This window comes from Lasioglossum baleicum, chromosome 1 (assembly GCF_051020765.1).
Source record: "Lasioglossum baleicum chromosome 1, iyLasBale1, whole genome shotgun sequence".
Taxonomy (NCBI): domain Eukaryota; kingdom Metazoa; phylum Arthropoda; class Insecta; order Hymenoptera; family Halictidae; genus Lasioglossum; species Lasioglossum baleicum.
In genome coordinates this window covers 21,993,973-22,066,061 of record NC_134929.1, presented here as the reverse complement: position 1 = coordinate 22,066,061, position 72,089 = coordinate 21,993,973, and the positions used below count along the sequence as shown (strand labels likewise).

The 72,089-nt window shown below is 44.6% G+C and overlaps 1 protein-coding gene across 1 annotated transcript; it reads left to right on the top strand.

The window, feature by feature from the left end:
- Nucleotides 1-27,906: 27,906 nt before the first annotated feature.
- On the top strand, nucleotides 27,907-71,742 carry LOC143211244 (uncharacterized). Its single transcript, XM_076428731.1, has 15 exons — nucleotides 27,907-27,919; nucleotides 27,997-28,461; nucleotides 29,625-30,075; nucleotides 31,926-32,142; nucleotides 32,232-32,465; nucleotides 34,894-35,038; nucleotides 68,244-68,445; nucleotides 68,970-69,217; nucleotides 69,291-69,552; nucleotides 69,621-69,750; nucleotides 69,832-70,010; nucleotides 70,202-70,302; nucleotides 70,376-70,438; nucleotides 70,980-71,175; nucleotides 71,530-71,742. The coding sequence occupies exons 1-14, from the start codon at nucleotides 27,907-27,909 to the stop codon at nucleotides 71,168-71,170; spliced, it is 2,901 nt and encodes a 966-aa protein (XP_076284846.1). The 3' UTR covers nucleotides 71,171-71,175; nucleotides 71,530-71,742.
- Nucleotides 71,743-72,089: the final 347 nt, after the last annotated feature.

The window sequence follows — 72,089 nt, the reverse complement described above, 5'->3', positions numbered from 1 at the left end:
TTCACAAGCTGACGAGAACCTGTACACGTGATTCGCGGTTCGACACGTGCTCCATTATACATTCCGAATTTTCCGAATTCTTTTGCCATACCAATAACAATACAATATTGTTGTGTATAGAGCGACAACAAAAAATGGACAGTCTTCGCGAGGACGCAAGAGATGAGAAGATTGAAAATCATTGTAGATACGTTCAGGCATCGTCAAATTACGGAACGCAAATAATTATGGTACTTTGGGATTATCCCGTCGACCATTTTCGCCAAACACGAAATTATTATTATATTATTATTATATCATTATATTATTATTAAATTATTATTATTATATTATTTATTGTGGAACTTGCTTTTCATTATGATGGCGCGAGAGGTCGACGGGATAATCCCAAAGTACCATAATTATTCATTATTTGAGCAAGTCTAAATGGATTATTATTTAAAATAATAAAGTTATTTCTATTGACTAATAATAAAATAAATTGTATTTTTTGATAGTCAGCTTGGGCCCTCCGGACGGGCCTGACCATTGGCATATTGTTATGCCGCATCACCCTTCCCGATAACATCCCAAACCAACCTTATCTTCGCCCTTTTGCCCAAAACTGACTCAAATGTTTGGCTGGACTAGGAACGGCAGAGTTACATGTCCGGTGACACATTTTTGAGTAGACCAAAGGTCCTTGTAATGAATCTATACATATGTATAAGGAACCCTCTCATTGAGCGGGATTCACTCCCGAGCCGTTCAGTTATTTTGTAAGGACGTATACTTTCTGTAAAGCGCGATTTCTTGTGAACAATCTGTTGGTGTGGCCTACTCAATAAACTTCAAGTTATAAAGAAGAAAAAGGATTATTTCTCGAGGGAACCCCCATCTATTCCTTCTTCACGGCATAACAGTATACCTGAGAAGGTTGCTATACCAGACAAAAAACGCGTACGTGTTCATTGTGTATACCAAATACAAGAAATAAAAGAAGACCAAAAGCTATTTATTTGATTTCCACCTCAATCTAAATAATAAATAATCTTCTATTTGCAAATAAGAAACAAAATTGTATCTAAATGAAAAGTTAGTTATTATTTGCAATTAAAATCACACGTTTATTTATTATTTAAAAAAGTCAGGGATGATACGTTCGGGCATCGTCGAATTACGGAACGCAAAAATAATAAACGCCATTTATCAATATTCATCCATTACACCGCTCAATGACACTCGCCGCCACGCTCTTCGCCGAAGAAGCACCTAAGAACTGTCCCCACCCCACTACCCCAAGATACAACTTCCGTTACACATTTGTGTGACATCCAACCGTCACGCTTTTAGCCGAACGAAACCTACAAGATTTTCAATCTTAAAATCTGTTGCTGAATCGATTTTTCAATTTCATTTCACCCTCCCCTTACGATTCATCCTACTTTCATTAAAATTGTCGTAAGAATTACACATGGAAAACATTCGAACAGGTACACAGAGAAATAATAAAATTTTCATTGACCGTTTTTACGAATTTAACCCGGACATTGGAGGGTTGGTTGACAGGTGACCGCGCTTCCACGTTCGTAGATTCCGTAACAATTGAATGAATCGAACAATTCACTCCGCAGTCTAGAAAATCTCGCAAAGAACGTAGAAGCTTTGTCAAGGTTAGCTCAACATTTCCTCACACTCGTCGGAGCTAAAGAGCTCGATAGATCCTAAAGATCCCCTGGTGCAGGGATGACCAACAACACCGAGAACAAGTAGGTACTAGCTGGCCAGGATATCCCGGTGTCGTTCGACGGATAATAACAATGATAAAAAGCAGTACTCACCCATGGTGTCACGTGTAACCGCAGAATCCGGGAAACCAAAGTCAAAGGGGGCTGAAGCTGGCTCCGGTTCTCCGCGATCGTCCACTTTCTATCGATCAAACCAGGCGGGGGTGTGACGGCAGGGGGAACGGGGGGCAAGAATGAGGGGGACAGAGGGGGATTGTAGCGTCCGATCGATCAATTACGCAGCTGGCCGTGGGTCTGTCGCGTCGTGTTTCGTCGAAAACGGAATCGATTCGCGAACTCGCGACGCTAAACTTTTCGCGTTTTCTCTATCGTCTCTCTATGTCAGCGGGGGGCGACGGGGGTGGGCTCGCCGCCTCCCATAAACTGTCGCGTGTTTCACCGTTATGTCAAACCCGAGCCTCGTAACAGAGACAGAGAGAGAAAGACAGCCTCGAACATTCCTGGACCGAGTCCAGAAGCGATCTGAATTCCGTCGACGGAAATTCCAGCGACTGTCATCGCCGAGGTGCATCGAGGTAGGCGCATAACAAAAGAAATAATAGGGCTAACCCGTTCCCATACCCCCACCAGGTCGAAGGAACCACCCTTTCGTCCTGCTCCAGTTAACGGGCGTGCTCCTATGGGGTGGAGCGCTTGCACCCCTCTCGACGACGAGATTCTGATGAGGTTTTGTAACCCTGAGAATGTATGTACAATGTAGATTGATCTTCGTTGTATTGGAAGACATCGATGGAAACGTACGTGAAACTGTCATAAGATAAAATTGTATAATGCGAAGAATATTCCGAGTGATCATGTCTTAAACTTATGGTACACATTACATGTATGTATACAAGCCTTTCTAAGCAATTATTTGTCTGAAACGTACTCATCATTAAACAGAGAGAATCGCAGCAAGCACGATAGCCACTAGCATAAGTATTTGAACATAAAAATACGAGCCTCCAGCTTTCCAGTTCCTTAATAATTGGGGCACCAGCATCAAAGAATAATATCCAAAGCCTCCAGTGCATCGGATGTCCATTCGATCCGTCCCGAGATCGATACAATTGCTGCATTAATATTCATATCGATATTATTAATAACGCCGCAACGTCATGCGACTGAGGTTCAGCAATATATCCTAGAAATCGATAGCGAAACGAGCGCTTTCGCCGAGATAGCAATTGACGACATTCGATTTATCCGAAAAGATGGAGGAGAGCGCAGACAGATTGTCGTGTCGATGATCGAGCTCTCCGAAAACTTCTAGCCGCGCGGAAGTTTCAGAAACGAAACGAAACGAAACGAAAAGTCCAATACTTTCTCCTGGCATTCCGTTCTGGTTCGAACGCGGTTTATTTACACATCGCGATAGTATTTCTAAGAATAGTGCACGCACGCCGCTGGAAGAGCGGGAACGCATTATCGTGCGGGTACCAAGGCGATTCTGGTTTTCGTGTAATTACGCGGTCTGAAAATGCGGGAAAAATTAATGCGGCAAAATCTCAATTTTGATTTGTCCAGCATAAAGAAATTTGTAGACATCACTGAAACATAAACAAAGACGTGTGTGGAGGTAGAGTGTTGAAAAGTTTTCCGGTTGTCCCGTAAGAAAATGACAAAGCGGGGCTGATAAAAGAGAAAAACAGCCGCGTGGCAAATGGCAGCCCTAGATTCGGGTCAGTCGACGTTGGAGAAACGGAGGGATCTTCGGGCGATGATTTAGAAACGAGAACGCGTTTTGCATACGTGGGAGCGCACCTTGTTCCCGCGCAATCGTTACGCAAGCCAATGGTCGGACGCGGCTTATCGGACGCGATGATAAAAATGCGAGCGCGACGAGCGCACTGCCGCGCGAACATGATTCCGCTCGAGGAAAAATCGTTCCGGGCGTTCGAATCACTCGGGAAGAGGGAAACGGCCCCGGTCCGTGTGCCGCGGTCTCCTTTACTTTTTCCTCGACGCGGCGCAACGTTTGCCAATCGGCTGAAAGTCAGCCGGTCTACTTTCCGTGCCGTAAATCATCAAGCCCGGTTTATCCGAGTCGTGAAACATTTTCGTTTTCGCGCTAAGGGAAAACGAAAGCCGCGGTCTTGCTTCAGGATCGTGTCCACCATTCTTCCGTTATTTTCTGTTGGTTCTTCTTTGTGTGTGTGGTCAGATAGAATACATTAAACTTATTTTTCACAAAAGCTCTGCTGGGAAACGCGTTAAACTCTTTTCAAGGGAATGTAACATTTTCGAACACCCTGTATTTTGAATCAAATCAAATATTAATTACTAGACTGCGGATCTTTATGCAAAATAAAAAATGTTCGCGTCGATTCCAAGACACAGAAGCTAAATAATAATATCCTTCTTGTTTTAATTATTTTATCAAGCTGAAACTAATACGATGATGTTTTTATATTTTTTAAATATGTCCATCGCTTCAAATTCTATGCACCAGTTTTTGTTGTAAATGCATAAAATCCGCAGTCTATTAATTACCAATTAATATGTAGAATTAAGAATCTAAAGTGACCCCTACACGATCAATAATATTGTCAATATTCGCGTCAATATTAACGCAGGACCACATTGATGGAAATATTGATCGTCTAGGAGCGTATTGAAGCGTCCTATCAATATTGACGGATATTCATAGAAAATTATATTTTCTGTCAATATTGAAGAACCGTTCAAACGTCTAGGAGGTTTATTGTCAATATTTCCTTCAATATCAGTTGCTTGTGAGTACGTGACGGCGCACAGTGGGCGAGAAACCGATCTTTTTCGACAAAAATCTGCCGACAACTCAGTTTTTCATCGATTCAATTGGAATTTTTTTAAAAGTGTTCGTGGAGGGCTATACTTTGATGACGTGCTGCGCGAAAATCGTTAACTGTCACAAGAAATCAAGAATCCTTATCTACAAAACCCAATAACTAATTCTCAGGGCCCGATTTACAGTTTAAAATGTTTGCGATTTAGGGTTTAGGATTAAAGGTTGTCGCCCAATAAACCGACACGGCGTCTACCTGCACCGCGCCGCTAGGCCGTTTTGGGTTTCTTCTGTGTATTTCAATGGGGATGCGGATACTAGGCCGTAACGACGACCCGCCGGATCACCATTGAAATACACAGAAGAAACTCAAAACGGCCTGCAGGTAGACGCGGTGCAGGTAGACGCCGTGTCGGTCTAGTGTGCGACAACCTTGAGAAGTGTCGCCAACTCAGCTGGGACATGGAAATTTATGGTATGGGCGGATGAAGTATCAGAGTTATTGGGTTTTGTAGATGAGGATTCTTGATGTCTTGTGACAGTTAACGATTTTCGCGCAGCACGTCATCAAAGTACAGTCCTTCACGAACATTTAAAAAAAATTCCAATTGAATCGATGAAAAACTGAGTTGTCGGCAGATTTTTGTCGAAAAAGATCGGTTTCTCGCCCACTGTGCGGCGCAACGTGAGGACGACGACGAATTTCTCCGCTCCCTGAATCTACAATTTAGTGAAACAAACAAATTTTCTATGACAGCGTTATTAGGCTCGGGTAGCCCTGTAAGTTTTGTTAAAGAAAATGTTGTACCGGAAGGTATTCCTAGAATTACACTAGGGAATACCTGAATATTGCATTTCAATGCTTGTGTTATTAGTTCGCAGGTTTCATGTCTTCCAAATCCATTCCAGACGCTAAGTATCTCAATGTTATAGAAAGTCACCTTTCTATCGTTTTCCCCGCTCACTACATCCTCGAGCTTGATCATTTCCCCCATTATCCTACAATCCCTTGTCAAATGCTCTAGGTTTCCATACTTGTCCCCACATAGGTCGCATCCTCTTGCCTCTTCCTCCAGCCAGTATCTGTTCCAATTCTCTGAATTTCTGCAACTTTACCTGCGCTATGAGCTTATGACTGTCCCCTCTACCCTTGATGCGTCTATATTGGAGCATATTGATGCACGCTTCAATTGTAGAGCGTCAATATTGACGCGAATATTGACAATGTTATTGATTGTGTAGGGGCCGCTTAATAAAGTACTGAAATTTTTACTCATATTATTGTAGTAGTTTATAGTGTTGATGGTTGTTGCCAAGGTAATTGGGGTAACGCATTTAGACATAAGACGGCATTACCTCTCTGCACAACATCTGCAAATCGAATAGATAATAATAAATTGCTTTTATAAAAGTCCTACAAAAATCAGACGTGGGATTCAAGCTAGTGTGCGCAAAGAATGAAAGTTTGGAGGTACTTATTCAGTGAATTGAGTTACGGTAAAATTCGTTTTTGGAAAAGATGAGGAATCCCCAAGATTTCAAACTCATTGAGCTTAAGGCGGTAGGATACCCTCGGATTGTAACTAGAAAGGGACTAGAATCTTACTAGATTTTCGATCGAAAAAGTGGGTCTGCGCCCATACATTTTTTGTCCTTATTTGAGCAAATTTTGGGCTGGGTGAGGGCTCATCCTAAAGAGGAAGGTTCAACGCACTGCCCTCTGGTCATCATAGCAGTCAAAAAGTCTTTTAGAGACAGAAAAATGCATTGAAATCTGCGGGTTTTTTTCCTAGATTTTTACTCTACTTTGGGCCCTCATATTATTAGATATTAACATAATCTCATTAACCGAAACTCGTGCAACCGAAATGGACGTTAATTCTTCACGAACACAACCAAATATTGGTGTAAAAGCAGTCTGTGAACTACTGAATGATTTCAATGGGTCTGAAGGTTCGTTCAAAAATTGGGAGAGACAGGTAAATTTGTTAATTTCGACGTATCAGTTGAGTAAACTTGTATCGAAAATGTTAATTGGAGCACGCTTGAAAAGGAAAGCGTTTGATTGGTTCCATTCTCACCCGGAACATATTCAAATGAGTGTGAATGAAATTCTACGCGAAATGCGCAAGATGTTCGACCATCGTCAGAGCAAATTAAAGCTGAGAAGGCAATTTGAAGAGAGAACGTGGCAATTGGATGAAAAATTTAGCACATATTTTCATGAAAAGATCGTTCTTGGAAATCTTGTTCCAGTTAACGAAGAAGAAATGTTCGAATACGTCACAGATGTTATTCCCAATGTTCAACAACGGAATCAAGCAAGGCTGCAACAATTTCAAACGGCAGCTGCGTTATTGAATACATTTGAAAATATCAATCTAATTAATGAAGATCGTTCGAATCAAGGAATCGTGCCTACGTATAAGAGATACGAGCGAAGATTTCAATCTGAAGCAAAGGCATTGGTATTACCAGATGCAGCACAAGTTAAGATGAGGTGCTACAATTGCAGCAACTTCGGGCACATTTCAAAGGACTGTAAAATGCCTAGACGAGAAAATGGTGCCTGCTTTAAATGTGGCGAACAAGGTCATGTAGTTGGAGAATGTAAAAAATAAACAAGGATTAGCACAGGTCAGTCCTATAAATGATGAATTATCCATTGTAGACGACTTTAAAGAAATTGTTACCTTTGGGATAAATGATGAGAGTATAAAACTGAAGTTACAATTAGATACACTTTTTGATACAGGAAGTCCGATTAGTTTTATAAAAGAAAAGTTTATACCGAATTGTTTAATTGAAAAGAAAAATATTAATTATAATTTTTGCGGAATTAATGGTAGTAAATTAAGGAGGCAAAGGAGGAGAGGATGAAAGGAAGGAATGTACAGGTAGGTTACATGAAGATGTGGGTGAATGGAAAGATGAAGAGGTGGAATACAATTGAGGAAAACTGGATGGAGGAGGAGGGAAACGAGTAGGGGAGGAAAAGGGGGGGTAGAAAGGAAGAACTCGGCGAATTAAATAGGTTTCTGGAATGTGGCAGTGTTAATGAATCAGGGGACCAGGAGTTCTGGAAAGGGAGTTCTATTGGGAGAGGCAATGGACAAGGAAAGAGGAAAAGAAAGGGAGAGCAATGGGGGGGGGGGGGTATGGTCATTACCATATTGGGGTGAGGAAAGTGTTAGATACAGAAAAAGAAGAAGTAGAAGAAATTATGAATATTGATGATACTTTTGAACCAGTCATTAATTTAACGGAATTATTGGAGATAAATCCTGAAATATCTCGAGCAGAAGTATCAAAATTGAAAACATTGTTTGAAATATGTAGAATATGTACAAGCAGGGCGTCCGAGACAACCAACGGTAAAAAAAAGAATTAAAGCTATAAATTAAGGAAGTTAAATACAAATGTACATAATAATAACAGAAATTTAATAGAATTAAGGTCTAAGGCATCCGATAAAATTGTTACGTGTCAAAATAATAATGCAAAACATTTTAATAATAATCGAAAAAAAACATTGGAAATATAAAATAGGCGACTGTATGTATAATGCTACGTAATTTTGATAATACGATTGGTATTTCTAAAAAGATAATTCCGAAGTTTAAAAGCCCTTATACATTATTATAAAGAACTTCGGAACGACCGATACATTGTCGAATTTTGCAAAGTCCCTTGAGCGGAATTATCTTTGATTATGTAACAAACGATAACTACACAATACATAGAATTTCCATAATTCGTTCTATCGAAGGGAATGAGCGAGCCGTAGACGCCTCGTCACGATGAGAAAAATAAACGAAGAATCGTATCATGCGGAAATACCGTCTCGTGCGTCAATCCGACGAACGATGTTTCAATTTAAATTTGAGATCGATCTAAATATAGTCAACTCGTGTCACGAGTGCACAATCATACGATCTTCTTTAAAAATTCTGTCTCGCGTGCGTTTCGTTGCGCTTCTTTTTCTAGAGATTACAGTTAATTGTTGTTTATTTTGTTTAGCGATTTCTCTGGGTGGTGGAGGTGGAAGGTCGATTGTTCATGGGAGAAAGAAAGCAAGCAGGAGAGCGGAGTTGGCAACTGCTGAGAGGCTGGACCACTTCTGGAGTAGGGAGATCCATATCCGGATTGGCTGTGAATCATGGGCGAATAGAGAACGAGGGTCACGCTTGCGCAGCATCCCATGGAGCTCTCCAGCTGCCATCGACCCCTTCCCGTGAATCTCTCTTGCGGGAAATCAGTATTCCTTGGTTCACGCCCAGTGGTTCAGCCGTTAAACAATAATTGATAGAATCAATTATGTATAATTCATAACATCTATTTTCTGAATTTCTCTTTTTATACTTGCTCAAATAATGATGTACGAGAAATAAAATATCAAATATTATAATTGATAATTAATGTCGAACTATCGTATATTATACCACATTGCGTCCGATAGAATTAAGAAAACTCATTTTGAATTTAAATCTTCATTGAACGAATTAAAAATCTAGCGAAATTTATTTTATTCAATGATCGAGTCATTTTCAAATATAAATTGTGAGCGAATATTCGTTGAAGCCTGTTCATCACTGAAGAATGTGAAGATCTTTTTGAGAAGAATCGATGAGCGATGGATTGTTCCTCGATCTATAAGATGCACAGAGTAATATGATCCAGCCAAGAGGATGATAAAAGATGCAATCTACACGGTTAAGAAGAAAGCGATTAAGAAAAAAACAATTAAAACGGAATTGGTGATGACGCAGCCACCTTATGAAGATTAAGCCTAGAATGACGGATTGGTTAATCTATGTATAAAAGGGATGGTTCCTCATCAGGACCAGTTCAGTCAATGTTAAAAATTCTATCGATCATTATCCATTATACATCAATTAAAAATTCAGTACAGTGTGTGTGTTGTCCTGCTGGAGTATAATTAATGAAGTTAAAGTTAAATAGTGTTAATCAGTTAAATCGGTTAAACATCAACGACAAAATCACCACAACATCATACCGAAGCGTATGAAGCGCTCGTGTAGAACAACACTTTGAGAGCAAAAACTGCGTATCGGTGCAATTTATAATTTATAATAACTCTATGTATCCAAAATTTGATATTTAAAAACCGGAAATAATTTTTAAAAAGAGTTTAGCCAACTTCGATTTCACCGATCCAAATCCTCAATTACCCGAACCGAAGCCGGCGAATGCAGGTAGGCTCAAAACACTGCGTTGTATCTCAATTCTAATCTTTAAATTAAATTAAACTATTCATCTTTCAAAGGTCCACCTTAAGACGTAACACTGGTCTTTTGGAATTTTGCACACACGTATTTATTGCTATTCGAAATACATATGCGAATATTTCAGAAGAAAAACACAGACCGCGACCCCTCTAACATAAAAATTTTCTATAAAATTACTTATAGCTTTGTTTATCCATTCGTACACATACAATATTATACGACACACGCTATCGAGCTGCCATAATGTAACAGTAAAAATCCTCGCAGCCTCTCGCAGCTCGTAAAAACGGAAAGAGGTTCTCCCGGAAGAGAACCGGAACTGAGAACTGACCGGGAATCAGCTGGGGTCATAGGTTCGTTTACCTGCACGCTTTTGGGCCCGTGGGTCGCTACCTGTTCGATCCGGAGCGCGTGGAAAACCTGATTTCCAAGAGGCCCGACTGCTGTCATAGGGGAACCGTCAGGTTCGCAGGTCAGAATCCGCGTAGATCGAAAGGGTGAGGGTCATGCAGGTAGATAACCCTTTCAGGGATCCCTTTAAATGCCCTTATTTCGGCCGGGTGTCGGAGAGTGTTTCTCGATAAAAATTACCTCCGTCGAATCCCTCGGACTCGGAGGAGCCAGGAAGGAACCAGCGGATTGGCTGACCTGGGAAACCGTTTTTTCCTGGATCGATGAAGATGGACAACGGACGAGGAACCGTTGACTGTTTGCACGGGTCTCGGGATGACGAATTGGATCGTTCTTTCCCCGGTGACAGGGGTGCGCGTACCGGTTTCTCGATTTCTCGGCCAGTAACTCCGATTCCGGACACATATTATTGGCGAATTAGTCGAGTTAATGGATTGCCTGTGAAATCGATGGGGAACGTGCTATTAATTATTTGGGAGGTTGCGAGAGAGGGAAGAGGGTGGCTTTTGGCGTAGGGAAACGCGGAGGGTGAGAAAAATTTCTAAAGATAATTCTTTGAATTTTCATTATTTAATTCGATTTTAATTCATTATTTAAGATGTGAAAATTGCGGCGAAGAAGGGGATGAAGTAAGGGAATTATTTGTAAGGGAAACGCGTGGCAGCGTGGTACAGTTTTCAGCGACTAACGGCCTTTCGGTACGTCTTGAATAATGTAAGTATGACAGCATGTTGCTTCCGATAAGAGCCGATAAACTTACCCGCTCGGTTAAATTTCAAGGCTCACTGAAGAAACACGTGGTGTCCACGGAAGAAGAACTTGTTTGCGGTCGGCTATCGGAGTCCGCAACCGTCAAGCACAATATTTTCTTTACCGCTCTCGAGTGTTCTAAAATCTCTTCCGCATACACTGATCCTAAACTACAATACAGGTTTCGGAGAATCTCCAACGTTGGGAATCGAAAACAATCCTGGACCGAAACGGAACTCCAAATAATCTTTCAGAGATTGATAAGAATATCGAAAGAATAAGAATTCAGGGAAAATATCGAGTCGAAGATGTTAAATGAGTTTAGCAGCCCCTTGTTGGGGGGTTGGTCGTCAATTAAACTGGCGAAACGTCTTCCAGGACCAAATATTAAGCAAGCCTTAACTATCCCTTCCAAGAGAATAACCGTTGCGCGAACAGCCGGCCACCGCGATTATAAAAAACATCAGAAACGTGTCAGTGGACAGTCCAGATTCAGTCTCTTCCACTTTCAATCCCCTGAGCTCTCTCTAGCAACATTCAAACCGTCTCGGGGGTCGATTAAACAATTTCAGCGAGCGAATCGGGCCTCGAATTCCAGCTTCTGTTCCACAGAAAATCAACCGTCGATGAAAACCACCCTGCAACTGCCCGGAGGTTCGTAAACGAAAACGGTCAACGCGTCGCTTGTCGGGTGGGGATGACCGTTGGTTGCTCCAGTTAGCGAAGTAGATCAACGGAAAAGGCGTCGCGTCGGGAGAAAAAACTAACGAAGGACGACGTTAATATCGTCCGAAGGTTGTCCAGGTGTTGCATCCATCCCTTAACGGTCAGCGATGATCGAGGCCTATGCGTTTTCCCATCGGCCGCGTCTATCGTGCCGGACACGGACTCTCACCTGTGTGTCTAACGGATTTTTTCGACCTGATTTAAATAGGTGCCGCATAAAAATCAACCGTGGAGGGTGTTTCCAGGTAGAGACCGCCGAGTTCGGATGACCGCGGTTAGGCTCGGCCACCGCGCCGCCGCTCCTTGTCCTTTTCCTCGAGGCAGAGGCAGAGGCAGAAATCGGCTTCTCCCAGGTAGCCAGCGTCCATGGGAATCTAGGCCGAGTGACCATTCGGCATTCGGATAGGTCAGTCGATCTTACGAATTAGAATATCGGAACCCCTTCCGGGACCCCTTGGGGTATCCAGGGGACGATGGTCAGCGTCTTCCTCTTTCCGGGTCCTCTCGAGCCTTTCATCCGCGTGCGGGATGGACGGTTCTCTTCTTCTCGTTGATACTCCTGCTCGCATCCCATGGGGCGATGGTCCATGGGAAAGTGGCTCCCCTAACGCTCGGACAGCGTGTTGGACAATCGAGGGTGCTCAGGACTCGCGGCTTTGTTCGGACATTTTTTAAGATGTTGTTTTCGGAGATGTCCCGACGCCCGACGCATGTGAAAATGTAGGACACTTGGTCATGCATATTCTGAAAGAAGAGATCTTCGAGTCCCTGCAGGAACTTCTCGGGCAATGTTAAAAATTATTATGCAAGAATCTATGAGTAAACTGTGAGTGGTAGGTCATTGGGCATCTAAAAAAATGTTGTTTTATAATCTCCTGAATCCGGATTCAGCATAGTTCAATAATCCTACCACCTAATTAGAAGTTGTCCCGTCCATGTAGAGTGAAAATACGTGATCCGCAAGCGTGCAAACGAGAATGAAATCGTCGTGGAGAGAACGCGAACGGTCGAAGCGAGGGAATTTTGAGGCGTAACAACAGGTCGCGGTATCGCGTCCCATTCGCGAACGTATGTACACTGGCGTCGCTCGGCTTGAGCTTCCAGAACAACTGATACATCGCGATTAACATAAATTTACAGACAGAACGTCCGGTGCTGCGACTGGCTATCAGCGTGGTAACTGTCTGCTTTGCATACGCTTGATCCCCGAGCGTTATTTACTTATTTTCTTTTCCTCGTCGAGATGCGATATACTCGTTCAAACTCCTGCATTCTCATTGCGTTCTACCATCGTTATCGTATTTGTTAAGCCGAATAAAAACGTTGAAACGTGTAACAGGACAGCGACGATATTTCGTCGTTTGTTCCGTCATTCTATTTCATAAAATTCCGAGCAGTTGCGAGTCGGAGAATAGCGTTTCTCGTCACGGCTCTGCCGCAGGAACGGTTCTTCTCGGTTCTCGTTCGTTTCGTAACCGAGAGCCGGAGGTCTCCATCTTTCCCTACCACCTCGATTTCCCGGGCCGAAACACTGTCATTTCTGACATGAGTTCGGCTCGGTTTTTCCCACAGGCGGGATTGTTCGCGTCGACCCCGGCGACCCCGTTCGGTACGCGCGTCGCAACATCATCGTTACATTCACGCAAATGAGCCTGGCCGATGCCTAACACCGAGACACGACAGACACAAACTCTCCTCTGCTCTTCCTCTGGCCCCGGAGGGCTCATGAATCCGCATGAATATGGATCCCGTACGCGCCTTAACGCCGCGTCGCGTCGATCACTCATTGATCCTCGGGTCAGGAGGATGCTCTAACTTCGGGACTGATTATGGCTGTCCCGACGTCATGCCGCGGTATTTACCGAACAGTCATCTTGTCCGACATCGAGGTCTTAACCCTGGCTAAAGAAGGGGACCAGCGCCGATTCGTCCGATGAATTATTAACAAAATTCACTGCCCGAAATGTTCTTCTGTTCTTCTCTCTCCTTCCTTTCTGCAATTTTCATTTCTCTTCCTTTGGAACAGTTTCTTTAGAACCACGAGGCGAAGACAATTTTTTCCACTTGAAAATAAGTGAAAGAGTTTTAGACGCGACAAGTACAATTTCTCTTTCTTTTCGAACTTTTTATGAAAAAGAAAGCCTCCGAAACGTTGGGAGACGAAGAAGGCTTCCGCGTCGGCGCTGAGATCGATACAGGAAAATGATCGTTGTTTACCATTGTTGTCGCGACTCGAACCAATTCAATATTCACGGATGACACGGTGGAAAGAAGGAAACGAAAAGACGCAATTGCCTCTGCGGCTGTGATGTGTTCAGGCATTGGTTATATTCGGCATATCTAGAGTTCGGAACGCGTGACTCACTGCCTCGTATCTGCGCGCGAAACCAATTCGTGTGCTCCGCCGCAAAATGTCGAGAACTATCCATCAAACCGATAATATTGCTCATTTATGTTTCACGGGATCATGGGGACGACCTCGCGAACCTTAACGCCTGAGCGTTTTCTCGCATAGGTGAATATCCATCTTCTGGTGTTTATTAAATAGTCATGTGCTATTCTTAGCAGAAACGTCCACTGATTACTGTCTTTGCGGGCGTAAGCTTTTGTGTCCAAGCCACCGTAAAGGAACCAATAATTCAGATAAACCGAAGAACTAAAAACCAAGTCGGAACAAAGGACGACTGAATTATGCAGAACGCGATGGAACCCACGTTGTTCCATCGGCTATCGAAAGTCGGGGGAGCACAGTGATTCGCAGGGTGTCTCGATAAAACCGTCGGCCCCCTCTGGTTTTCATTTTCCTCTTTTTCAGCGGATAATCGTTAAAGCAGGTGTCCCCGACGAGCGTGGGAGAGTCGAGCGGCCACCCAGCGCAACTCCCAACCCATTACTATAACGAACACCAAAGCGTCGCCATGGCGTCCGTGGAGAAACACACGTGGGGTTATAGTGGCTCGCTCCCGTTTTTTCTCTCCTCTCTCTTTCTCTCTTTCTCTTCGGTTACACCACTCTTTCCCCCGCGCGTCACGAGACCTCTCCGCCGCGCCGGTTCATTATTCTTTTTCCTCGCTTTTTGTTCAGCCGCGTTCTCCGTGTTTCCCTTCGACCTCTTTCGACCGCGGCGCAAAATTGTTCCAGGCAGTCGTAAAAGAGAAGAGTATGTGCAAACAGTAGATTCGTTGTTTCAATCGAATGTCGCCGTGACTTTCGAAGAAAATCAAGAGTAGATTGCAGATGTGCAGGTTGCAAGCTTTAGGATGAGTCCACGTTGGTCCCCGTACGAAAAGATAAATTTTTCGAACAGCAAAGTAGCGCGCAAAGAGTAGAGTAGAGAAGAGAAGAGAGGAGAGAGAGAGAGGAGAGGAGAGGAGAGGAGCGGTTCTGCGCGAGCAGTGAATTAGAGGCCGAATGAGCCGAGCGAGCGTTTCCATAGGCAACGAAGCCCCGTTGCCATCGCGATACCTGGCCACAACATGAAATCGCCACTCTCACGATTTGTTTCGGGCCATTGATGCCACCGCCGGAATCAATTTTAACCGGCGCGGCGCGGCGCGGCGACCCCTTCAGCTGACTGTCGCCCGTCCGTCCATCCATCTCTCGGCCGCCCGGCCCTCGCAACATAAGCGCACCTGACGAATTATCCTACACGCCGGGACTCCATTTTCGTGCTTAATATCAACCCCTTTCGTCTCTCCCCCGCGGGGGGGGGGGGAAGGACGCGGACGGTGACATGGAAATCACTCTTTCGGACGACCGAGCCCGTGGCCACCGTCGACACGTAATTCGGCTTAATGGTGACTTCGATGACGGGGCGATTGACTACCCTCTACTCTACGGCTTCTGTCCGTCGCTACTGCCTTCTCCGTTTGAGGAACCTCGTCGTAGACTTTCCGTCGAGCCTTCCTCGATTTTTCTTAACGTAGATCTACAACTGTAGTACCTTTCTTTTACGATTCGTCAACAAAATTCAACAGCTATTATTTAATAATTTGCTTTATTTCAGCCTTACAGCTAAGAAATGTGTGACTTTGTTTACAATAGCCTACCTGTTCAAAACTATCTTACTTCACACATTCGGTCCATACCTTCTCTCATTCATTTCTATGTCTCACACATTCCTACCCTGTCCTACTCTTTTAGTATCCTAATTATCACTAACCCCACTTAATTCCTTACTGATTCGCTTCCCTCCCCATTCCCTAACTTTTGCATTTTTCGTTTGGTATTCTCTTTGGCTTATTTATCTCTCTTTTCTCTTTTTTTCCTCAACTTCTCCAACCACTCTTCAACCTATCTTCAACCTTGTATATACATCATTTCCGCCATTATCCTACAATCCCTTGTCAAATGCTCTAGGTTTCCATACGTGTCCCCACATAGGTCGCATCCTCGTGCCTCTTCCTCCAGCCAGTATCTTTCAACAGCTATTAGCTTCAACAATTACCAAGTTTCCAACCCCTACTCCACTAATTGTAATTTGCGTTAAGGTTAGTTAACGTCGTCAATATTCTACAGAGATGGCTGTCTCGATTGAACGTCACCCCTTCCTGAAAATTTCAGCTGTTTCCTGTCGCATCAACATTCTGCGGGTCGGAATTCGATTTTCCATGAGCCGACAATTTTCCTGTAGCCCGTTTCCGAAGTACAGTTCCCTTTCCAAGACTCTTGTTTTCTATTTCCTTCTCGCTGCTAAGAGCGACGGGGTGTGCTTTCAAGGGTGTTCGTGCGACGAACGCATCAACCGCTGCGTCATACGTACCGCTCCGGCATTTAGTCGTGTCTACGTGTACATTTTATGTAGGTGGAACGATCTCTCAAGTTCAAGCTCACACGCCACGGTTCTATTTACTCGATAAAGTCGAAAAGTTTCTTTTGAAGCGGCGCGGTGGCGCACTGTGCTCCGGTGAAAATTGAAATTAATTGAAATGCGAGCGACTCAGGCAACCGTAACACCGCGAACGTGAAACCTTAGACCCTGAGCGAGCGCGAACCGCAGTTCGGGGGATCGCGCTGGAATATTTGGGAAATTGGCCTGCGATAAAACAGAAATCTTGGACTCGGCCAATTATCGTTTGACCGGACGAGAAAGCAAATTATTTTCAGGGATGAATTCGGATTGGGAAGAGGATTACAGGGGCTCCGGAAAATTGCGAAGGGAGAATGAAAAACCGAAGGAGAAGAACGTTTCGCGTACGCGACCACTCGTATTTACATAACAATCGCGGATCACGTAACTGCGTTCGCGAAACGTCTTCGCTGGCTTGTGTGCGCGTAGTTTCGTTTGTTCGTGTGCGCATTCTGCGACGTGGAATGTCGTCGTATACATCTTCTAGTTGGACACTCGATCGAGAGCAACGGAGAAGGATAAACCCGCTTCAAACATTTGATCAAAAATTGTTCCAGGATATGTTAAAATCGAGTGGATGACAATGACAATAGACTGCGGAGTTGATGCAAACGCAAAATAGAGAAAAAGGTTGAAACAATTTCATTGTATTATTCTCATTTGCTTGTGCAATTATTAACACTTTACCCACCGGAGACCTATTAATAGAATTTTCAATAATTGTGCTGTACCAGAAGGAAGCATAGAAATTTTCTTTTACATTGCAATCTTAAATGAAACTGATTGATGACGTTATTGAGGGTGACTTGTTAGTTCACATTGAAAATTGCTGTTGCCATTGAAGGTTCCATTAAAAAGTGGTTAGCCTTGTACCATAGATTTTTCAAAATTATGCGATAATCACCGGTCGGTAATGTGTTAACATTTACCAACAGCTAACCCCTAACAGCTAGACTGTGAATTTGTTCGGCAGTAATTCAGCCGTTAATTCGGGCGTGTATCCGATTGGCAGCGAGACTAGTCGAGCACGTTTCCCATCGCGTCGCGACCTTAATTTCCAGGCAACGTGTTTGATGCACCCGTGGTTGCACCTTCGACGTAGTTTCCTTATGCGGCGGAAAAAAGAAAACTGGGATCAACGTGGCGCGAGAGTGAAAGTGCAAGAACCGAGCGGCTAGATGCGCGTCAGTTTACTATCGGCGTGGCCAATAAGATGCAGGGGCGTGCATCGGTCATTATTTATTGCGCGCGGTTGCGAAAATCCGCGGCGCGCATCGATGCGCTTCTTCTCTCGATCCGCTGCGCTGCGTTGCCTTCGATTTCCAATCGGCGCGGCGCGACGATCAGGAAATTGTTACGATTCCGATTCCGAAGTTTCTACGAGTTTTTTAATCTACAATTCTTCTGCGACTTGAAGAAACAAATTCTTATTTAATCCGCGAATACCTTGTACAAATATCCTTTCACACTCTCTAAACGCGCGAGAAACAATTTTGAATGGCCCCCACCCCCAACCCCCGCTGATTCCGAAAGTCGACAAAGAGTACCGAGGAAGGATGTCCATAGTTCAGTTTGCAACGCTCGATTTGCGTAATTGTATGGAGGCAAACCGAAGGAGAGCGCATAGATATGCATGATAGGTTCAGCTCTATTCTCGTTTGACGAGTTTGCTCGAACGGCGCGCGGCGCGGCGCGGGACGGGGGCTGTAGCGGCGAAGAAAAGACGCGCTCCCGATAACGATAAACGTCCTATCGGTCGCCACCGTTCCCCTTTTTCCTTTCCGTCCGACCCCTCCCCTGCCCCTCCTTCTTACGGACAGCTCTCCATTGTCGTCGGATCGCATAATGCACCGATGCGGCCTTCCGACGACCCGCTACACCTTGATCCCACCCATCAACATTTTCTCGAAGAGTCTCCGCGATTTTTCTCGAACGAAACTGCGAAACACATTCTCTTCCAAAATCCCTTATCTCGGAATTCGTTCAACAACAAACCCTAACTCCGGATTCATTTATTTACAACATCAATTCTTTATTTACCACGATTATCGCGAAACTTGTCTGTAAAACTACCAATTCACGTAAACGTTCCCTATCTTTAGTTGTCGCAATCGTCGAGCGACCAGCCAGACAATTTTTATCTTTATATTTGACGTATGGTAACGCGTTATAGGCGCCCGGAAAACAATAACGCCGGTGACAGCGGATACCAGTGGGAGATGAAAAAGTCTGTCAACAACCCCTCGTCCTCGAGAGTCCTCGAGAGAAGGGTCCTTTCGGACGCTCACCCTCGTCTCTCACGAGGCACCATGCGCTCCTATTGGGCGGAATGGAATTCTATGCGACCAATGAACCATCTCGATGGGGTCTCCTACAGGACTGTGTACAACAGGTGAACAACAGGTGAAATATGTCTGGGGACCGAGTTTCGTCGTATTTCGGATGAGGTAATGCTACGCGTAAACCTAAACGTCGCAAATTGGACTCGGCACAGCAGCATACGAAGGTCTCGACGAGGAAATACATTTCCATCGACGTTTCTCGCAGTTCATGCGAAATATTCACGGACGAATATTTACTGAACGATCGTTTTCGACCGTGGTGCAAGTGTTTCGTTTCCTCGAGCCTGTTCTTGAGATACGAGTAGGCGAAACGCCGCGCTTCGCGGACACGACTAACGATAAAAGCGACCTTCCGCGAAATATCGAAGAGTCAAGTGCCAATAAACTGCCATAGACGCGATAGCCGCCGATAGAAGCCTTAAACAGCTTTATTAGCCGCGCGACGGACGAGCAACCAGCAGGTAAATCGAACTAATTGCTCCCCGAGTGTTCTCGCTCGAAAAGATATAGCGATCACGTTCTCTTTTTTTTTTTTTCTTTCTTTTTTGTCTCTCGGTGTTTTCCAACGTTCGCCAACTACGTTGCTTTGTCCGCGCCAGCGCAAATTTGCATTCGGTTTTTTCTCTCTCGGCGATCATTTTTCCTCGTGTCCGCAACTTGCGGCGATAATTCATCAACCGCTGGCTGTGCTATCGTCTTTCCGCGTATTTTCACCCATCGTTGATTACTCAAGTGTGTGGTCGCAATTTTTCAATAATCCTGCTCGTGCACGAATTACTTTGTCGCGTTCCGTAGTATGCACCGGAATGCCTCGATCTGTGCACCCGAAAAATTCGGGTCCGAAATCTTACTTATATCGTGCAGGAACGTTAAATCGAAAGGTTGGGTGCAGAATCGATCGGTCGAGACCGTGACGAGATCGATATCGCAAGATTGAAAGATGGTTTAATCATGATCTGTTGCGAAAGTTGCCCACGATGAAAATCATTGATCGAGCGGACGGTGCACCGTGCACGGTGCAGTAACGTGACATTTCCCGGTCCCGTGCCGCGAGACAAGGCAGCATAATGGTCGTGTCCCGATAGTAAAAGCTCACTTTCGCTTTTAACGAAAATTACGGTAATTACGTCGCGTCACGAATTTTTACCGCGACGTCGCGCCGCGTCGCGTCGCTTCGTCTCGCTCGGCGCGACAAGTGCACCGGGGCGCGTAAAACTCGGGCCTGTTTTCGACCCTGCGGCAGGGCCCGCGATTGGCCTGTTTCCCGGGGATATTTTCATCTGCGCGCGGGATCGTTGACCGTTACGAGCCGGAGATACCGATTAAAACCGAGAACGGGGAGAAAGGTAACGCAACGTAATGTAAATGTGGATGCGGTTGGCGCGTGCGCCTGCAGTAGGGCAGGGCAAGACGACAGCTGTTTCAGTCCTCGAGCAACATCAGTGTTGCACCTGCCTACTTGCTTGCCTGCTTGCCTGCTTGCTTCCCTGTCTGCCCGTTCAGCCGCCTGCCTGCCTGCCTGCCTGCCTGTCTGCTTTGGCTGACTTTTCGCCGTTGCCCGCTTGCCTGCTTGCCTCCTCCATCGTACATTGCCGTATAACCACCTACCTATGTCCCAACGGACTCTATGTATTAGCGGCCTTCGATTTTTGCCGAATCGCCCGCCTAGACCCGGTCAATGAATCAGAAAATCGCCCGGGAAGTCCTCGTTTAGGGGTCTTCGTGGCCTGGTTCTCGAAAGAAGATAGCTGGAGTAATAGCTGTCCACCATGCTGGTGGACGCTACTTTTGAAATTTAATTTCTACAGAATTTTTTAAGGAAATGGCTCAGGTCACAAAAGCTGTCCATCCCTCTATGCTACTACTATTCGGGTTAGGGCAAATGCCCTACTGTCAGCCTTCCCGATAACAAATTGCTGGAAAACGAATATCCGCTAACAAATTGTTGTACATTTAAATGAGCACGACGCCTATCAGCCATTTCCTCATTCCCATCGTGTATCCTCGTGACACATATCTCTGTGCATTATAAAACATTTTAAAAAATAGCATATTAATATTAACGACGCTTAGGATGACCGACTACTGGCCGTCAATGTCTCGCTGCCGGAACAACTACCCTAACACAGGTGTGCAGTGAGCAGGCATTGTACTGTCTAATTTAAAAAAAAAAAGATAGATTCTTTTCAAATGCGTGTATAATATTTAGACGGAGGAATGTCGAAAAATGTGTTCGTAAAATATTGATAAAATTGTTTTTGATGTTCTTGATAAATTTCGACGGGGCACCCCGCATGCGATTTGTAAGACAGCCACGTCAGCACGTGTTAAGAACGTTAACAGTTTATTTTGAGCCGCGTGTGCACGCATAGTTCGGCGACGCCTAATGTATCGGATGCGTCGTCGAACGTCGGCGCCCGCATAAGCAAGCGTGGCACGCGTCACGACGCCCTGTCGCCGGTAAACAAGGCGGTGGAAATGGAAACGAAAGCTAACGGGATTTAAAGAACGATCCGTCTTCGACCGAGTGTCTCTTCGATCACAATTTTCCATCGACTATACCGTTTAAACATAGAGATATACAAAATTCGCAGTTATCATTACGGAATCGGAACAAAAGCTTTCCGGAAACGAGTAACAATTTCATTCTTCAATCAGACATTCCAGTGTCTTTTGTAGATGATAAAAATGTTGTTAAACCCCATCGTAAGAATCTTAGAATGTTCAAGAGACCAAAATTGCTATTAGCGCAAAAAGATCCACGTTCTAGTAAAATGCATTACACGATAAAGCGTGGAAGGAGCTTTAATGCGGAAGAATAAATCAAAGGAGATGGAAATGTTACAAAGAAGTGACGATTAAAACGAGGATCGGCGAAATGTCGACAGCAAGGAAATATTCGTGGAATTTGACGTTTCTATGAATCGAAGGCTTGTCGACGCGCCTCGATCACGGACTCCGCTGGATCACGGCTCGTATGGAGGGCTGGCAGTCAGAATCGTGACTTAGAAGGCTGGCGTTGTCACTGCAGGCCTACTTCATGACAGTAACGGAAGTCTCTTGGCCAATCAATCCATCGATTCTTGGTCAACGGGTCAGTCGGATCAAATGGAAGAGAAAATTAATGTAGCTCGCCGTGGAACGCTTTTGCGTTCCATTCTTCCCGACATAGAAAACAATTCTACACATTTCTCACCGTTAAACGCTTCCTTGCATCGCAATAACATGACGTTCACAATTTTTCTATCTATTTAAACATGGGCGAACCAGATCTTTGCACTTCGCTATTCAAACTCGTAGTGCGCAGCATAATACATGTATTCGGGGACTCCATCACTTTCTTCAATTAAATTATACAGTTATTGGACTGCGAGTCGATTATAGGAAACAGATATTACATCTAGTCTAGCAGACTAAGATTGGTCCAGCGGCCCCACCCACAATTTTCATTGATATTGTGTGGAAAACAATGGTTTTAGGTTGAAAGATAACCCCCTAAAATTTTAACTGTATCATTTCTTTTCTCAGTTGTTAATTAAGATATTTAGATAAAAAAAAAAACGAAAATACTCGAACTTACCTCCTTCATATCATACATTTTTTTCACCATCGTATAATAAAATCGTATAATAATGTTTTCACTATCTGTGTAATATAGCCCAATTTTTTCATGCAAGCAATGAACTTTAATCAATAAAATATTTTCCACTTTGTTCGATGATCTTTTGCCATCTTTCTTGATTATGCCAAGAGCAGGTTATGCCGAGACTCATTTTGAAGGTTACATAAAGGACATAAAATTACATTTCTTGAAAAAAATGTTTCAGACAAAAGTTTCTTGTTTTGTTCGCATAGAATCCGAATCCGTAATAAATAATACCACGTTCCATTTGAAAAATGTAACTTCCGGTCTCAATCACCTATTTCCGGCCGAAACCGGAAGTTAAAAGTATCACCATTTGATACAGCGCATCTGATTTATAAAAGGAACACTTTGAATTTTTGAAAATAACCCATTTTCTAGATTATAAATCGGTGGTACGGGTGGTCTGAGACACCCTGTATATGTATGTATAATGTATAATTGTATAACCGTATATAAAACTATACATATACTACTTATGTAATATTATGCGTCGCGTTTAAAAAGAAATAATTGATCAAGAAGGGACTTGATATCCTGATAAGAAACACACCGCACACTATGCCAATATTTAACTATGTTCCACCAATCCGACCATCTTGAAACTTTTTTATATGTTAGATAAGAAAGAGAACATTGTTCTTGAATTTTTTGGAAGTGGTCACTCGAAGGATTGCTTGCAATTCCTAGCCCTAAAAAATTAAATGATTTTTTCTACCCTTAATAATTTGATCACGATGGTGAAAAAAAATGTATGATATGAAGGAGGTAATTTCGAGTATTTTCGTTTTTATTTTATCTGAATATCTCAATTAACAACCGAGAAAAAAAATGATACACTGGTATTTACCCTCATATCATCCTTATACGAAGGGTTAGCGACTTAAAATTTTAGGGGGTTATCTTTCAACTTGAAACCATTGTTTTTCACACAGTATCAATAAAAATTATGGGTGGGGCCGCTGGACCAATCTTAGTGAGCATTTTAATAAGTCGATAAAACTGTGAGTTCTCAAATACTCGAATCACAGTTTTGGAGTTCGCTCGTTTCCAAAGTGGCCGTTAGTAAACTGTGATAATTGTTTTGAATTTTGACGATTCTCTGATGTCGAGTGGAAATCGCGCGAAATAATTCGATCCGACCGATCGTCGAGCTGCTACGACCGATTTATTGGATCGCGATCGCAATGACAGACGTTACACGGACAAATTGCCGTGACGCAGTCGAAGTCGAAGAATAACGATAAGAGAACCCGTGCAGCGCATCGCCTCGGCCCGTTTCTATTACCGGAATCGAAGTAACGAGGTATTTTCTCATATTATACAGTGTAGCATGCGCGGATTCGCGTATTATATGCGGGAGCACATCAGGCGAAACAAACCTGTTGTTTAGAGGTAACTGTACCGTCTCTTTTCTCTTTACAACCGACTAACTCGCTATGTGTTTCTCAGACTCGCTCGATTGTGACCCCTTGTCGTCGTTGCGCTTTCTTCTCAGCTTCATCGAGCGCGCCTCGCTCGGATCCTGCGGGATTCTCTTTCTGTTACACGGAATTTGTAACAGAAAGTCCGTCCGTCTGACGATAAATACGCATCCAATACATTTTTTAACTTCCCGATTTTATAGGGAAGTTATTGTAATGACCCCGAAAATCGAAAATCAATTTTTTAGCAGATCTTCACGTTTCATGGTCTCATTGCAGTCATTTTAGACTATTTTCAGCAAAATGTTCGTGTGTGTGTGTGTGTGTGCGTATGTCTGTTTCTATGGTATCAAATTTTTCGTTAACGTTTTCAGAAAAAGTAACAACGCGATCAGGATGATGAATGATGCAATCGATGTGCCCCGCTGTAACTTAGAACTGATTAGATTTTGGTCCATTTTGGTCAAGTAGTTTTTTAGTTTTTTTAGTTTTTTTCGAAAGAAGTTCATTCAACAATGCAATTTATACGAGAGAACGGAAAGTTTCCACCGAAGAAACAAACGTAATTACACAACAAATTTTTTTTCAATTTTTTTGTACCTTATGATGATGTTTCCGCTTACAATAATCGAAAATTATCCCAATGCAAGAGTGAGTTAATCATCTCTACTCCCGAGAATACATTTTCAAAGAATATCGATGAAAGTACAAAGAAAATTTATATTACAATCTTTAAAAAAACAATCAGTTCAAAACGAATTATTAACTCAGATTAAATTGAAAATTAATATAAACTATATGACAATTATTAATAACATTGATGTTGAAAACGGATTGGTTAATGGAGCACACACACATGCGGAATATTAAAATTTATTACTTTTCAAGAAAATACTAAAATTCCGTCTATATTGTGGTTAGATTTTCAATTGGCCAGAGTAGGAGTGAAACTAAGAACTCGTTATCGTGATTATATGAAAAATGCAAATATTCATCAAAATTTAACACCAATAATAAAATTATCGAATCAAGTAAATATGTCGAGTGAGGAAAAATATCAAATCACACGTAGTCAATTTCCAGTGGTTCCTGCTGAAGCGATTACGATTCAGAAAAGTCAGGGACAAACATACGAGAAAGTATGTTTGGATTTTAAAAAATCAGAAAGGCGAACTTTACAAATGTTGTATGTAGCACTTGAGCAGAGTTTCAAAATTGAGCGCGGTTTATTGTATTTTGGGACAATTTAAATTAACAGTATCGAAGAAAACCAAGATCAATACTGCAAACCCGGATAATGATGAGTTGTATCGTTTGCGAAAAACTAATTAAGACAATTTATTTTGCAACATTAGTATGCTATAACAAGGAACCAAGCGAGCAACGAGCCTACGATGTTGGTTTAATGCGACGCCATATAGCAAACAGTTTGATAAGTAGAAAACTATTGAATTTCCCTGGAAACGTATAATCTTCTTAAAATGTACACTTAATATAATGATAATAATATACTACAACTAACTAATCGGGAAGTTCTTTGTGTGACTCTTGGAGAGTCACACACCAAATAACATCCGTACCACTAACCCTCTCGCGAGCTCGCAAAGCGAGCGAGCTACGACAACCCTCTAGTTCCTTTAATAAATGTCTCGCATGTCCAACTTTCGAAATTTCTGCTGGATTTGTAGAAGTTAATTTTGCGGGGGCTCGTACGGGAGGGATGTTGAGGCTGCATCGACAGAGCGATGACAGATGTTGCAGCCGCGCTAGATAATTAATCTGCCGGCGGAATGGATCCTCCGAACGACGGGCGTGGAGAGATGATTATCGAGCGCGTTTAGTTTTATTAGCTCGTCGCTCGAGAAGGGGGCGGTTGACCCCTGGCTCTACGCGCCCTTCTCCACCCCCCTTTCGTGATTTCGGTTGAACGTGCCTCGGGATATCTAAATCTACCGGCGGGGAATCCTGTGAAAAGTAAACCTCGTTGCCACACAAAGGATCCTGGGATGGCAGGGAGCAGAGACGCCAAAAAACAAAAGTTAAACAAACGAGAGAAATTTTATCCTGAATTGTGACAAAAAAAAGGCTGGATCTGAGAAAAATGTTCTCGGCAGCTTCCGTGTGTGCGGAACAATTTCATTATTTAGAAAAATAGGGCTGTTCGAATTTGGGAAACCTTCAAATGCTAGAATCAGTCCAACACTCTACAGAATTATGTGTTCATTTAAGTACATACATTTCGAAGAGACATTTTACAGAGGCGCTAGGGGTTTACAAGAGAATCGAAGCTGACCGATCTGCCTCAGCTCCAGCAAATTGTTGAGCCCGGTGGAGCATCGACGCGAGCTGCATCCTGCGAGAGAGAATCGTCTTCTCGCGAAGCACAGTCGATTGGCAGAGGATCGACTTTCGCATCGTAGCCGAAGGGAAGATCGATTCTCAGGAAGCCAATTAAAGCAAAGAGGAAGGAGAAAAGGAGGAAGAGGAGTCTCGGTGATCGATCGGCCCGAGAATGGGAGCGCGAGGAAAGAAAACGCGGACGAGGTCCACCTACGTGGAGAAGGATAAACGATCGATCTCCCCATCGGAGAATTAAAAAAAAACCGGTAGAAGGGGAACGAGAGACGAAAAAAGGGCGAAGAAGTTTCCTGGGGCCGGTTCCTCCCTCCCTGGGACCCTCTCCCTCGACTCTGGGACTCCGAAGGCTCTTTGGTAGCGTGGTGCCACGCACCCTGACATTATCTCCCGGTTTATTATATGTATAGGTACCTGGTGGCACGCGCCGCGCCGGCCGGCCCGGCCCGGCAACAGCTGCTCTCGTCCCGAACACCGGAGGTGGATGAATAAAGTGAGAGGCACACCTTGCTGCAGACGCGTGCCGGCAGCCTTCAAGATGCGAATACCGAGATCCTTCGTGTGTCTGTCTGGCCGTTGCCCTCCTGCCTCTTCTCTATCTCCGGGAATCGGATTCGGTGAAATTTCAGCGTTGCATCCGCGCGTCGCGACGACATTTGACCGTTGCGACATTGCGGGGACATTGCGTTTGGTCAGTTCGGGATCAGTCGGAACAGGAGACATGGTTTGTTTAGCAGCGCTGAGAGGATTGGACGGGATTCTGCGAGGAATATCGATGGTGTCTTTGAACAGCTACGGGGTACAGACATTTTAAATATTTTTACTCGGTGATAATTGAAACGATCCGATGGAACCACAGCTCCACCCTGATCCCCGAGCATCCTTCTATAGCGACGAGCCAGCTCGTCGCGCGTCGCGTCGTTATCGAAAGTCAATAAACGGTGACCGTCGAGACCACCATCACCTCTGGAAGTCGATTCGGATGACAATGGGGCCGATGATGGTGCATCTGCGAGTGCGCATATAACATCGCGACCATCTTGCAGATGCGGGACCCGTGTTTGCGCATGTGTAAGAGAGTCAGCTCCCGTTGTGTATATCGCGGCATTCATCCCGGAGCATGAAGGGTAGCACCTGCTGCCGAGCTGAGCCAACAATGAGCAACATCGCCCGGATGAAGATCCTCGCATAAAATTTCTTCCTCTCTGTTCGCCTTCTCTCCTCTCTCCTTTTCTCTCCCGGTCCGGTCCGCTCCGGTTCTACTTGTCTTTCTCGTTTTATCGCTACGGAGAGCCGACTCACCGTGCACCGCGCCGCGCCGTACGCCCGAAGGTCTGCGTGTGGCGCGACGCGTGCAGACTCCCGTCTCCCGTCTCGTTCCCTTAACCCAGATACGTCCGCTGATATTTTCGGTCAATTTTTCACTCTTACTTTCGCGCCGCCACGCTCCTTAATCCGGAATCTGCCTGCCCCTCCCCTTTATAACGCTCCCTAAAACAATGCAATGAACGCGGATCATTTTGATCTCGCATAAAATTACAAAAATACCTTTTGTCCTCGAATCAGCATCTACCGATGGCGTCTACCGGTTTCTAGATCCGAGAATAATCCCGATAATGAGGAGATGGGCAAACAAGGTGAATGAAACGGCAGACAATTGGAGCCACCCTTAACGCGTCCACCGGAGCCGACGAAAATAACTCACTCCGCGCAGAGAAAGATGTCCCGAGGCTTCCTTCCGGAGCACCCGGTCATTTAGCATCGGTATCAGCTGGAGGATCTCCGCCCGAAGGAAACTCGGTATCGCCGGATTATCTGCACGGCACATGTATTAAGTATTACGGGAATGATCGCCGATTGACCTTTCGAACCGACTGCGGCTGTGTTCTGCCGCGCGAACCCAGCGATCCGGCACCGGGCGAGCCGATAAGATCGCATCTCTCATCTGCTCTTCTCTCGGCTCGCTCTCCTCTCCTTCCTCCTACCACTACCTGCATCGCGGGTCTCGTGCCGGCACCTTTAACTCCGCCGATGTCACCTGCTGCCTTAAGAAACGCGAGGAGAGTCCGGTCGGAGGGAACCAACAGATACCTATCGATGCTCGACGACAGGGTGGAAAAAGACTCCTTCCGTCATCCATCGTTTGCTCGGCCAAGTTTCCCCGTTTCACGTTCCGATCGTTCGTTCATCACGAATAATTACCCTAATTGTCATTTTTATAAACCAATCGATTTCTATCGCGAATCCGAGGGGGGACTTGTTTCGGTGGCTAGACTGCTAGCTGCTCGAACCAAGTGACAATTTCTTATCTGTTTTATACAGTAGTCGAAATTTCTATAAAGTCATCTTCTTTTTCATAGATATTTTAAAAATATCACCATTTTTGTTGATTTATCGTATCTGGTCTTGTGCCTTGTAGACACTCGGATAGAGGGACTGCGTACTCTAGACCGCTATGTTTACTATTTACGTTCTTTTTTCAATTTTTTCCTGTGTGGTGCAGAACACAAGTGCGAAGTTTCTATAAAGTCACTTAGTGTTTCTCTGTATTCTGAGCAGAGAACTACGAAAAACTGCGAATATTCTAAAAGTATTAGTTTTAGAACTCACAGAAATCCCCTGTTTGTTATAATTTGATTCACGTGTCTGAGAATGCCGAGAGGAAAAGTACTAACAAGTGAAGAAAAAGCATCAATCGATACTTATAAAGATATGGGCTGCTCTACTCGCGCAAATTCCTAAAAAAAACTAATCGGTCATACACTGTGATTAATAATTATATCAGTTTACTTGAAAATTACGGAAAAAATCATCTTAAAGGTAGTAATAAAAAATAGTCGAAGAGACAACATTCAATATTAATGAGGTCTGCAGCTAAGGAAAGGAAAAATGCGGCACAATTTCGAGCTGAATTGGAGCTTCCAGTAACAACAAGACGTGTGCAACAACTTTTAAATTCTTCTCGATAAAAATACAACGTAAACCAGGCCTTAAAGAAGTACATAAACCGGCCCGTATTGATTTCGCACGGGCACAAAACGCAGTGACTTTATAGAAATTTCGACCACTGTAATGGTTTGTAATTAGTCCAGTCAACGAAAAGTTGTAGAGGGAAATAGAAGGAACACAATTTTCAACTTTAGGTCTTTGTTTGGACTAGTTAGGCGGTAAACATACTAAAAGTCCACACTCCTAGGAGGTGAGCGGGGTGCAGGGGGGCACGTAGAAGGTCCCCTTTTTCGGTTTTCCGCGTATATCTCGGAAACTATGCGTCCTAGCGATGAGACCATTTTATACAAAATTAAAACTGACAAAATATGCCACAAGATTGATTCGATTCAGTTTCAGCTCACTCAATGTCCGGACACAAAGCAAGTCTTCAAGCATTGGTCAAAAAGAAAACACCACATGCTATCTGGACGCACTGTATGCTTCACAGAGCAGCTTTAGTGTCAAAACGTATGAGCGAGGAACTGAACAACATTTTTACGGAAGTTATAAAAATTATAAATTACATTAAGAACAGTCCTTTGAGAGCTAGGCTGTTTGCAAAGCTGTGTGTTGATATGGGAGCTGATTATACCTCACTTCTGTATTATTGCGAAGTTCGCTGGCTATCTCGTGCAAAAGTGATTCAGAGGGTGTTTCAGCTCAAAGAAGAAATAGCAACCTTTCTCGAAGAAAACCACCATGAAGAGGCACATTTGTGGATGAACGATAATTTGATTGTTAAACTTGCCTATTTGGTTGAAATTTTTGGAAAATTGAGCGGTTTAATTAAATCAATGCAGGGGTCACAAATGCATCCCCTTGTTCAAAAAGACAAAGTAAAAGCTTTCATTAAAAAGCTGGAGTTATGGAAATCAAATTTACAAAAGAATTAGTTGGAAATGTTTTCACTTTCAAAAGATTTCTGGGACACAGTCAATATTGAAGCGAGCAAAAATCTTTTTATCGAACACTTGGATGGTTTAGTGCTGCATTTTTCAAATTATTTCAAAGACCTTGATTTCTCAAAGGTTTTGTGGATACAGAATCCATTTATCGACAATCAAGAAGACGAATTTGAGCTGACAACCATCGAAAAGGAAAAATTGATAGAATTATCGTGCGACAGCTCACTGAAACAAAAGTCTCAAAATGAAACCATAATTCAATTTTGGGTGAATCTTAGTGAAGAGTATGAATCTTTGTATATTGCAAAGAAATGCATGTGTAACGTTTTATTTATGCGAAACGAGCTTCTCGGCACTGGCTGCAATGAAAACCAAATATCGAACCAGGTTAATAGTCGGAAAAGAGTTACAAGTGGCACTCTCCACATAGCCCCCAAGATTTGATAAACTTTGTACCAAGAAACAACAACACTCGCATTAAATTTTGATGCATTAGATGTAGCTTAATTAGTAATTAATTTAAAAATAAATATGCATGTTTGTATTGTTATAGCAAAACCGTATTTGTCTGTAATAAAGTTATTATTATACAAAACGTGTCTATATTATTATATCGATTAAAAGATAGGGAGGCGCGGAAAAATAAATTTTTTTAGGGAACCATAGTAGCATAAAGGTTGGAAACCGCTGGTATAAGCCTAAGTGAAAATTTTCAAGAGACGCTAAAAAAAAGAATCAAAAATTTTATGCCATATTTGGAAGCAAGACACGAGCGTATTTCAAGATGCATTAAATTAAGATGCAATTGTGGAGGTACTAAAAATTGTACGACTTATTCGAAAGCAAGAGACCCGAGTATATTTTCAAGATACAGACATAAAAAAGTGATAATAAAGTTTCCAAGACACTTGCAATTGAAATGATCACAGAGGAATTAAAAACTGTACACAGCATCTGAAAAGAAAAACTGGTTATGAAATCATAAATTATGAGGATACACGGAATTAAAATGCAATGTATATCGAACATCTATTAAACATTTCTGAACTATTCTGTAAAAATTGAGGACATTTTTATTCGAATACGAGAGGGTTGGTTCCAATGAAATGACGGTCATTAAAATAAAACGAGACGGTACACGTACGCACGGTAGAAGCAGGCAAAGAGTTCCACTGCTCTGGAAATCGCACGTTGCCGATCGCGATACTATATCCACGACATACGACCGGCTAATTAAGACGGTAATCTGCCGCGTGGATTGATCGCGTTTCCGCTTGGAATATTAATGTTACCGGTGGAGTACAAAGTATAAAACGCGAAGTTGATATGCGCGATAAATATTTGGGAAGAAAAGGGAAAGTGTGTCACCTGCTGTGCGTGTCTCTTTTTGGATCGGCTCGAGCCTGACGCCGCGCACCGGCAGTGAGTCGATGAAAAATGATCCGGTGATCTGGTCCGAGAGTCTTCGAGTCTCGGTGGTCGGCTAATTGAGAGGTAAAGAATGGGACTGTTGACTTGGCGGTGAGGTCTCGAATTAATCGTCGGGATTCGTGCCTGAAAACTTGTTCTAATCAATGATTTTGTTAAATTTTTTGACATTGAAACAATTTTAATGAAATATTCTAACGTTGAAGAAATTTTAATAAAATACTTGAACACTGAAAAGATGATTAGAAAATATTTCAAGATTGAAAATAGGTGAGAAAACAAACGTTGATAGTGCTACGGAGTAACGTGTAACGAAAAGGTATGAGTCGAGGGAATTTAGGAGGCTTTCGGAGGACCTTGGTGAAAAGACAATCGGCAACCCTGGAGGATGGTTGCGCAACGATCCGAGGCTGGCATCGAGCGGCTCTTTTTTCAAACTTGTTCCCCATATGCGTCCGCATCTTTGGTCGGCGGATGGGACTGACAATAACCTACTGATCGAAGGCAGCTGGACCTTCCTCGAGTCATCTGCCCGTGTAGAGCAGCTCGCGATGCGATAACTAGTCCCCCTTTTGCTTCTCGCCACGAGACCAGCATTAATGGATATTTATTATCGTCATCGAAGGTGGCTACTCAGAAGACAGCTGACTCGGGGAAGACTGCTGATCAACGCCGGATGATGATGATGATGATGATGATGACGACGCGACCGAGAAACCGCTCCCGTGATGCTTCGATCGAACAGTTACGTTTGGGACCACTGATCTGCCTGGTTATGTACTACTACTTCAAATTGCTCCTATTCGTTTTTCGGTATTTTAATTTTGATGTTAATATGGTCGAAATGATGTGGTGTTTGGTATCGTCTTAATCAGAAAAGTGTTACGAATATGACAGCGATAGTTTCGTGGAGAGATGATGGTCCAAGCATCGAAGAAACGAGGAAGGACCTTTCAGGAGCGTAGAAATTAGTCGCCGTGTCTCACGGTCCCCTAGTTCGTCAAAAGATAACTCCTCGAACCGTGACGAAAGTGACTCGATGAACTATACACGTGAACATGATCGCGAGGGTGGCTCGGCGCCAGTATCAGCCTATTAGAGGGATGCTGGCCTGACATTTGAACAGCGTATGGCATTTAACCTCTCTGCAGGGACCCTCTTTCTATATCCCCTGCCTCAAAAACCACCTCGTCGAGCGTTGAAAAAACGCAATTTCCTAGTCGATCGACGCGCAGAAACGTTTCCCGACTATCCCGGTGCGTGATAGAACATCCTGATCAAGGTTGCATCCTCGTGTTCCCCTGTGTGCTCTTCCCACAACCCTGTTTCGGGACGGCACGCGCCCATACGGAGACACGGAGTCGGATGGAATTGCACACTGTGCACGGTGTCCCGTGAGTCAAATATTTGCTATATCTCGCTGCGAACGTGTGCTGGTTGATGATAATCACTTTGTCAGCGGAGCTCTCGCTGAAACATTATCTGAAATTATTCTGTGGCGCCGCACAGTGTCGCGAAATGCCTGTTTTTTGGACAAAAATTGTTCTGTTCATGATAGAGACATGAAACAAAATGGGTTTTCTTCTTTATATTGGAAGCAATCTCAATATAATGTTATTATAAATATAGTCATTTATTTAAACAATAAAAAACGATTTTAATAAACAAAATTTAATTTTCTTGCGCGTTACTAGTACGTGATATTTACAATTTTTAAGTAGCATAATTAATATGTAAGTATAATAGAAATATAAGTACAATAGATAATAATAAATAAATAAAAATAATAGATAATGATAAATACATCAAAATAATAGATAAAAATAAATACATATAAGTATAATAGAAAATATAGATATTAAAAAAAACAACTGTTTCCCTTAAATTATTCATTTTATTATAAATTATTCATATAAATTATAAATTATAAAATATATATATATGTGTTTTTAAAATATATAAAAAGTAGATTAATTTTTTTTTGTTAATAACTTTTTTATAAACAATGACCAACGAGTAACACCATTACAACATTATTCGGGGTGCTGACCTGGACAACATATTAAAAAATCAGCGTGATCGGAGGTTGTTACCTTTTTGTAAATAATTATCTATGATTATTAGAACATTAATTTTTATTTATTTAATCATATCTGTAATTTATGTAATATAAATAATCTTTTATTTATTCAACAACCGTAGTCAAATCTCATATATCTACAAGAGGATATCCGCGTACTCGGCTGCTGACCGGTTCTTGCTACATATTTTGTTAAATAACTCTGATGTTTGCCGGAAGTTGCAAATTAGACTTATATAATATCAAAATATACTATCTTAGGAATAGACACAACCAAAATAACCGATACGTTCGGATACGTTTTTTTGTTATCCTCTGGTAAAGATTAGGAAAACCTATAAAATTTTATTGTTTCATTTCAGGTCAATTATTGTGTTGCATATAAGTATTACAAAATTTTTAAAGTTGAATTACAATTAGCCAACCCTTAGCCATTATTTCCTAAAAAAATTATTTCCTAGAAACGTGTTTTGTTCATATCACAACGTAAACAAGTTACGCTAAGAATTGATGTACTATTTGATCTTCCTAATATTCGCTTACAAGATTCCCTGCAACTAATTTTCTACTGCATTTTTAAAATTTTTGTTTTCAAAAAATGATTATATGGACATTTTAACATAGTAAGAACATAGTTTTGAATCGATATGAAGATGTGACTTTTTCGATTTTTGTCCATGGTTTGCGACACTGTGCGCCGTGGCAAAATCAACCCGTAAGAGTATTTGCTGGTTGTACAAATTACGTAAATTCTAAGGTACTCGACATTATTGATACGTAAACCTATCCTATTATGTATAAGGTACAGTGTCATGGGTGGGAGATGCTTATCGAGTAGGCGTGACCTCGTTGCTCTCGATAGAACCACGCGTTGCTCCCGGTGCCCTGGCAATTTTATGTATGTATTGATAAATACTAACCAGACTGATTGATTAAATGGAAACTAGTTGCAACTATTGGGTTGGCAAATAAGTTCGTTCGGTTTTTTACATTGGAATAAATCACAAAAACCGAACGAATAACCTGGATCGAGTTTTGGGTGCAAGGAGCATCGGTTTCGCGCGCCCAAGAGCCAAGGCAGCGAGAGCAGCGGTTGTTGTCTTCCATAATTGAAAAAGGCAATTGTTTACATCACTGTGTAAACTGATCGAGCCGCGATACTCTCGTTTCCAGGTATGCCGGTGATTCTACGCAGCGCAGCGCTTAGTCACGGTTCGAGGACGCCTCTAAATTTGAAGAAGAGAAGAAAGCAAGGTCCACGAGCATTTATGTCGCGAGCAGAGCAGCTCCTTTGTTCTTTCTGCTGCGTTGCTGTACCGTGAAACGGCGACTTTCATCGATAGCGAGGGACGGTGAGTCGATTATTGTATGTACAATGGATGTATACAATATCGGAGAGACAGACAATCGATAAATGGCATATGTGAATCTAGCAAAAATAATTTTCCACACAAAAATTGGAGAAACATGTTTGAAAATTTTGCCGCAGCGCTATTTCGTTGAAATAAACGGTGGACGAGCAGATAGGAGTTACGTATAAGATGATCTATTATCGCGATCGCTAGGATCCACAAGCCAAACGGTCTTCTGGCGTGCGTTTTTGCAACGCGATTCGCCGTTCCGTATTCCGTAGTAGGCCGAATAACAGGATATACGGTGTCCGATGAACATCCTACAGTCTGCGGCGTCTCTGCCCGTTATCGACCACTCGTGGACACGTTTGCACGGCGATAGGTGCACGCTCCTTTCGATACGAGTCGCGCTCGCGTGTGGGTGGCCACCTATACACGCGACCCTAACGAGAGAGAAAAGAAAAATGAGACGCAACCGAGCGGCTCCTCTCGCTTCGAATAATTCCTCGCTCGTGAAGTCCCGGTTCTTTCACATTTTAACACGTTCGATAGCTTCCCCAACGACGTCACCATGTCGCTGCAGGCTAAAATAGCAGAAATTCGCGAGCGATTTGTCCCGTTCGCCGATACGACGCGACGGAGACAAACGATCTTATCTGGTGCAAGCCAACTCCTTCGTCGATCGCGGTTTACCGTTTCACGCGGCCGCGCGGACGGTATAAATAATGTTGGACGCGTGTCGTGCCGTGTCGATGCGAATCTCGAGCAACAAGACCGGTTCCGTTTAGCGAAAGTATGTACAATTTCGTAGCTACCTGCGAACATAACGCGCTCGCTAAACGGCGTAACCGAGCCACTGATTTCCCGTTGATCGTCATTTAAGAAAACACTCTAAGAATTATTATAAGTCAGAAGAAATGTTTTTATTTTCAAATGAAAGTAGCTCCGACTGCAAATGGTTAAACGTAACGAGACAAAGACTTGATTGTGCCTGTGGACGTTGAAGATTTAGGAACTGGAAACTGGAACGAGGAAGGGAACCGGAGCGCCGTGCCGTTCGCTGAAATGCGTCGCAGTTTTCAATTCCAGGAGCCGCAGAGCACCGACTATCGACTTCGTGAGATCGAAATCACAATACGAGCTTCTGTCCTCCGGTATGCAGAGTTGTATGGCTCCGAGGTATTACCGATGAGTCAGACAACAACGTGGAATGTCGCTAATGAGTCGCGGCGGCCGCGGCCGTTCGAACGAAACGCGGGAGACTCCGTGTCGCCGCGGCTTTTTACGATTTTGCGAAGGCGCGCGTCCTTCTGTGCCAGTTTCCACGAATATCCGACGAAATTCGAGCGTTTCGACGTTAAATTACATCGAGCCTGATTCAGATGCGAAGAAAACGACCGATTCAGAGTGTAAAATAATAGGTCAGCGGTAGCAAAAGAGAATCATGCGACACAAGGCGACGCGACGCGACAATCAGCACGAGATGACACAGCTCGCAGAATCGCACGGAAAAAAAATGTGGTCGGGAGGATAGTGATTTTGAGTCCTCGGCGGCGGCGTCATGCGAGATGCATAATCGCACGTAGCCGTCCGGCCGCACACCTTGATATTCGCGTGTGTCAGCGGATCGTGGGAACTGGTGTAGTATCTTTCAAGAGCGTGGGTCGCCGGTGTTGGTGTTTATTCAACGGGCAGAACAATGCGCGGGACTATGTGGCCCGTTCCGCGTTGCTGCGCCCAAGATCATCGGCAGCTACTGTTCCTCCGAGAGCGAGCCGCTTTGTCGCTTTCCGATGACTAACAATAAAATCGCCAGTGCGCCGCGCCGCACCGCGCCGGTCATTAATGAAAATCATCGTCTCCACCGCCGGGAGCCGGGAGCTTGTGCGGTAAGCCGAGCCATCTCGAAAGGAACGATTACGTGTGCGTGTGTTGTCTTCCACGAGACGAGAGAACTGAGAAACTGTTCCCAACTGGTCACCATTGTCACGAGAACGTAATTTCCTGGCTGCGTCTGTCTGTCTGTCGCTCTCCGTAACTTTCTGTAATATTCTGCGCGACCACCGGTGCTTTACATCATCGTCAGACCGCGGAAAATTCATAATTTTCCAGCTACAGGGCTTCCATTATCCAAACTTCCAGCGTCCGAAGTATCTTTAGCAAAATAAAAACTGTCTGAGTTGATTGCAAGGAACAGAAGCATGACAATGTGAAATAAAAATGAAATAAAAATGAAAATGATAGAACAATATTGTTAGATTTTTCCATTAACCCGACAGTTTTCTATTGCAACTATTCATTTTTCACATGAACGCATAAAATTCGCAAATCCCCAAGAAAGATGGCCACCTAGGCTACAACTTCATCCAAAGATGGCTCCCAACGTGGATGTTCTGTCGGCGAAGCAAAGATGCCTGAAGACGGGTAGCAACCTCGTGAATTCTCCGAGCGAAGATGCCTACGGAACGTTACCAGCCGCAGGGAAATCTGCGTTCGAGCGTCTCGTCGCGAGCTAGCACTGCTGACGGGTAAAAAAACCGACCAGCCATATAGGAGACGGTTGCGCAATAAGTTCCTCGGCGTTTCTCCTTCAATAAGGTTCTGCGGAGGAATCTGGCGGGCGCCTGTTACGCAAAATGCCAATTGCTGCCCGCCTCCGTTCCTCCCCCGCCTGCCAACGATCCTAACCTCGATTCCCGTGTTCATCTCCCGGTTCACGGCGGAACAATGGCGGCATTAGCGGCTCGCGGCCGTTCCGCAAAGATTTCTCAGAGCCTGGCCTAGCGCGTTAACGCAATTTCCACGAAAGGTGTGTACTCCACGGAAGACAGCTCGTGGAGCCACCGAGGTCCCCGGTTATTGATCGTCGAGGCTAGCCGGCTCGGCTCGGCTCGGCTCGGTTGCCAACCTGGCTGGCTACCTAGCTGGCTGGCTGGCTGGCTGGCTGGCTGGCTCGTTGATTTTACTCCCAGCTAGAGGAGGACCATACTGGATGTCGTATAGATAATGCTCGCCTATACCTACAAACGGTGTACACCCACACCTGCCCCAGGCTAAGCTACACGTAAGCCCTCCGCTCTGCCCGGGGAACGGGACGCAGATACCGATTAAACGCCGCGCCGTCTGCCCCCTCAATATTCCGCTTCCCAACAAACCGTTTTGGAACCAGCGATTATTCCCCGGTTTATCTGCTACCTTTCTAGCGAGATCTCGATCTTTTACAAGTGAGTTTTCTTATTCTGTAAATTCAAGTCGTTGGATACGAATATAACTTAATCCTCGAATTGTGTGTAACGTCCATGGTTTCGTTCGAACTTCGCTCGGTACTCACCCTCGGCTAACTGTCCCTGGACAGAAAAAGCTGAAAAAGTGGACTGCGGCGAGGTTTTCCAGGAATCTCTCCGAGCGTGTATAATATTCGTGGAAAGGGGGAAGATTATTGGCGCAGGTTGGTCTTGGCTCGAAGGGAGCGAGTCAGACAACTTGGGGGCTGCCAAGCTTTCGCTTGGTTGTTGCCGCTGGGATCCGAGTTGGTAGGTGGTTTTCGTAGCCTGGCAACCTGGGCTAGTTCCAGCCGTAACCACACCCTCGATTGACCAATTTATTACTCATCTAACAACCGGTCCGCTACCGTGCAGACCGCGCGCTGCGCTGCGCTGTGTGTGATTCCGAAAGGGGGTTGGATCGTGCGTCGATCCCACAGACGAGCCCTGGAGGTTCCACGGGCCTCTAACCTAGATTTTAATGCTCTCTCCACCTTTCTTGTCCGCTCCGATGTCCGCTGGTCCCGCCAGTCGATCGATAACATGTTCCTTTGCTTTAGATTTCCATGATTTTTACACCTGGCTCGCCCTGGTTCAGCTGGCATTACCGCCGGAGTCGCGGAGCCCGTCATTTTCATACGTTCCAGATAGAATTTCAGATTGCGGGGATTATTCGATAATCGAGGGTGTCTCCGTCCTAAGCCTGTAAAAATCGCACATCCCCTAACACAGATACTATTAGCTTCTTAACGTAGCCTAGCTCGTCGCATCAGGGCCCTCGCCGCGCATCAGGACCAATGTACCTTATAAACCACCCTCTCAAATCCAAACACAAGAAGATCCTCACGAAGCTCCCCAGGTCGTCCCAAGCGTTGAGACGCGACAATCGTCGATTCCGTGGCCATAATAACCGTCCTGTGCCCTCGAAGGGGCGCCGGAGAGAGTCAGACAGAGTTAGAGAGGGTCGTAGAGACAGACAGACAGACAGAGAGAGAGAGAGAGAGAGAGAGAGAGAGAGAGAGAGGCGATGGGGGTTGCGGTACGGGGAGCGAGAGGAACCAATTCGTGACGTGACGTGGCCCGAGGTACGAATGCGAGAAGTTGCGAGGAAGCCTTAATGATCAAAGCGCTTCTTCCACGAACCCGGGGAATCTGATTCAAGGGGATAGGGGGAAAGAGAGAGGTGGGCAACACGGGCGTGGGTGGACGGACGGACGGACGGACGGACGGGCGGCTAAAGTCAGATCTCCAAGGTTTTATAGGTGTGTTGGCTACAAACGGTTGCTAGGCTACGGCAACCGGTCAATACGCGCCTAGAGCTGGAACGTCACCGGTGCGGTGGAGAGTTGCTCTCTCCACCTGTCCCACCCTTCGCGTACCTCCTCCTCCCCCTCCCCCACCGAACCACCCCTCGCGCCCACCTCGACATCCAGCAGCAGCAGCACCCAGGACACCAACGCCACTCTGTTCCCTTCCTCTTCTCTCCTCCTTCTAGCTCTGCTCCTCTTCCTCCTCTTCCTCCTCTTCCTCCTCTTCAGCCTCCTACTACACTCCTTGTCAAAAAGATAGCCCAGGTGTGCTATCTTTAATTTCTCAATGACGCGTGTAGAATTTTTCATCTGTAACATATAATATCAAAACGTTATGAGCTCAGAATATGCGGCTTGCCGGAAATAAGTCACAATGTCGTAGATGTTTGTACACGACAAAGAAAAACTGTTCCATACAAAGGTCCAAATGATAGCACACTCTGTGAATATGTTTAGAAATTGCTCAGTATTTCATGATCTATCAACGAGTAAAGATTACAGTACAATATTATACAGGGTGTCCCAAAATTCCTGCACATCCCGGGAATGGAAGGTTCCTGAGACCATTTGAAACGACATTTTCCTGTGCAAAAATGTTATCCGCGGCTTTGTTTAGAAGTTATTAACGAAAAACAAGGACCAATCAGAGCGCGACCTAGACGCGAGTTAGCACAGGTCGGCCCAGCGCACCAACTGTCGATTCGCACCAACAAATTCTTGGACTAAAACAGCAACAGTTATCAGTAGCGAAAATATCGAAAGTAATAAAAAGAAGTCGTAAAGTAATACACAATTTCTTAAAAAATGTTGAAGATCATGGCAAGAAGAAAAGTATTGGTCGGTCATCATCGTTAACCGATTGTGATAAGCGAGCAATTTTGCATGTAGAAATCTAATGTTGGTGCCAGTGTTTCAAGTGTTCGTCGAGTTCTACTATCCTGCAAAAATATTAAGAGGCTAAATTTTAACAAGAAACCTTCGTTAACAACGAAACACAAAGCGGAACGTTTACGCTTTGCAAAAGAAAAAGTGGATTGGAAAAAGAAATGGAGAAGGGCACTATTTTCGGACGGAAAAAAATTTAACCTGGATGGTCCTGATGGGTTCCAATATTATTTTCATGACATAAGAAAAGAGACAATGTCAGCAATTCGACAACAAATGGTATCAAGTTCATGAATGGGAGAATGAATTGTGTCCAATACATAAATTTAATCAAAGAACAAATAAATAATCATGCAAAACACATTTCTGGACCTGATTACATCTTTCAACAAGACAATGCATCTGTACACACATCAAGATTGGTCCAATCGTATTCTAATGAAAATAATATATCTGTTTCGCCGTGGCCTGCACGCTCTCCGGACCTTAATATTATTGAAAATTGCTGAACAGAACTTGTTGGAAAGCAGTATCAACACGTACAAGAATTAAAAAATGCAATCGCACGCGAATTGGATACGTTAAGTCAAAATTATATTGAAAAACTATATAAATTGATATCAAATCTCGTACAATAGAAGAAATAGAAAATAAAGGGGGATATGAAATAAGTATATATGTTTGATAAGTAGTTATTGTTAGTTAAAATTTATGTTCATTATTATTTTGTTATTGTACGTGTTCTATGATTTCTTTCTTAAAATAAAACAATTTTTTTTGTTACACACTAAACCTTATAATATTTTTAATTATTTTCAATGAACCGCATATTCTGAACTCATAATGTTTTGATATTATACGTCACAAACGTAAAACTTTACATGCGTCATTGAGAAATTGAAGATAGCACACCTCGGCTATCTTTTTGACGAGGAGTGTAGTCTCCTACTTTTCTGCTCCTCCATCCACCATCCAGCGACGCCGACTCGCTCTCCACCTTCTCCACCTTCTTCAGGCTGTTAACGACGAGGGCCGCCAACCCCTCCATATCTCGTTCTCTCTCGTCCGCTGCCGGCTTTCCGGCTCTCTCCACCCACGCAAGCACGCACCCACCACCGCCAACCCCCGATGGAGATACGCTTCCGTAGGAAATCGGACGAGGATGGGGTTAAATGGAATTAACCCCTTATGATTTCTTTCGCAACTGCCGCGTAATTAGATCGACCATTTTGCCCGTACACTGCGGGAAATTTATTTCTTCGGGTTCATTTGAAAATGGCTGAAAATCTCAATAGATACATTCTCGTTATTGCGGAAGAATATTGTAAAATAGACGAACGACGGGAAAGTAGAGACAAAGTTACCGTCTCCGAACAATATTCGTTGAATTTCACAGAATCAGCTTTCTTGTCACATGTAATTACCTGAAAAAAAGACAAATATAGATATTACGTGGCATATGTTATTATCATCCGATCCACATCTTTAAGAATAAAGGATGACAAGCACAAGGAAGTTCTCTCTCAAGAAGCGAAAACGCTGCTGTTGGATCAATACATTAATGGTGGGTCTCATAAGTGCCAAATGTAGTTCCATTCAATTGGTAATTCTCAGGGCCAGATTTACAATTTAAAATTTTGCGGTTTAGGGTTTAGGGTTAAGAAGTGTCGGCAACTCAGCTGGGACATGCAAATTTATGGTATGGGCGGACGAAGTATCGGAGTTATTGGGCTTTGTAGATAAGGATTCTTGATTGTGACAGTTAATGATTTTCGCGCAGCACGTCATCAAAGAGTATAGTCCTTCACGAACATTTAAAAAAAAATTCCAATTGAATCGATGAAAAACTGAGTTGTCGGCAGATTTTTGTCCAAAAAGATCGGTTTCCGGCCCACTGTGGCGGCGCGGCGCGGCGTCGAACAACAAAATGGCAAAGACATCGCGAACGACGACGGTGTTCGAGGCGTTGCCATCGATAAATTTCACGGTGCATAATGGATTAAGTGAAACGTACCGCGCGGAATAAAACGGACCGTTTAAGATCAACGCCTCCGATAAGATCGCTCGTAGCTTTATGCAATTTTGTACCAATTATTACGTACACAATCGAACGCCGTATCTCTCCGCATTTTAAACGCACGAAACCTGCCCGACACACAATTCGTGTCCACGCCTCGGGGCGATATCATGCCAGCTAGTTTGCTCGCCACCTAAACCTCTAACCGCTCCTACGTATACATTATACATACATATACATATGTATATGTATTTCACTATAGCTTCCGAATTTTCCACGTGGCCACGTTATCGCCTAAACTTTCCCATTGGTCGACACGAAATATTCCCGAAGATCGTCCAATCACCCCACACATTCATAAAATGCTGTGAACACTTCTGGACGGAAGTATTTATGTACTGTGTGATCGACGCATCGCTTTGCATAAAAAAATCGATCTTTCGCATCTTTCAAAAAATTGTTACCGGACCTTGAAGAACAATATTCAGCGAATTTTTTGTCGACGCTATCTCCCTGTTGTATTCGCGCGTGTTCCTTTCGTGGCGAAGCAACCACCCATTTCCGGGAACCGCAGCCACGGGAAGCCCCGGGGACAAGCGAAAGGGGTGCATCGTCCTTCTCTCTCTCTCTCTCTGGCACTCTCCCTCTCTCTCTTTCCTATTCCCTCTCCGTTCCTCTCCTTCTCTAGATTGAGTCTGCACCACCAGCAAACACCCGAGCGTTCCCCGTGTCATGTCGGTGCATCCCCATGCTACAACCGGTGGCCACGATCATCCTACGCGCGTCCTGCTTCCTTTCCACCGCTCTTTTGCGACTCGATGACTACGTCGCTTTCGGCCCCCAAACGGCTTCCTTTCCACGACGAAAGGTCGCCGCAATTACCGAGGGATCCACCCTAACAGACGATCCTGTTGGGGGTGGGTTTCTCCTGCGGTGTCTCGCGGTGTCTTGCGGTTCCTGGCCTCTCGATAGATACGGCACTGCTCGCGTTCACATATATGTATACAGCTTGTCAAATCTAGCTGTGCGGCTGAATGTCCCCCGCAAGGGGAAATGACCCCGCTGCGCAGTGGTAAATAGCCGGAACTTCACAACGATACGTCACCTGTCAAACGATTCACGTTGCGACAGTTCAGTTAAAAAGTATAGTGTAGGATCTGGTCGTCAACGCGGATGGAATTTCGTTGACTTCGGACGAGACAAATTAACTTGACAATACGAACAATGAACGGACAGTTTATTACGATTAACAATAAGAAACGTTGACAATTTTACGATTCGCGCAACACGGTATTCTCTCGCCTCTAATACTCTATATAATCGACTACTCTCTGTACGACTCTTCATCCTAGACTGCTCTGCACAACTCTTTACATCAGACTGCCCTCTTGGTTTTCGAATTGTCGTCGGTTACACGGCGCGGGGGTTTTTTGCCTCCGCAACGGCCGGCGACAACTCCTTCGCGACACCGAGCGACAACCTTACTGTTTGTTGTCGCTCGCATACACACACACACATTCATACGTCACGCAACACACAAACATACAGTTTCGCGTTCACATCCTACAATAGTGACACAAGTGTATTCACACAAACATATAAACAGTTGTTTTGTATGTTTACTGCTGTAAGAAATAATGGACAGTACGCACTTTTGACGAGGTGCGTACTTTACCGTTCAAATGTTGCATCCTTCTCTCGTCGAGTGCGGTCTTTGTTTTCTTCTGCGCATCCCTATGAATTTGGTCAACCGCACAGCTACATTTGACAAGCGAAGAATTAATGCGGAGAGAATCGTATAGCGGATTATATCCGAACTGATCGGCGGAATATAACAAAATATTTGATCGTTTCAGAAATAGAATATAGATACTGGAGGATAACTATAAAATCGTGGATTAAACAAGCAAATATGCTGCGAATAATTTCATTTTCAGGCTCATTTTAATCTCAGCCTCCTCTTCATCATTTAAAATGCCACCGATATGTTGGTAACAATTCCATTAAATAACAGATAAACGCGTAAAATTGGTAGAGAAGTTGCAGAGATTTTCCGAGTTCGCAGAACCATCGCTAACGACGCGACGCGACGTCAGCTAGAGCTAATCGTGCTCACGATATTAGGAAAATCTGTTAATGGCGAGCGCGCAAAGTACCGCCTCGCTTTCACCGAGATCATTAGAGCAGCTCCTCGACTCGCGTTCTCCGACATTTCGGCTGGAAAGCTCGATTATTCATTCTAACGAGCTGATTTTATCGGGAAAAACCTCGTTCGGTTACTCGTACACAGACCATCGCGGCCGGCCACTGCTCGAACCTCTTCGCTATTCCGGCCGAGGATTTTGCGTCATTATGATTTATACGCGGACGATGCAAATTTCGCGGCGAGCTTCTCCTCGCTAAATCTCTTATCGATCATATTTCCTCGGCTGCCTGTCTCGACGATGTTGGAATTTATACGAGCTCATTATACGCGGTATTCGCCGAGCAACGAATACCCCGTCTAGATTTCAATTCTTTCCTCTGTGCGTACGCTTCTTCTTCTAATTAGCCGATTTTCCGGTGGAAAATGAACCCGCTCCGCGTAACAGTGCTTAGTATTCTAACAGATACCGCAACGAAAAATTACACTCGATAGACGGTAACACGGGAGAAAGTGAGTCGGGTTTATTAATCGCTGTTTACCCGAGCTGCATTCTTTTCTGAATATTTCCGTTTTCGATCTTCCATTCGCGAAAAGTACTTGTTTCGGTTTAATTGCGAACAAAAAAGCTGGAGGTAAATATTGTATTATTATTAGTTTCGTAAAGAAATTGTTTTTCGAATTCTCGGATACAAAAACCCTTACCCTAATTGATTTAGTACTATGTACTAACACGTGACAGGATTATAAGGGTGCTAATGGGAGATTAGCCTGATATGGGTCACAAAGCTTTTAAATAAAATTCAATACAAACCTCGATACCTTCACGACTAAAATGAACCTTGAATCATCCATGAAAGAACAACACCGACCCAAGGGTTACTCTACAGCCCTCGTTCTCTGTATAGTACTCCGAGGTAGAAACTTGTCGGGTCGAGGCAACCCTAATTGCGGCCACGAACCGCGGAGAGTTGCGTCTCGTGTTATGAGTTACAAAACAGACGGTAGAATTTTTTTTTCATTTTCCCGGCGATTTCACTGGAATCAGTATTCTAGGAAACGATTCTTCCGCTTCAGTTTTTATTCATACGGTCGGCGAGCTCCAGGAGGAGAGCCCCGCTGCCCGCCCATACAAGGCCCTCATCCACTCGCAATGAAAGTCAAGTGATCTACCCGCGGGCGAGTCGATTCCTACATCCTCACCTGCGCTCACCTGTCTTCCGCTCACTTTCCTTACCCCTGCGAACGGCCACACTCCGCTCGATCCGCAGCGCGAGCATTTCAGTTACATACATGGTTCGCTACGAAACCGACTGTGTCCGCTACAGCACACAAACCAATCCGAAGATTTTATAATATGTACTTCTTGAACGTTTCGGTGAATGATTTCTCCGGAAAATTTCGTTTATATCGCGTACAAACGCTGTTCTACGTATAATATCATACTTTTTTTGCTTCTAATGATTTTTATTGTGAAATTGTTATCAACATATTGGAGGCATTCTAACAACAAAGGGAATTTCTTGCGCGATTTTCCGGAAAATATGGCGGCGACGCGCGACGCGGGAGATAGCGCATCCGAGAACATTGAACTCGGAATGCTGCTGACAAAAGACAAGCTCCCCGCCTCTGCTTCACAGACACCATACAGTATACAATGTATACTACTACATATTGTACCTGTGTACATCGTTCCCATCGTACACTAGCTTCGATTCTTCTCTCTCCCCTCCTCTCTGCTTTCTATATTCTGATTTTCCACCGAAACACGAACAGCCAGCGTCGATAGGATTCTCATTAATTAACATTCAATGTAACAAAGTCAGCCCGCATACGGGGGCCTTGAAACGGATCCCAACCGTTCCGCTACAAGCTAGTACTCTCCCGTCTAGCGTCGATCCTTTAAATAATCTGGATCTATGGATCGATTAGCGTTAATTGCCCTTCGAAATGACTCCACTTAGAGTGTACTAACGAGCGCTTAAAACTTCGGGGCCTAAATACTGTAGGCTCTCGGACGTTGTGCGAACGTATCCTCGAATGAGATTGTCGCTAAAATTTATCATAATTGCTTATAGACCAGTCAACGAAAAGTTGTAGAGGGAAATGGAAGGAACACAATTTTCAACTTTGGGTCTTTGTTTGCACTAGTTAGGAGGTAAACATACTAAAAGTCCCTACTCGTAGAAGGTCTCCTTTTTCGGTTCTCCGTTTATATCTCGGAAACTATGCGTCCTAGCGATAAGACCATTCTGTACAAAATTAAAACAGACAAAATGTGTCACAAGATTGATTCGATTCAGTTTTTCGCTATCTCGCATAGTTTCCGAGATATCCGCGCTCAAAGTTCACTAATTGTGCTGAAGAGCTAGCTAGTCAAATAAGGCAAAAACTTTTTCACAATTAGTGAACTTTGAGCGCGGATATCTCGGAAACTATGCGTGATAGCGAAAAACTGAATCGAATCAATCTTGTGGCACATTTAGTCAGCTTTAATTTTGTATAGAATGGTCTTATCGCTAGGACGCATAGTTTCCAAGATATAAGCGGAAAACCGAGAACGGGACATTCTATTTTGTTGGCAAATAAGTTCGTTCGGTTTTTTACAGTGGAATAAATCACAAAAACCGAACGAACTTATTTGCCAACCCAATATATGCCCCTCTGCACCCTGCTCACCCCCTAGGAGTGAGGACTTTTAGTATGTTTACCTCCTAACTAGTCCAAACAAAGTCCCAAAGTTAAAAATTGTGTTCCTTCCATTTCCCTCTACACCCCCTTATGAGAATTCATTGATTGGACTATTATAATTATCAGCGAGTAAGCGCAGTTGCATCGAGTTGCAGCGCAGCGAACAGTGAATCTGATTGGGTGCATTTGACCGGAGATATATGCACAATGCACATCCGCAGGTGCATCGGCTGTTGAAGGTGGGCGAGAGGTCTCCCTCGAGGAGAGATGAAAAGAAATACATAGTACATGTATGTATGTATGATATCGCGTAGAGACCGTAAGCGCGGCCGCGTTGCCCACGGATCATGGAGGAAAAGAGGGAAACTTTATAAGAAACGCTTCCGGATGTGGGAATTCTAATCTTGATCAATCCTCGCGGCGAGATAACGACCGACTGGCTGAAACGTTCTTGTTCGTGCGCTCGCCGAGAAGCGGATCGAGATTGCTATGGAAATGCGTGTGCTCTCCGCGGCTAGGTTCCTTACGCCGGCACGCCACTCTTCTGTGATTTAAACGAGCATCGAAATGAATTGTGGCCTCGTTAACCGCCGCGGATAAGTCGCCCTTATTCTCCGACTGCCGTACGACAATCGTCGAACTTTGATATCGGACGTTTCGCGAAGCACAACCGCCTATTCGATGTTTCGATATCGTTTTATCGCAACGCCTTTTGGTAGTTCAGGGCAATATCTTCCGTTGAAGAATGTGCAGCGAACTCGAGGATCGGAGATCGATGATATTCGTATTATTCCGATGATTTCGTAGCGGTATCGACGAGAGGCGAACCCGAACCCGAGCGACCATAGTTACCGCTCGCGCTGGAATATTCTCCGTGCAAAAGCTTACGCTTCTCGTTTATCAACTCGCCTTTTGTGATACGCGATCTGCTATATTCGCACCGGTGTCATCGCCGGCAAGTTGTCGCCGCTATAATACGAGAACGGTTCCGAGAAAACGGATGCGGCGCTAATATTTCCGAGGCACGTGTAACACGCAACGCGATCGCCCGAGGAATCGCCGATCTCGCAGAATTGCAACATTGCTGTTCGAACGGGAGCCGGGCAGCCGCATTTAAAAAAAAAGAAAAAAACGTCGCTCGATAATCGACGATCCATCGGACACTTTCACCGTCGACAAGCGATCTACCGCTAATTACCCGCTGCTCCTGTCGCGAGTTCGACGAAAATCAAGAAACGCTGATTTGTAGTTTTATCCCGACCGATTATTTTTCAGTCCGGCCAATTAATTATGCAGTTTGTAACGCGAAAAGTGGCACACACGACTGTCCAAACTTAAGGAAACTGTTTCTGGGGCTCGGTTGCAGCCGAACGAAAACGAGACTTCTTCATTTGCATCGGATCTGGTTTAAGGTCCGGTTCGCGTTCACCTAACCCAGGCATAATTGAAAACGAAACTGTACTTCGCCCGGCTAATTGGAAATACACCGAGAAGTTTATGTCGATTGATTTCCGTCGCCCAGCTGGCTAATTGGCAGACGATAAACAGAAAATGTAATTCACATGTTTTCGAAGTTCGATCGACGGTTGAACGAAAAAGAAATTTATTTGCCGGTCTCGTGCGACCAATCGAAGCTGGTAAAGACATCTCGCGATCACTGCGAGCACGCCAGCGCCTGCGGTCGTTGTTGTAATGAAAAATGTCACGAAATTGCTGATTATCTGCTCGTACGATCCTCAAGATTGTTGCACGAAGGAGAATAATACTTGATCGTTTAAGCCGACCAATTATAAAGAAAAGAAATCAATCATTTTACAGTGTTTAACATTTTGTGTGTGTAATGCTGTACACTTTCAATTCATATTCGTTATTCGTCAGGCCACTTTTTAAAGAAATACGAACATAAATCGGTAAGACAATATTAATCCATAGTAAAACTTTTTCAACTAGTTTTCTAGGACGCTTTTAGCGACGTATTCGTGGCATTTTTCTGATTAGAACGAGTCCACACAACACGCCGCAATAATGATCATGTTTGCTCGCCCCGCGAACGAGGCAATACGGTGCCAACAGTGTCGCGTTTGGTATCGAATCAACAGAGCGACAGGTATGGTGGAAACAAACAAGACAACGAATTCTCTCGCTGTTGCTTAAAAAAGCAAAACGTCGCTTAATTCCACGAGCCCACCGTGTGTCGCCGCATAGTTTCTCGCAAGAAACGCGACACGTCCGTTTCAAATTGGCGCCGGATGGAATTTCGGGTGGCTGATGGAAAAAAGTATGAATTTCGAAACGACCGTGGATTCGACGCGACGGCAACAGCATGCGAAAACGCTGCCGGTGCACCGCGATTTTCTTGTCCCTTTGCTGCGCCGTTAACGGCAACCAATTAAAAAAGTAGCAGGCGTAACGCTCTCGCCTTAATAAACGGCGCGGGCACGTAATTGCTGCCGGGCCGGGCCATAATTCAACGGGCCCGCGACAATGTAGAACGCAATGGCGCGTGCTCGTATGAAAAACAAAGTGGAATCGGACGAAATGTTGCACGCGAGAGGACCAATGACATATTGGGGAAAGTGTAATGCGCGCGCGCGGCCTCGAATCGATCGCTGCACACGTGCTGCATCTGTTTCGGATGTATAATTTATCGGACCAGCTTTCGTTGCAACCTACTGTGCTACAGTGTTGTAGATGGTTGAGCATCATCGATGCGATAGATCGACGCTTTCACGTATAATTCGGCTGACGCAATCGATAACGATAATGTTGCAGGCTCCAGCCATAAAGAACGTCCTTCATTCTTGGAGACCAGGACTTGGTACATATGTATACGCTTATGAATGTAGAATTATTTAAATATAGTATCATACAAGATAGTAGAAAGTGATACGGGATAATATTATATGAAAAGGTATAAAATACATATATAAACCATTTCGTTCGACGTTCCAATTGACGGCCAGTGTTGAAAGGAACAAGATCTTCCTGGAAAAGACTTCTGCGCGCGCGCACACGCGGAGATTGATCGGCATTCTCACGGAAGATCCGGCGCTGGAACAAAGCGGATTCACGCGGTCCTCGCGGCACCAAGGGCGAAATCAGCTTCGAAAGAAAGAAGCGAAATGTATATTAATCTCCATGTTCCATGGATTCCGGGAACGGTGTTATCTCGCCCCTGAAATCCGCCGTGAACCCTCTGTTTATCGTGATCTTCGTGTGCGTGCCATCCTCGTGCACGCGAGCGAGGATGAGAGAGCATCGAAATAAAGGTGTATCCTGCGTTCTTTTTTAATGCGCCATAATTCTCCGCGTTGTCGGATAATTAAAGAGCACCGCGACGAGGGAGAGAGCGAGAGAGAGAGAAAGAGAGAGAAAGGGACGGCTACTCATTTGTAAGTGCTCACCCTTGAGTCACGTCGGCCTTAATCCTATCAGCCACTGCCAACTGACTCTCGAATGTTAATGATCACCGCCGAAAAGGCACGACACTGGTACCATGGAAACACTTTCTCCGGTTGATTTGATCGTTTCAAAAGTAATATGTACATTACACAGAGTACAAGGAAGAGAGAAGTTCCACTCTCATAGAAGAAAATGTTTACGAGGTTTACAGGCGGAATTTTTGGAGGGTCTCTCGATCGCCTCGAGATACGAACGAAAATGCATATGCATTCGATCGATAGTGACCGGCAGATACGGTCCCGAGATCGAATAAATAAGCAAGCTAATTATGCGACGGGATGAACCTTGATTACTGACCTCTTCACCCTGCGCCAGCCGCGCGTGAATTATTCATCGTCCTCGCGCGCATCCTAAAAACTCATCAACGGTCCCCGCAACGTCTTCCTGATACGCCGCCGCGCCGCGCCGGAGCTAATGTATACGGGGTCGGGGATGGGGACGGGGACGACAGAAACGCGTTTCCTTTACGACGATCGGAAGTCGAGGCGATGGAGGCGGGCATTGCGCCGTGTATCCACTTAGGAGCAACTTGCGAAGCACCTGGCCATCCTCAAACTTCCATTGTGCGTTCACTTCAAAGCAATTCTATGTATTGTTATCATAGTTAGGGTATTGTATCGTTAGGTTGCGTGCCCACTTGAGAACAACCAACGAGGCAACCCAGTGAGCCTGAAGCTTGCGTTTCCTCCGGAATGAAGGCATTTTACATAGGTATAATAAAATTGTTGAATCATTGAAAATCGAGTAGCACGGCGAACAGGATCGTTCCGCGTTTGAAAGAGCAGCTTCTGTCGGTGAAGAGAAGTACGTACACGGTGTACGAGGAAACGAAGCGCGATGGTTGGTCGGAAGGCGCGTCAGCAGGCACGGCGAATGGTGTGTCCGCGTAGGAGGCGGTTGTCGTGGACGCGTTTCCCTCTATCTAGGGTGCGTTTCCATTGGGCGGCAAGGGGCTTGATTCGCAGATGCGTTTCTCGTCCAGATGTATATCCACGTCCGTGTCGAGATAGGCGCGCATTACCCGGTCACACACGTGCAAACGGGAACGCGAGCGTGTATGGGTGTTGCGCGCGCGTGTGTGTGTTACTTTTGCGTTACAACGCTCGGTGCAGGGTCCACCTGAGCGAGCAGACGTGCGAGCGAGCACGGAGGAGAAGGTGTCTCACATGGGTGCCTCTGTTCCCTGCAACACGAGTCCCACAGATGGGGGAGACATCCGGGCAGCTGACGTTCAAATGAAACTGACTGACTGACTTCGGCTTAACCGACTCCACATCCTCCTTCGATTAAGGAGAACTACGTCCGGAGAAGTTGGAGAACGGAGGATGGGGACTTTATAGTTATACGCCCGTCAAATTGTTTTTTTCCCTACCCGTCGCGCCGCGCCGGGACCCGTCATCGGTTACACGCTCCCGCGATCCTCCTTTGTCTCGATCCTGCCCGACGACGACGACGGCCAACTACGATTCGGAAGAATGACCTCGGGAACCGTTCCAACCTTCGCACGACGACGCGACGCGACGCCTGGGTCCAGCTCGGCGACGCGACGGAGCCATGCAGTCGACGCTCTGCTCGGTGAGAAAACTGGCCCAAGGTGAGATCCGAAGATACCGGGCCTGGTGTACGCTTTTATGGACATTTTACACGGTTCCGCGTAACCTGCCACCCTTGCTTGCAACGTCCTCTTCGTTTTAAACTGGATAATGACTGTCGCAGTGTCATCGGAAAGCAGTATCATTAATTTCTTCAGGAAGAATTCCGAAAGTTTGGTTTCCTCGCGATCCCGAAGCAAACGCACCCCTCGAAACACTGATTTATGCATTTCTCCAGGCTTCTTCCATATTCCCGCGCGAGGGGAGGAGAGTCTCGTTTCCCGCCGAGGCATCGGTAGATCGGATCAACAACGTTTTCGGGTGCCGTTTGCATGAGCAGCGGACTCCAAACGTGTCGGGGCGTGAGAAGATAGAAAGTGAATCGTGAGAGGTAACCGTGACGAATCATGGAAATATTATGGTTCTGCCGTCTCAACTCCGATATAAACAGTACAGATTCTCGTGGATTACCTTTCCTACCTGTTGTACAGGGTCAGCCATTTTTCACAATATTCTACCGTTATTCGCAATATTGTTTACATGATTAAATATGTGGGTATCTAATAATTACTACGAAGGATTCTGCGGCAGGAGAGAAATTCTCGCGAATTCTCTCTCGCACCGATGAATCTTTCCTGGAAAACATGAGCTGTCGACGATTTGTCAACGGTGTCCGACGAACCACCGATTGTCGTGCCACTCTGCCAAAACGGGCTGCTATCAGCTCCGCTCAATAAGATTGCATGATATACGCAGAGGCATGCGAACTTGCCACGCAACACCGTGACTCGCATTAATTCGGTCGTTGTCGACGGTACGAGACGATTCGGGCACATGCCGCGCGAAGAGGGAGATGCAATTGTTTATCGTTCGGCGCGGTGGCCGGGTCTACTCTGGCCCGGGCTATCAAAATTATCGTTCGATTAATTTTTCAAGGATCCGCTAAAAGCACCTTCAGCCGTGGACCGAAGGCTTTTCGAAACGATGAAACACTATCTGAAGATCCCCGAGGCCCGTAAAATCTCCCACGAGGAGAGAAGCCGCGCAAGTTGCGAGTCGCAAGGTGGCCTTGCCGACCCTCGAGAGCCTGATCCGGAAGATGCGGAGAGCGCACGATCCCGATGATCCCGATGCGAGACTGCTGGATAGAGGAAACCTCCCGATTACCTATCCGAGGTAATCCATCGTTCACGGTGACCAATTTCCAACGTACAACGACTACGTTTCGCAGGATGCCGGGTAGAACGGGAGATAGAGAGTCGGGTCGGCATTTGCGGAGCCGGCAAAAGCAAAAGGGGAGAGACAGGCCAGCCGGAGGAAGGGGAGAGAAAAAAAAACAGAGATAGCGTACCCCAGGGACTGGCCAGTAGCCGGTGAAACGACGGAGAGGGTCCGAGAGAGACGGGCTTCGATAAAACGGAGCGACGCGACGCGCCTGTGTAAAAGGGAGAGGAACGAGGAGAGTACGCGAAGAGAAAGAGAGATGAAGAGAGAGGGTGGATCAGGTGAGAGGAAGAGAGAAAGAGAGAGAGGGTGGGAGAGGAGACGAGAGCGGGTGAGACAACTGGAGAACACGAGGGAGAGAAGGGGAGGGAACGGATAAGAGGAAGCGTGGGCACTCAGGTGTGACTCTCCCGCGGGTTCTCCTGCCTCTCCTTGCCAGCAGCAACAGATACGCGGACCTTGGTCTCCCCGTGCACCTCCGGAAGTGCTCTTTATCTCTGTCGGTCTGTCCCCTTCGCCCGTACCACCGTGCGTGCGTGCATGCGTGCGTGCGTGCGTGCGTGCTGGCTCTGCTCGGGCCTCTGCGTCTGCTTCGACTGGACTCGTGCAACGGCCACCGTTCGCCGACGCTCGATTAACCGAAATTTCGATTGTACGAAACCTGCTATCGACCAAACGGTGGATCCGCGGGACCCTGCACTCTTCCGAGACACCGCTCGGATCCGTACCCCAACCTTCCAGGGGGTTGGACAGAGTCCCTCTACCTCTCTTCCTCTTACTCTCCATTCGTGGCAAACGAGCGGTTATTCTCTTAGTCGCTGTTACCTGTAATTAGAACGTGGGGTGCGCGGAATATTTGATTCGCTCCGATGATATCGTGGACTGTGGATTATTCGGGCCTGTACGCCGCGCCGCGCCGCGCCGTACGCGTGTGTACGAGATGGGGATGGTTAGGGGTTGCCCGGAGCTATCAAAATGGCGGAGCCCAATTGCGTTTTCATGGTGGAACAGCGAGGGGTTTGTCGTAGGTTGGTGCTCAGGAAATGGCCGAGTCTCGGTTCAATTTTCCGATTCTACATCAACAATTTCTCAACTTTTCGTCGTCTCTAGATGTTACGCATCTCTGGTAAAAATCGACGAATAAAATGCAAAATAATGGTCGCATTCTCGAGGGATCTGTACCCCATCGAAATCGTTTGAACATTCTCAATGTTCACGAAGTTGGGTCCCACGCATCTCGTGTAAAAGGCATTAGAAACTCTCCGAACGGAGACTTGGAAGTTGATCGGAGTTTTAGTTGATGCAGTATACATAGATACCCTCTCGTTCCAGAAGTATCGTTTCCATGTCTGGCCACGTTCTAAGTTAAGTAACCAAATTAGCGACGAGTACAGCACGCTTTGTGCCACATAAGCCGAAGCTTCTAAAGCTGAAGAGGACGTCCAGTTTGTCGATCTCTTCATCCGATTAAGCCCCACCAGTACGACCGTTCCGCCGCCGCTATTCCATCTCCGTGAGCACTTTTGTTTCATCAGCCTCGCTGCCATTTTCTCGTCTCCAGCCGCTGCCGCCGCCGCCGCGCAGCCGTGTCGCGTCGCGAGCATTTTCATCCTCTTTATGCAATCCCGTACCATTTTTTGCGACCGTGTTACACTCGCATTTCTTTTCGCAACATCTTTTCTAGATCAAACAATCCAAAACAATACACCGAGACTGTGTATCTTCGTGCATTCATGAGATTTGTGAATGTTAAAAAACAATTAGTTTTTCTTTTATTTTTTACTCTGATACACCCTACAGAAATGATAGGTTTCAGGTTTGAAAATGAGTCATAAATAAGAATTCGCGATGGGATCGCGACTTCGTTGGAGAAACGATAACGCCAGGTCAAGTGGGACTGCGAAGAATACACCAGACGGTAAAGTAATTCGTAGTTGAAGATCTTTCTGACCATAAATGCATAAAGATCGCCCAGCCTGGTAAAAGAATAGAGTCAAGGAGGATGACTCCGAACAAAGCAGTTTTGCCGGCGCGGCGGCGTGTGCAAATAATTAACGCGGTTGCCGAAATAGTTTTGCCTTACTTTTATCCTGGATAATCGTGGGCACTTCGGTACTTTGAATTGATTTGGTGTGTTCGTATTGTTCAGGCTGCTTGGAAAACGCATCCACTGTGACCGTAGCCTTACGAAACGCGAGAAATGCGTCTAATCGTGTAACAGTCGATCATTTTCGATGGCAGCACACCTGCGCGCGCTCGTTCACCTTTCGAAGACGCATCGGAATCATCGCTATGTAACACGTAATGGGAATTTCACCGGGTCTCGTGTCTCCTCTGTGCCGGTTTCAGAGCCGAGAATTTCTTGCCAGCAACGTGTGCCATCTTATGGACACTGCGAGCAATGCATTGACGAAACATAATTCCTATTTGCCCGCAACCGCAATTGCCGAAGAATGCATATTCCATTATATCGACGGAATGGTCCCGGGTATTCTATTCTGGTTCGGATGTGCCGGATAATAGTATTGTTATCGGTGTCGAGGCTCCCAGTCTGGCAGTGCCGTCTGAAAAATTCAGTTTCCCATTTTTCAGCACCGCGAAGCGAAATTGCTTCGTGCACACCGACCATGATCGAACAGTTCTACACACCGGTGCGGTGCGGTGTGCGCGGACACTGCACAGCAGGTGGTGCACACATTGTGCGTCTACTATGTATGTATGTAGTATGTCGGCGGCGGCGCCACGCGACTTTCTTCTTTCCTTCTTTTGCGAGGCGGCAATTCACGTGTCCCTTCTTAATTCGTCGGAAATTGGCCCATTTCCAAAGGACTCATTGATAAATTAAAACGTCTGCGAGATCGCCGATTACACGTTTCAATTTGGTAGACGTGGCATATGAAATGCCTCACACGTCCCCGCACTTAATTCCACGGAATTTCGATTCTTGACAAACTGCAACGCTTCTTTATGCAGATGCGTTGTTTGCCAAGTGTTTCACTCTTAATTTATCTTTACTCTCGTTTGATCTCATTCTTTTATCCTTGATCGAAAATAAATTGGATCGAAGTTTCGATAACTGCAAATCATCCTGCAGTATACTACAGAGACACTATTTCTTAATCTCTCACCATAATGAGACGACACTAATTTAATCCGAACGCTCGTGTTCGATTCAGTAAAAATACATGTGACAAGAGCGTTCCACGTTAACGAAGTCTATAATCAACGATCAACACCCGTCATTTGAAACGTTCCTAGCGTGAAGATGGCCGTGACCAACCCGAGCAACTCGCCAGGAAGAGCAAGAAGAAGAAGAAGAAGAAGAAGTAGGACGGAGGAAATAATCGCGGGAAGCAGGGTTTTTCGAGAAGGAACGTTTTTTCCAGTCGCGGAGGAGAGGAAGCGGAGCGAACGATGAGGAGGGCTCTCGGATAGAGTAGGAGGAGAGAGAGAGAGAGAGAGAGGAGAGAGAAGAGAGAAGAGAGACGAGAAGAGATGCCGGAGAAGCAATGCTAATTCCTAGCTTGGAGTTGGGAGACTCCGAGAGGTTTCCCACCTTCTACGGTTTCCCTCTTCTAGACAGCACGACGGCCGGCCACTCGACAGCCGTTGGGGATGATAATGATTTCGTTTGCAATACTCGTCCGGTCAATTAACGAACGCCTGCCGACCGGTGATGCGACACACGCTGCTGAAATTGCGCGAAAACCTAACTGGAAACCATCATTTCCGCCAATCTTCGTCGAAATCGGTACCGCTACTTTTTCGAGGTTGCCGAAGTCGATCGTCTAACCGGAAACGCAGTGGAAATGGAGCATCCGATAAATATTTGCCATAAGTCTCCCAATAAATCTTCTGAATATCTTACGATTTTTATACAATATCTATATAAATGAAAATGTAAATGTCCGTTTGTTTGTAATCGGTCATCTCCGTAAAGGCTGAACGTAGAAAGCTGGGGTTTGAGCCATTATACCCAGCGTTTCTTCGGGAAGGTTCATGAGAAATCGACATGCGAAAAAGTCCATTCGTTCAAGAGTTTTGACGACTTTTTCCACCGGCTATATAATAATCGATATGGTTTCGTGTTGATTCGCATTATCACCAATGCGTCGCGAAGAGAATCTTCTCAGTGGCATTCTGCTTCAAATTATATCGTGAAATATATATAAATAGAAAGATTGACCTATTCGGAGTGATTTGTTCTGTAAGTTTCTCATTGCATTGGAATTCAGCTGAGCAGATTGATCTGCGTTTGAATTGAAATGTTTGGTTTGTATTTTTAAATTATTAAGTTTTTTCTTTGTTTTTTAGTTCGTGTTTCTCCCTTATTTAATGTTTAGCAATTTCAAAATGGAACAACAAAAAAATATTGTATACCCACAAGCATTGTAAAATAAAACATATAAATGTCACATCTGTAACAGGTAAACACATGCTTTTAAAAAATACTGACGCCACAGCAACGCGTGGCGGGGGAAAGCTAGTATTAGAATAAAATTATGAATAATATGAATTTAATGCATTCGCGCTTTGCTTGCCGTAGAATTGAATTTTCGGCTCGTGCTTTTCAAGAGATCGCCATGGAACACGGCTGTGCATAGCGAGCCGCATTGGCTCGTAATCGATCGATAATAATTGATGGAGACCCGGCTGACGCAAGGTGACTCTGGTAATACGATGGTCGCGGCATTCCTTCCATTTTCGAGCTCCGATGATCTATCGATTCCTCTTTTTATTCAGGAGATGCGGCCTTTCGACCGTCGCGCTGCGGAAGCTTGCGCGATTGTACGGGTTTATTGGCGAGCCGGCTCGAGAATTGATATCGAGCGGGGCTCAATTTACCTTGCGAACTGGTCCAAGTCGACTGGAAGGTGGGTTGGTTCTATTCGGTCGAGCCCGGTACGTTCGATTTTGCACGATTTCTCCCCTTTTTTAGAAAATTCCGGAAAAGCAATAAATCTATGTATATAAAAAGACAGTCCTCACTCACTGCTCAACGCCCAGGCTAAACCTTTGGACCTAGAAAGGTGAAATTTTGCATAGAGGTTTTTTCCTTTAAGATCTATACAAGGGATAAGAAAGGATATTTCGAAATTCAACCCCCAAGGGGGTGAAAAAGGGTTGCAACGTTTGTATGAGGAATATTTTGTTCGTGGACGGATTTGCTTGAAACTTGGTCTTAATGCGCTTTGATATAATTAATCAAACACCTATTTCGGCATTTTAAAAAATTGAATCCCTAAGAAGGTGGAAAGGGGTTTTGAAATCTAAGATGACGACATGACATAAAATTAAAACTCTATAGGGCTGAATGGAGGGTTAAAAGGTTTTAAGGAGAAACAATATCAATTTCCGAGGGCATTAAACGGTTTCCTGAGCGAGCGAAGCCGCGGGCGACAGCTAGTATAAAATAAATGTGGATCGCTTTAGATCGTACCGTTGCAAAATAATTCCGACATCGTCAGTTCGTATAATGGAGATTCTATTGTACTAAATCGTGAATTAAAGAAGCGACTGTGCTCCGAACAATGTCGTGTTTGGTCTCATTTCAACAAGAAAAATGTCACGAATATGTTTGCAACTGTTCCATGAAAGAAAGGGAAGAACCCTGCAAAATATATCGACCTTCGTATCGTTCCTGCAGTGAAATACCGGTTGAATTCCGTGAATCTGACGTTCAAGCCGGCTTAGAACGGATGAATGAAGCAACGAAAGCCACGACACGATTTGGTGGCTTAAGTGCTGACGCGAAGAAGAGGCACGACGCTTACAACGAAATCTCATTACGAAATTCTCGTCTCGATCCATAAGATTGCGCGCCCATCGACACGACGCGACGCGGAGGCGCGCTAATTCCGAAACGAAGGGGACCGTGGACCACGAACATCGCGAACGAGATCAATAAAAATTCCATTTCATTATTAGAAATCGTTGATCCAGCTCGTGTAACCCAACGTTATCAGTCCGCGGCAACTCTAGGACGTGTAACGTCAGACGAAATCGATGACGAGATAATGGACGCAGACGATATGTATAACGTCCGGTGCTGAATATAAATCGTCTCAATCGGAGAACCCAGCATGTGTCGTCGCGCGTCGCTTTGCTCGGAACTGTTCCGAATACTTCCGAACCGTTTCCGCGGGTTTGCTGAAACCACGCGACATCTATCGGGGACACGGCAAAATTGCGCATGCTTGGCTGATAAATAGACAGCGAATTTTATGCATTTATGAGAAGAATCAGATGGTGTAATTTAAAATAGTGAGAACATTGGAAGGATTTTCATATACTGTTATACATAGTATTTTCAACCTATTAAACGCATTAAGAATTTCGAACCATTTAGACCCGTGGTATTGAAATCGTCGACGTTCAAATTGAATCAATAAAATGTTACATTAAAGACAACAGAAGTGACTCTACCTGAAGAAATACGTTGAAAAAATTTATGAATACTGTCTCCGAAATCGCTTGAAATAGTCCAGTCAACGAAAAATTGTAGAGGGAAATGGAAGGAACACAATTTTTAACTTTGGGTCTGTGTTTGGACTAGTTAGGAGGTAAACATACTAAAAGTCCCTACTCGTAGAAGGTCCCCTTTTTCGGTTTTCCGCTTATATCTCGGAAACTATGCGTGCTAGCGATAAGACCATTCTGTACAAAATTAAAACTGACAAAATGTGCCACAAGATTGATTCGATTCAGTTTTTCGCTATCTCGCATAGTTTCCGAGATATCCGCGCTCAAAGTTCACTAATTGTGCTGAAGAGCTAGCTAGTCAAATGAGGCAAAAACTTTTTCACAATTAGTGAACTTTGAGCGCGGATATCTCGGAAACTATGCGTGATAGCGAAAAACTGAATCCAATCAATCTTGTGGCACATTTTGTCAGCTTTAATTTTGTATAGAATGGTCTTATCGCTAGGACGCATATTTTCCGAGATATCCGCTCAAAGTTGATTAACTGTGAAAAAGAAATTTTTGCCTCACGTTTTTTGCCTTACTTGACTAGCTTCAGCACAATTAGTGAACTTTGAGCGTTGATATCTCGGAAACAATGCGAGATAGCGAAAAACTGAGTCGAATCAATCTTGTAGCACATTTTGTCAGCTTTAATTTTGTATGGAATGGTATTATCGCTAGGACACATAGTTTCCGAGATATAAGCGGAAAACCGAAAAAGGTTACTTCTACGTGCCTCCCCTGTAGCCCGCTCACCTCCTAGGAGTAGGGACTTTTAGTATGTTTACCTCCTAACTAGCCCAAACAAAGTCCCAAAGTTAAAAATTGTGTTCCTTCCATTTCCCTCTACATCCTCCTTATGAGCATTCATTGACTGGACTAAAAGCAGATCGAGTCAGTCGAGAACCTCTGGCAGCAGTGTTCAGCAGTTGTCATTTCGCGGATAGTGGTCGCGAGTTACGATGACAATACGGGAAATGCTGCACTCATCCACCCTGGCCAGGCAGAACGACCGTTACATCGTGTGCTCTCACCGCCGCGCCGTTCTCTCTTCTGCGTGAGTGCTCGATCATGGAAAAAAAGAAAATCTAGTCCAAACATCGCCGGCACGAACAATCGAGCCGATGACACAGAAATGGGGAACGAACGATCGCTAATCATCATTATTCTGTACAGGGCCGAAAGTCGCTTCGCGCATCCACAGAACGAAAATCCAACATCCTCCTTTTTGATCGTTGAATTTCAATTTAAAAACACTACGAATATTTGTTCGAACCCAATTGTCGCCTTGTTTTGATAAAAAAAATCGTCACGAATATGTTGGTAAAAGCGTCGCAGGAAAATAATTAACAAGGAAACAGTTCTATCATTGCAAAGCGGAAGCGACGATAATCTTCTCACAAACATTGAGCACATCTCCATCAAATACATGAAAAATCGTCGCTTCTGCAGGTCCAACGACTCGATTGCTGGCGGAATTTGTGTTGAGACAGGTAGAGGCTCCTGTTGGACCGAGAGGACAGGTGCTCAACGAAACCACGTTCCCGCAACGTTCTCAGTGGCGAACACGTTTCCCAGCGCCGTTATCGTCCAGTTTTTCAACGTCGCAGCTTATCTTTAACGGCGCGGCGCGGCGTGTTGCATAGATATGTATTCGGTTCAGGAGATCGCCGGATGGTTTCGAGGTTCCGACGCGATGACCGGAAGTTGTCGATACCGTAACGTTCGGGTACCAGCCAACCGGAAGCGGGTCCCACGTGTACCGTGGGCTACAGTCGAGGAGACTGGCTGTACGACGACTTTCTTAACCCGGCGCGGCAGCGGCGACTCAACAAATCAATCACGTAAAAGAAACGTTTATGCGCAATGGTTTTCGCATATGTATGATCGCTTATTAAAGATTAAAGACCCGACGTCTGCTGGTTAATTAGCTGACAGGGCCCTGAGTGTTTATTAAATTCGTTTCTACGAGAAATTACTAGAATCGTTGGCTTGTTCAATTAATGTTTGCTTCTATCGGTATATCGCCAGTAATTGTCCGTGTAAAATTGAGAATCGATTAAAAGTTCGATACCCATGATATACATACTTCGATCGCAGCAATGTTGCACCTTTAAACCAGTTTCTCCAATATTGCTGCACGTTGCCGATGATCGTTACGATCGCCGAGGATTTATGTTGCCGAACGATACTTTCGGGCGCAGTGACAATTCGTTAATGTACGATTCGCAATCGAGTAACCGGGTAATTGGGACACGCATACGTAATTCCGAAATGTATTCGATGTTTCATCGGGTCTCGCACAGCATGGCTCGATGTATGTATGCGCGGAGTACAGGTGGTTCCTGCAGTCTTCGGGAAGAAAGTGATCAATACCCGAGGCCCGGTATCAGAATCAATAACTGGTACGATCCTCCCGTTGTAAGTAGAAGATACATCCATTTTTCTATAGTCGCGACGACGCGCGACGCGACGGTGACCCGAAAACGGAACTAACAGGAACAGGTGGACCCTGTGTTGGCTTGGACAGCAATCAATAGTGGACGCTAACTACTATCTACATACATGTATAATTAGAGGGATAGGACTGAAAAAATTCGCAGAACTCGTTAAAAGCATCCTAAAAATGTACGCGGAGCTTCAAGTTAATTAGGCAAAGGTTAGTTAGGCATCGAAAAAGAAATGGAAACAAATGTTTTGCTAATTGAAAAGAAGCTCCCAACGTTGGGCGATCGTTCGAGGAGGAAAGATCGAAGAAGGAAAAGCGTATCGGGCACTCTATGTATATTCGAAGGTCAGGGCTGATGACGACCCGATATCACCGTTTCCCAATGAGAAAGCCCAATAAAGGCCCGGCTCGCAGCGATCACGATCTCACCGCATCTAAAATCACCCAGCGGTCCTCGTGATTGTATTAATTCACTTGACAGAATACAGAATACGGGACGCAGAGTGTATACAGATGCCATGTGGACGGGGGCCCCGGGTGTGTGTGGATGTGGACGTATTGTCTTCTCGGCTCCTTTCTCGCATTAGCATAAGAATTCAGCGTGTACCTGAGCCGCGTATCAATGGCCGTCCCGGTGAATCAAGACTTAAATCTTGCACCATGATCACCCGCCGACAGTCGAATGTTGAAATATCGTCATCCAGCCGATTGGAAACCTGGAACGCTCGCTGACCCACGCCCCCACCTGGTTTTACACGTTCGACAGAGAAGAGGGCCCGTCTCTCGCTCGTCAACGTTTTCTCGGAAGAGGGCAACTCGCGTCGCGAAAGTCTAGAGAAATCCGAAAGGCAAGTCCGAAAATCTTCCGTCGTAACACCGATCCTCTTCGACATTTATTTCGGACGGAAAGGTCCGGCTAACTAACTTGAAACCAATTTTTAATAATAAAAATCTTCTACCTGAATTGCAACCAACTGGAATGAAATAAGTTAGAACATTTTTTCCTAGCTTAACACATTACCGACCGGTGATTATTGCATAATTTTGAAAAATCTATGGTACAAGGCTAAACACTTTTTAATGGAACTTTCAATAGCAACATCAATTTTCATTGTGAAGTAACAAGTCACCCTCAATATAATGTCATCTAATAGTTTCATTTAAGATTGCAATGTAAAAGAAAATTTCTATGCTCCCTTCTGGTACAGCACAATTATTGAAAATCCTATTCATAGTTTGATATGCTACCGTTTCAAATTACGTCTACCCATTTTTTGTCATAAATGCGTAAAATCCACTGTCGAATAAGCAGAAGATCAACATAAACCCTAAACAAGTGTACACCCTGCGTCTGCAGTAAGAGCTGTACGAAAAGCTCTGTTCGAGAAGCAATATTCCATCATCTGGACACACAACCTCCGGTAAAATGATTTCGTACAAATCCTTCTGCGTCGCGTGCACGCACACGCGCTACCAAAATGCCGGCCGTGGAAGAGCGCTGAGGAACGTGTACGGGGACACGAAGTGTACGTGTTCTGCGAGTGAGAGGCGATCGATGGTGGATAGATGCTCGCTGGCTCCGCTTCCGCGTGGACGGACAATCGCCTTTGACGAGCTGGTTGCTCAGGCAGCGTGTGCACGCGCTATCCAGCCAGCCGCCACGGATTTCTTCGGGTTCGAAGCAGAGAGAAAGAGAGAGAGAGAGAGGGGGGGGGAGAGAAAGAGCTCGAACAACCGTGTCGTTCCACACAGGGAGCCACGGTAATGTCTGGATACGTGTGACAGAAATCTACACGACATTTGCGAAATATTTATCCCCTCTTCAGCATTCCAGTTTTCAATGTTTGCTCGTCTAATCCACGATCTCGCGAAAAGATCAGTAGAAGCAAATAAGTTTTATAAATAATTTCATAAACTACTAAATTGTAAATACACGTTCCGCTCATATTGTACGCAACATTGTCCACCGAATGGATAAGAAACACACGACGTTATCTCGTGCTCCGACTCGAATAATTTGCTGAGCGAGCGTGCACCTAGCCAGCTCCACGAGGAGGTTTGCCGGCCGAGTACAAGAAGAAAGCTTCTCTTCGAGGCTGACGAGCCACGCCACGCCACGGAAACTCTCCTCTCCCGGTGTCTCTCCTCTCGTCGCTGGATGACCGCGACCGATACGCATGAGCATTCGGATCACGACGACCAGACCGGGCACGTAACAATTTCTGTTCCCGGGACTGGAGCCACTGGATGGATCGTCGATCCTTCACAGTTCGCTGTCTCCCGAGCTCAGCCCTCTCCGACCCCCTTTCAGCCCACCCCCGCACCTGTGATCATCCAGCTGCGGAAGACCGCTGGTCTCTCTTATGCAACTATTTCTATGTTTCCGGTATTCGGGTTATCAACGAGCTCTATGTAGTGTGACAGGAAAAATCGATCTTCCTTGCCACAGTGTAGTAATTATAATTTAACCGGTGAACGACTCACAGATTGGAAATACTAGGAACGGATCAAAAGGAATCGAAGGACAATGTATCAGAGGAAATCCCAGGGTATAGCCGGTGTACCTGACGATGAGTGTTTGGTCGTTAAATCCACGAAGAAGGTGTCCGTTTCGAGGCCGAATCGCGGCCACCAACATCCTCTGTTCTGCGGTCTCGTCGTGTGCGGCATAAAGATCCGCTCATTGTCTCTCTAATGCATATTGACTATTAACAGCAAATCCGTTTTCCTTATAGGCGAGGATATAACTACGTCACGTCCTTATTCGCGAAGCAGAGCCACAGCCAGTTGACTGCGTTCATCTTGGAGCGAAGGCGGCCACCATATTCGGCGGTCCCACCCACGCACGCACAATGCCGGTAGGGTTCATAAAGATGCCTCGCCCGTTTCGACGATCGATCGACTCGGCTCGAAAACGGCAAAAATATATTTCTCTGCCCCACCTGGCGGAGGAGCCGGGGGCAGAGAGAAGAAAAGAGAATCGGGATTCAGCGGGGCTCTCGTCCGAGCGCGAGCGGTAACGTTACCCGAGATACGAGCGCGCTTAAAATAGATCTTCGCGAACGATACCAACTGGAAGCGTAATTAGCAGGCCTCGATTACACGCGTGGCATTCCACAGAAAGTGTACTTTACCTTCTTTCTTCGCCTCTGACTGCGACCTTGCTCCGATTCGCGAAATATCGGCTCGCAAGACGAAAATCATTCTCTTCGACTTCCTCGGAAGGATTTTCAGAGAGAGAGCAACGGGTAACCTATTCCCGTCGATTCGTGCTCCCTCAAACAGCTAAATGAATTATTCTGGAAATTGGACACAACGAGGGATACCGAAAATGATCCAACGGCACGAAAACTCCAGAAAGCCTATAGGAAAAATCGGCGAAAAATCAAGATCAGAAGAGAAATGACGAGGAAGTGGAAACGCGTGCGTACCAAAGGAAAAGAGGTGCGCAGAGGGCAGAGAAAGAATGATTCTAGTGGGGAGAAAGACGGAGAGGAAGAGGCGAGAGAGAGAGAGAGATAGAACGGGCGTTTCGAATGCGTCGCACGAATCGCTACGAAATCTCGGATTCTATTAACGGAGAAATTATAACGGATTGACGGACGCAGGAATGGATGCACAGACGGATGGACTGTGCCGCCTCCTGTCCCGGAGAGAGAGATTTCTCTTGAATCGTAAATACCGATCGGGCCACGGGCAACGATATCCACGCACCGCGACTAAGTCGGTCTCTCTCCCCTGGTCGAGCCGAGGTTCTACACGTTGCATGTTCAAGTACTTCCCGGTACAAATTGTACCAGAGGAGACCGGTCTCTCCTCTGCACGTTTATGCAACCTGGATAAGGAACGCATCCGCGTCGCGCAGACCACCCGATTTCGATGGGGAGCACCGCCTATCCGCCAGGAAAACGACACGATGCGACGCGACTCTACCGATGCGTGCAGCTCCGTGGAAAATCCAGCCCGAACACCGGAAACCGTGGAACGTGGCACCGAGGCCGGCCCGATCGATCGCCGATTTCGAAATCTTCTTCGCGAGCTCAGTGAAATCTTCCCGGCCCCCCGGAAACAGGCACGTCGTATGCGTTCGGCAGGTTGAGCTCCGCTTCTTCGTTTACATTTTGAAGACTGTCTACATACATGAATCGCATCTTTTTATGTCTTCGTTTGTGCCGATTCAAATTAAAAGTCTTTCAGTAGATTCAAACGCAGAATCTTTAATTTTATGGAAGAATCCTCGACCTAGTTCCACTAGATATTGCCGTCCCCTTCGACTTATTTTTCAGAAAGAAACTCCTGACTTAGTCAAACGCGAAAAGGAAATAATCCAAACTCAAATTGACATTCTTCAACCTACTGTTGTCAAATTTTATAATATGAACGTCAAAATTTACCACATTTTCCTATTTACCATGATTCACGGAAAAATATGTAATACTTTGACAGATACGTCGTCGCAGGTTTGCTATCTGTGTGGTGCGAAACCATCGGAAATGAACAATCGTGAATTAGTCAAAAAGAAATCGATAGAACATGAAACACTGACTTATGGCTTATCAACACTTCACGCGTGGATTAGGTGTTTTGAGTGCCTTATTCACGTATCATGCACGCAGCAAGTTAGGGGTGCTGAGAAAAAAGCTCTATTAAAAGAAAGGAAAGATCATATCATAAAAAGATTTACAGACGAAACTGGATTGATGACAGATCATACAAAGCAGAGTGTCGGATCTAGTAATGACGGGAATACTGCCCGAAGATTTTTCAGAAACCCCTCACTTTCTTCGTCAATTTCTGGCATTGATGAAACATTGATAGCGAGGTTCGCAACGATTTTGCAAGTTCTATCAAGTGGGTTTAATATCCATGTAGTATATCCGTGTACAAAAATTTTCAGTGCAATAGTCACACGCGCCAACATCGAAAAACTGACTGTTTTTCTCCTAATTGAATGCAATTGGTAGCCGTGCGAGAAAAATCTGAGAAGCGCGAGGTCCAGGCACACGTCTTTTGGTCAAACTGATTTGTCGAAATGATGAATTTGGTATGGTAAATTGCAGTAAATTGAAAGACGAACTTCTCTTGGTTATAAAATGAAAATTTCCGAGGGTAAGTGACGAGAACGCTACCCCATACCATACTAATCTTCATCAAATCCATCCGTCATAGGTCACCGATCAAAATTGTTTACATTCTGCGATCGTTAAATCATGTACTGGGTGTGAAGTAATGAAATTCCCCTTGAAATTCGAAAATATTTTCTTTCTCGCAATCTAGCACCAGCGAATCATGCACTCGATGCACAGTAATTATTTCCGAGAAATCAGATGTCTGTGACGACGAGAAAAGTATGCGAGAATCAATCGAAAATTAATGAATTAAAAAATCGGCTCGAATGAATTTCTATTTAAGATGTGATTGATTCAGATACGACCGACTGCCAGAATCCAGAAAATTCTAGCAATAGCAACCGGATATTCACCTATCGAAACATGATCGATGCCTAGATTGTGGGGCGCCAAATTTTTGGAAAATCATTTTTCCTCTTCCACTCTGCTCGATCGCTCTACGATGTATGTTCCGAAGAACTCGAGATTCTTGAGAAATTATCGCAACATTTACGGCAACAGACTGGTCGACGTGGAAGGTATATCGTTCGAGACCTGTAAAATCTCCGAAAAATCTCATTTTCTTTATTTCTTAGATATCACTACGGTTTACAAGCATCCGGACGTTACCCACATCTGCGAGTACATAAAGGATCGATTTTATTTCGCGACGCTGGCCAATGGCCGGAAATATGCGAGAAGCTCTGCGCATATCCACTGTTTCACCGTCGACGACGAACTGATTTATAACAATTTCTACAATGACTTTGGACCACTGAATATCGCTTGCCTTTACAAGTGAGTCGAACCGCAACTATTTCAAAAATTCCATGCCTGTGCTTTCGAAAAATTAAACTGCCCCTCAGAGTTGGGCATTAATCGATTAATTTAATCATAATTGATTGATTAATGTGTACGATTAAAAAAAGAAATCGTCGAAAAATCGACGATTGATTCAATCGATTGATGAAGTTAATCGTCAATTGTTGATTAAATGAAGAAATCGTCGAAAAATCGGCGATTGATTCAATCGATTGATGAAGTTAATCATCAATCGTTAATTAAATGAAGAAATCGTCTAAAAATCGACGATTGATTCAATCGATTGATGAAGTTAATCATCAATCGTTGATTAAATGAGGAAATCGTCTAAAAATCGACGATTGATTCAATCGATTGATGAAGTTAATCGTCAACCGTTGATTAAATGAAGAAATCGTCGAAAAATCGGCGATTGATTCAATCGATTATCGTCAATCGTTGATTAAATTTTTACCCAACTCTGTTGCCCCTAAACCAATCGTAATATAAATTGTTCACAGATATTGCAGCAGTGTGAACAAGAAGCTACAGAGCCCAACGAACAAGCATAAACAGATTGTGCACTACACTGCGCAGAAAGATGACAAGAGGGCAAACGCTGCTTATTTGGTAGCTTCGTATGCTGTGTTGTACTTGAACAAAAGCCCCAAGGAAGCTTATAACACTCTGTTCATGGGGAGCGATTTGCCAATTGCATCTTTCCAAGACGCTTCCATGGGGTCCTCTATATACCACATCCATATGCTAGGTAAGAAACGTGAACCGATCTTTCGAATGTTGAGTAAACGTTTCCCTAACAATTTCTATGAATATTTCGATAGATTGTTTAAACGCGCTCCAAAAGGCAGCCTCGTTCGGATTCTTTTATTTCGACGACTTCGATCTCGTCGAATACGAAAAATACGAGGACATGAGGAATGGAAATCTGAATTGGATGGTGCCGCAAAAATTTCTGGCGTTCGTGGGCCCCAGCACCGAACCGGGAACGCCGTACCATCCCCCTGAATGTTACATAAATTATTTCTTAAAAAATGGTGTCACCGCTGTGGTTAGATTGAATAAAAAAGTGTACGACGCGTCGAGGTATGCCCATTTTTATCCTGTTTCGAATATCCTGTTGCGAATAATTGATTTATTATATTTTCATACAGATTCACAGCCGCAGGCATTTCCCACTACGACATGTTCATGCCAGACGGCACTGTTCCTCCGAAAAGGGTTCTAAATCAATTTCTTTCGCTGAGCGAAAATACCGACGGGCCGATAGCAGTCCACTGCAAAGTAATCGGCGGAGTTCCATTTTTAAAAAGTGTTTTCGTGTCCCCCTAGATTCATTTTACTGTTTATATGCCGGTATCGTAGGCCGGCCTGGGCAGAACGGGTTCCCTAATTGCGGCTTACTTGATAAAACATTACGAAATGACGGCGAGAGAAGCTATTGCTTGGATAAGGATTTGCCGACCCGGTTCCGTTATCGGACATCAGCAAACGTGGTTGGAGAACGTGGAGAAAAATTTGTTGAACGCCGGCGAACAGTACAGGTCACCCAACGAAACATTTGCAACAATAAATAACAATTTTATCGCACACCATCAGCCAAATACCTGTTTGGAATAGTAATTTCTTTTGCGTTTTGTGTGATCGGAAGTAGGAATTTTAAAGCAACAATTTCAATGTGTTTTATCGTTTCCTTTTATACACACGAATGAATTGTTTAGTGTTTTCGTTACAGATTAAAATACTTTGGTAACCAACACCATAAACGAGGAATCTATTCGATGTTGGACAAAATGGAAAGAAACGCACACGAATCATCCCCGATTTCATGCCCAGGTGAAATGTTCAAAAGATTTCTATAATATCCGGTACGATTTAATAAAGAAAAATATTTTTCTAAACATTTTAGAGCCAAACAAACACAATACACCGCTAGAAAAATCGAACAGGACGAAATTCACTCGAATTCTAGGTAAATCTTCCGTGATAGCAACAATTTTACTGTATTTACTCGCAGAAGACTATACGAAGAACATTTAGTACAACTATTTCATTGAGAATTAATTTGGTGGCTGATCTTTTGAAATTACCACAGTTTTACGTGGGAAACATTTGAAAATTCTTACTTGCGCGCCAAATCTATCGATCGATCTATCGTCGACTGCGCACGCAGCACGTTTTGATTCTTTTGCCGCGGTTTCTCGAGTGTAGAGCCGCGCGCGCATCCAACGCAGATGCGTACGCACCTTGTTAGATGCGCACGCATCTCTTTCTGGCAAGAATCGTTTGAGTATATGTATAGGAGTATCTGAACGCGCGAACATAATTGTTATTTTACGCTAATGATCCTCTGATTCGTATATGAACTAATTATGTGCGAAATGAATGTTACTCCGAGTAAGCAGCGAATTAGTACTTAAACGTTATTGAAACGATATATCTACTTTACCTAATTTGGTTAGTAGTTCCGATTTATGAAATGACTCCGATTTTGAATGAACATTTAATCGCAGGGAGGCTCAGGAACATTAGAGGAACAGATGATTCGGAAAGAGAATCGCCGAGTTCGCGCACCATTACGCAAGGAGACCGATTGAACGCGATTAAGATGAACAGATATAAACAAGCTCGAAGTTCAGAGTCACAGAAAAACTGTCCGAACTATTCACTCGACGGCTTTCGCAATCCACGCAAAAGGAAATAAAGCAGGTAAACGATAAACAAAAAATTAGCTGTTTTATTGCGTTCGAAACACGACCGGAACGAACATCGTCGCAATCGATCGCCCCCGATTGGTCAGCGGAACGGTTCTCTCGAAAGTAACACGTACAGCGAAGGATTGTCGAAGTCAGATATATCCGCGAAAGAGAAATGATTCAATAGAAAAATGGTTTTACACGATTTTATAGTCCATTCGATACAAAATGATTTTCTTCTTCTCGTATAAAGTAAATAGAGAGACTTCTCTGGGAGTGATCACTCGAAGTAAGTATATAGAGAACGTAATTTCCATACGATTCACTGATTTAACGAGATTTTTTATTTTTTTTCTCCCGTTTTTAGCGTGACACGCGGAAAAATTCGACGGTCTATATACTCGCTCGAAGATAATTTCCACGCAAAAATAGCTCGACGTAGCGTTGACAAAACAGGAGGTATTCGAAATAGAATCCGAGAAACAAGGACAGCCGCGATTTCCTGGCCGAACGAGCGCTGTCCGCGTCTCTCGAATTCTCTACATATAACCTAACAATTATGCATCGATTAACACTTTTTTTGCGTATTTTCCAAAGGTGTGCGAGAGCCAGAAAACGTCGGGTCGGGTGTTCACAAAATATTCGGGAATCCCAAGAATATTCTGAAGAATAACCCGGAAATTTTCGGTAACCCCCCCCCCCCCCCTGATCATTTTCAGGAATCCTGACATGTTCGAGAAGATTTTCAGGTTCTCGCACATCTCTAAGATATAAATACAATAGTACTTCCCCTCGTTTCCCGTTCGGGGACAGGTGTAATGAGATCAATTCGTATTCGAATTTCGAATAAAGATCGAATGAAAGGCGCAGATAGATTCGGAGAAAAGAGTTTTTACAACCGCTCGGAATACACAAACGTTCCGATAC

Excerpts from the sequence above, each read along its gene's own strand:
- LOC143211244 (XM_076428731.1), top strand. Across the intron at positions 28,462-29,624 it reads CCCCGTTTCACGTTCCGATC|TTTCAGCTCACTCAATGTCC; the intron begins GTTCGTTCATCA and ends GATTCGATTCAG. Across the intron at positions 69,751-69,831 it reads CGATAGCAGTCCACTGCAAA|GCCGGCCTGGGCAGAACGGG; the intron begins GTAATCGGCGGA and ends CCGGTATCGTAG.